This window comes from Carassius gibelio, chromosome A13 (assembly GCF_023724105.1).
Source record: "Carassius gibelio isolate Cgi1373 ecotype wild population from Czech Republic chromosome A13, carGib1.2-hapl.c, whole genome shotgun sequence".
Taxonomy (NCBI): Eukaryota; Metazoa; Chordata; class Actinopteri; order Cypriniformes; family Cyprinidae; genus Carassius; species Carassius gibelio.
In genome coordinates, this window is record NC_068383.1 from 6189244 (window position 1) to 6261332 (window position 72089).

The 72089-nt window shown below is 35.6% G+C and overlaps 2 protein-coding genes across 3 annotated transcripts; both read left to right on the forward strand.

Annotated features, from left to right (window-relative positions):
* Nucleotides 1-1011: 1011 nt before the first annotated feature.
* LOC128025976 (lysyl oxidase homolog 4) lies at nucleotides 1012-25939 on the forward strand. 2 transcript variants are annotated; one of them, XM_052612621.1, is made up of 15 exons: nucleotides 1012-1078; nucleotides 1997-2312; nucleotides 4044-4369; nucleotides 4561-4775; nucleotides 10498-10536; nucleotides 10677-10890; nucleotides 11562-11742; nucleotides 15427-15581; nucleotides 16408-16575; nucleotides 17733-17895; nucleotides 17982-18225; nucleotides 21144-21259; nucleotides 21490-21626; nucleotides 23239-23350; nucleotides 23426-25939. In XM_052612621.1, the coding sequence occupies exons 2-15, from the start codon at nucleotides 2018-2020 to the stop codon at nucleotides 23494-23496; spliced, it is 2436 nt and encodes an 811-aa protein (XP_052468581.1). In that variant the 5' UTR covers nucleotides 1012-1078; nucleotides 1997-2017; the 3' UTR covers nucleotides 23497-25939. The 2 variants fall into 2 exon arrangements, with proteins under 2 accessions (XP_052468581.1, XP_052468582.1); XM_052612622.1 differs by lacking the exon at nucleotides 1012-1078 and having other exon boundaries at nucleotides 1829-2312.
* Nucleotides 25940-42561: 16622 nt separating this feature from the next.
* On the forward strand, nucleotides 42562-64080 carry LOC128025977 (cartilage acidic protein 1-like). Its single transcript, XM_052612624.1, has 14 exons — nucleotides 42562-42761; nucleotides 43515-43711; nucleotides 43804-43940; nucleotides 49968-50124; nucleotides 51603-51737; nucleotides 51849-51994; nucleotides 54193-54329; nucleotides 55651-55733; nucleotides 57025-57125; nucleotides 58218-58386; nucleotides 60866-61011; nucleotides 61098-61140; nucleotides 61778-61921; nucleotides 63058-64080. The coding sequence occupies exons 1-14, from the start codon at nucleotides 42562-42564 to the stop codon at nucleotides 63171-63173; spliced, it is 1911 nt and encodes a 636-aa protein (XP_052468584.1). The 3' UTR covers nucleotides 63174-64080.
* The last annotated feature ends 8009 nt before the right edge of the window (nucleotides 64081-72089 follow it).

A 72089-nucleotide genomic window follows, 5' to 3' on the forward strand; every position in this document is an offset into this window, starting at 1 on the left:
CTTCCACACAGTTATGGATATGATTCGCTAGAAATAGGCCTGCGAATCTAAAATGGTCCTTCTGAGGTTTGTTAATAGACTATCAGCATAACATGCTAATTTGGTCACAAACTCACAGACATGCAAACATTTAAAGTAAGTACAAATAAAACAAGAAGCTGTTTGTTCCATCAATAGAGGGAAGGACTGTGGATGGGGGCGAAAATGAGTCTTGAGATATTTAAGACAATTCTTACTGTGGTTTAAAGAGAAGGATGTCTTGCTTTTTTGGGAGTGAGGTTTGTGGTCACCTCACTGAAGAACCATCTATGTGGTTATGCAGCTTCTTTTAGTTACTTGAAATTGTGAAAAAATGGATATATTCAGGAATTTAGATCTTCCTGTGGCTTAGTGTTACAAATTTGGCCATAAAAAGTTTTAAGTGTGAGCAGATCAAAATGTACGTTGCACTATCAAATTATAATAGCGACTTAATTTTTACTCTACATTACAAATACATTACAATACATGACACACACACACACACACACTTACTTGTGCACACTAGTCCATAACTGATTACAAATGACATGAAAATGAACATTGTAGTTAGTAACATAATCTGAATTACACATATTATGTAACTTTTAATTACTTTCAGATTACTTGAAGTAATTTTATCACATGGACTTGAATGTGAATATTGTGCATCATATTGATGATTAAAAAAAAAAAACAAGGACAAAGAAAATATTGAATTATATGGAATAACTCTAAACATTTAGTATTATAAACACTATATTCAGATGCAAAAACCTTGAAGTCCATCAGAGGCTTTTTCTTTCAAATGAGATTAAGATATAAATCAGTGTATATAAACCTTTATAAAAATTGCAAATTCTATACTGAATAACTTTTTAAAGTCATTCAATCGTTTAGTGAAAACAAACGTAAAGATGGAGACATCTGTGGGAGGGATGTTGGAGTGATGGGGGGAGAGAGAGGGAGAGGGAGGAGAGGGACAGAGTGTATGTTCAACTCTCTCCTTCATTCATTTTTCTCCAGTGCATGACTGACGTGTCTTACGTGTGGCTGCTAGGTGAGTGAAATTTGACTTTTAACTCTTTAGTGCATCTTCTTGATTTCCTAATGATGTTCTTAAATGTGCTTTCTATCTCTTTCCTGCCCTTCGAATGCATGCTTTGTCATAATGAGTGTTATATATTGGTTTATGAATAAATACTGGGATGAGGTGAAATATATTATACACAATGATATCTAATTTGTATCTCTAATTATGTGTCTCCACATAGAGAAGGTGAAATAATAACTTCTTATTCATGTTTGTTGTTTGGATAGTTGTATAATCATGTTGCTATTCATGCACACAAACAGTACACCCTAGTTGTTCCTAATTCTTACTTTTTTTTGTTCTATTATTATGTTTCCTGATATCAAACCTCTACTAAACTTTTCTTCCGTCCATTACATCCTGTAATGCAATATGCACAGATATGTTGGGTGAACCTCACAGAAACCTGTTAAGACCATGTCTGAGTCATGTGGATAAAACCAGAAATTTATATCATTTAATTGCATTTCATTTCATTTTTAGTGTAGGTCAAAATGCAAAAAATCCAAATGATCTTGAAATAGACTTAACTTTTATTATGTATGTTGTTGTATTATAAATATTGTATAATATTGGTTCCATGTTTGATGTTTTTTTTTTTATAAACCTTTTCTTTAAAAAGTGTTTTTGCTAAAAATGTTCAGATATAGATTACAGTCATATCCGCAATTTAACACAAGCTTTTTAAAAAGCTTTTTAAGCTTTTTTTTTTTGTATTTCATTAGTAGTGGGTCACCTCATAGAGGCTGTCAATTTGCAATCACATGACCAGACAAACACCACTCAATTTATCTTTGTAACCCACACAGTGCAACTTAAAAATTACTTTTAAAATAAGTTTGTAGTTCATTTAGTAACGAGGGCCACTGTTGTTTTGTGTTTCAGAAGCCTCACCTGTGTTCAATCATGATTCGGGTCATCTGTCCCATGTGTGTTCTTCTCTTTGCGCTCCTCTTTGGGTGCATGAGCGCACGTCCTGACTCACCAGGCCGATCACGGCGTGCTCCTGCTGCCAAAGTGCGACTGGCAGGTAACAGCCAGAGAGAAAATGAGGGACGAGTTGAAGTCCTGCACAACGGGACATGGGGCACCGTATGCGATGACGAGGTCGACATTAAACTCGCTGATGTGGTGTGCAGGGAATTGGGTTTCCAAAGTGGCTTAACATGGGCACACAGTGCCAAGTATGGAGAAGGAGAAGGTGAGGGAATGTCTGTTAAAATACATCAACTCTGTCTTTATTTACTAATGTTGTTCCAAACCTGTTTGACTTACTTTTTTTGGTAGATGTTTAGCAGAATGTCTGTGCTGCTCTTTCCCATAAATGAAAATGAATGGTAACCAATCTAGCTCCAAAAATGAGTTTTTGAGTGAACTGTCCCTTTATGTATTTGCTGTCTGAATAGCTGAGGTTTAAGAGTTTTAATCTCTGTCATTTGTACGTTTAACTGTGGATTATGTGAAAGGCTTGAGCACAGTTGTGTATGAAGGCTGTATTAAATAGACGTTTCTCACTCGTGCAAGTGCACAGCGCTACTGTTCTTTACATCGCCTAAATCTACATCGCTCCCTGTAATTTCACTTTAAGGCAGCTATAAAGACAGCCACTAACCCAAAGCATGTATAACACTTAGTTGGCAAGACAACACTGTCATTAAAACTAAAACAAACCCTTGAGACAGCTTCAACTAGAGCTTTTTCGTTACGCTTTTGATGGGGATGCTTCTGTCCCATATTAATTGTATTGTGCACATGAAGTCTGCAGACTTCAACTTTATACATTTGCATTATGTACCATTCCTTAAAAATGTGCTTTTATGAAATTCGTGGAGCTATTTTGGTATGTTTGCTATGTTATTATTCACTCATCCTTATGGTGTGTAGAACACAAAATACGTTTTAAAACTGATTGATGATTTTAAATTAAATTACAGTGATTTGAGACAGAATATTTTAAATGTAAAACGATGTACCATAAAAATATTATAAAATGTATCAATGTAATGTGTACTGTGTTCCAAGTCTTCCAAACCCATTCAATAACTTTACTGTATGTGATGAACGGACCAAACTGTAATTCACTGATAATCTTCTCCTCAAAGTTTTTAAAGAATAGTTCACCTTCGGGTCATCCAAGATTTGGAGAAATTTAGCATTACATCACTTGCTCAACCAATGGATCAGTGAATGTGTCCAAACAGCTGCTAAAAACATCACAATAATCCACATGACTCCAGTCCATCAATTAACATCCTGTGATGTGAAAAGTGGCATGGTTTTAATAATATTAATAATTAAAAAAAATTTATCATTAAGATGTTAACTTCAAACAATTTCTTCTGATGAAAATGTAAGTCCTCTATCCATAATATTCACTAATCACATGACGTTTGCAAGTGAAAACAGTCCAAAACAGTTCTTAACAAATATGTTTGTGGATATTGATGTGAGAGGACAACACTTTTTCACTCAGTGAATCATTTTCATGGATTAATGCCTTAATAGATAGATTTGGATTTGTTTCTTACAAACATGTAGCTTTACACTTCACAAGACATAAATTGATGGACTGGAGTCATGTGGGTTACTTGTGGATTATTGCAATGTTTTTATCAGCTGTTTGGACTCTCATTCTGACGGCACCCATTCACAGCAGAGTATCCATTAGGGAGTAAGTGATATAATGCAAAATTTCTTAAAATATGTTCCAATGAATAAACAGACACTTCTACAATTTGCATGGCCTGAGAGTGAATACATTTTCAGCAAATTGTATTTTTTGGGGTGAACACTTGCTTTATAAACTTGAGAACCTGATCAGTCTGAAAGTCACTGAGAATTGGAACGATATGCAAGTGAGTAAATGATGAGAGAATTTTCATTTTTGGGGTGAACTATCAGCTTTTTGGGGTGCTCTTGCAACCTGTTACAGGCCCAATCTGGATGGATAATGTGAGGTGTGAAGGAACGGAGAAAACTCTGAAAGACTGCAAGTCGAACGGGTGGGGTGTTCATGACTGCAAACACACTGAGGATCTCGGGGTGATCTGTAGTCCGGAGAGAAGACTAGACCAAGTGCATCCTGGAGTCACCAGAAGAGGGCACACCATTGCTCTCAGACCAAATGTAGTCACCTCAAACCGTTGGCAGGACATTTACTCCAGTTCAAGGACACCTGCACATCTCAGACAAGGAAATGGACATTCCCAGGATCATACCAGTTGGGATCAATTCTCCAGACAGCAGTTTCATAATCCGGTAAACAGAGATTAAAGTAGATCTGACATTCTTTTAATGCATATATAATACATCTGATATGCATTTGATTAATTGTATTAATAAATATTAATTTATATTTAATAAAAAATACAAAAAACTGCTTCTGTTTACTAAACAGAATTTCAGTCATAGGTTATGCTCATGAGAAAATGTTTTCAAACTTCTTCCAGTCTGCCAGTAGGGTGAGGATCGAGGAAGTCCGTCTCAAGCCGATCTTGATGGTCACAAAGAAGCACGCCCTTGTTACGGAGGGTGTGGTGGAAGTAAAGCATGCTGGGAGATGGAGACAGGTGTGTGATAAAGGCTGGAGTCTGAACAGCAGCAGAGTTGTGTGTGGGATGCTTGGCTTTCCTGATGCGGAGCAGCCCAACATGAACACCTACAAGTGAGTCCTCGGCTTCTAATGAAAAATACAATATGAGCACTGGCATAGTGTCTGAGGCTTTGGGGAGAATTAGTATTATATTAAAACCCAACATTTTACACTAATTCACTGTTATTGGCTGATGTTAGTTTTGTTTAATTTCATTGTTTTAGTACAGGGCCTCCCAGAGTTATTGCTAGCGACATAAAATCCAGTCCAGACTGCAGCTGATTCTGGCCAAAAACTGCCCTCTTGGACAGGAAATGACTGTCTGGCTGAAATGTAGCAGAACAGTAGCAACCAGCTACAGTTTTATTTATACATGCTGTTTATGTCAGGTTAAATGCATGTAAATGTGGGTTAAATGCTACTGTAAAAAATTTTTTAATCAAAAGTAATATTATTGAAATTTAAAATAGCTGTTTTCTATTTTAATATTTTTTTTAAATGTTGATTTTCAGCAGACATTTACTCTAGACTTCAGTGTCACATGATCCTTCAGAATCCTGTCTGTATATATATTTTCTTTTTGTTTGTTTGTTTGTTTTGGATTTGCTATGTTTGGTGGACCACACAGGGTGTAGTGATGATGATATTCTAGACAAAGTTCATGTCTAAGCACTGGAAGATGTTTGTCTCTGAATATAATGGAAAGTAAAAGATTCAAGGCCTCTTTTGGTTGGAATGGCACATCTGTTTTCCTTATCTCCATGCAGGCACCTTTCACAAACCTAAACACTTAACCAATGATTAAAAGACCTTTCAAACCTACTGATGCTATCTGGACCTTAATGTTCCTGAAATGAACAATCTGTTCAGAAAGCTTAGGTCTAAGTGAGAAGTCTAATATCCTTGCTGAATGTTATTGGAAAGGGACATCAGTTTAAAGTCTTCAAAGTGTCTGTTGTTGGAGAAAGAGTTCCAGGTTTGTTTTAATGATTGTATTGAACTTGCCACCCTTGACTTTCTGATGTTTCCCTGAACAGTGTTTTCAACCAACCTGTACTGTGACAGTGCTGTCTCACTTGGTCAGCTATTTTAAGTATGTAAAGAGCAATTTATTGTTGGGAGTTTCTGGACTTTTATTCCGATCGTGTTCTGTGCTTTCAGAGCTCTGTCTTTGTAGTGGGTTTGTGCATAACAGTTATGGTGCTGTGAATTCAAGGCTAATGGAGCTTGATGCCTACAGATTCTTCTTGTGGAGTTCTATAGATAGGATACAGGATATGTGTATTTATAAATCAATCTATTCTAGAGCATAAATACAGGATCTGAGATGACAAGGTCTAGTCCTGCTCTATTTTTTTTTTTTTTTTTTTTTTTTTTTAGAAATGTTCATTTCTTAGAGCAATTTTGTGCTTATGTTTCTCATCTTTACATGCCTATGTACCCATCTACCTACCTTCCATTAGTTTTTACCTACCTACTTATTCACCTATACAACTACCTTTACTACCCATATACAATATCTGTCTACCTCCATATTTTCTTCCATGTCCTACCTATCTGCAGTTTTTTTTTTTACCTACCAAACTAACTACTTACAACTTACAACTAACAGTACCTACCCTTAATCTGCCTAGTTATTTTCTTCCCCTCTTACCTACCTACAGCCACCTTAATATCTTTTGTTTTTACATTTCCACTTACCTGTACCTGCCTATCTTTTTTACCTACCTAACTAATCTAACAATCAGCCTACCTAGTTACCTATTTAACTACAGGATCTACCGATCTTTCTACCTAGCTTACTATCTTTTTACCATTATGCTTACGGTTTGTTCTCACCTACCTACTTCTTTAGCTACCTACCTATCTACCTGTTTTTTTTTTTTTACCTACCTAACTACCTAATAATCTGCTTTTCTCTTTCATTTGTTACTTCCTTTTCATTGTTGCCTCATTTTATAATTGTCTTACAGGAGGCCGCTGTGGTTCAGAGTCATTTTTTGAGTAACCACAGTGCACTAACAGCACATCTATTTCATTTCCATCGTCTGAATGAGCTTTGGCCATGCTGGCACGTTGACCCATATGCTCATTATAAAAAGCAGCGCCTCTATCTTCTGGGTCTGCGGTCCCCAGCTTTTTTAGTCGTAGGTTTGTGCTGGAGCATTGTAAGTGTTGTACGTGCTTTCTGCTGATGTACATTTTTAGGCTTAGTGCCCTTTTACTTGAGAATCGTAATCTTGAGGTCACAGGAACACCTAAGTGAGCTTTTGTTTATGCATGACTCAAAGACATGCCACAAACAGCAACTTAGAGATGCTGCTTGAACTTAAATTAGAGTTTATAGAGCTAGCTGTGGCTTTTGTGGTTTACATCCTAGGGAATCTCCATTCGGCTCCTCCTTGTCTGTGAGCATGTCCAGTACCTGACCTCACCATGTCGTACGTGCATTTTGTTAAGTCTCCACAGAGCACCAGACTTGGCAGTAGCGATCCCTCACGCACCCACTCAGTGTTTCAGAGATCGTGAGCCGCCCCGCCCTGACACTGCCTCTTCTGGATCCTCTGCTGAAGATGCTGTAATTAAATGTTGGGCCACTTAGAAGATATCTACGCTTCTGGCGAGTAAGCGAAACACAATTATAGCTGCGCCCTTTGGCTGCTGTGTCAGCAGGACATAATCTGTCTGTGTAAATTGAGGAAATTGAAAGACTTAAGCCACAGTTCAGCCTCATAGATCCTTAAATGAGCATCTTAAGAAATGAAATACAATATTTTAATGAGTCTGTTTCTGTCCTTTCAGTCTAAAGCAGTGCCTCACTCATACTGTGTGCAGAAAGAAAAATCACCTTCTGTATTTATGAAGTTTGTACAGTGATATCTGGCTCAGTGTCATTTAATGGCAGGCTTTAAACTTTGTATTTTCTGTCCATTGAGTATCACCTTTAGGGTTCAAATACCATAATCAGTAAAATATGTTCAAGTTTGTGGCGTTAGAGATTTTTCATTATTTGTATGATTTGTATTGTATTATACAGGTGTGAGACAAAATATTTTTTCTTATGATGAAAGGTGATGGCCAAATATATGATCAGCAAAAAAACAATAAATAATTGATAAGGCTATTTATGTATTCATTTTCGTACTTTTTACAAAAATTAGCAAAAAAGAAATAAAATTAACCAAAAGCACATTTGTTTTTTTCTAACACATCATGTTGTCTCAAGTCCATAACTATTAAATAAAACCATAAGAACACTTTTTTGACTCTAATAAAACGAAAAGTTCTAAAAAAGAAAACTTGCATTGCTAATTTTGTATTATGCAATGTCTATTTAGACTGGTCCTTCATCTGTGAGATATTCAGTATATATTCTCACTATATCACAGATGCCCAAGTGCCCAAATGCTTAATAAATGTTTAAACGGCATGTTTCATAAGATGTACAGAGAAAGAAAGATTTGTTTGTGTATGTGTATAGACTAATGCTTAAAACAGTGGCATGATTGTTCTCCTCTAACAGACCGACTCATTCTATCATTAAGTTTTCTTGGTTCAGCAGGAAACCAAGGGTGGAACTTTTGGACTAATTAAATGAGCAGGTGGATATTTCTGGGCCAGCAACTGTAAGAACAAATGAATAAACAGACAGCTATTGTCTAAAAAATCTCTTCATGTTCAGAGTGGAGCTTATAAATCAACTTGATATCAATATATAATAATAATTTTTTTAAGCAAGGGTTAAGATTTGATATTGGCAATGGCAATGACATTTACTTGTTTGATCAAAAGTATTGCTAGATACAATTTAGTAGTCGCTGGATATTGTTTGGGACAGGTCTTAGCGTCCCTACTAAATGAAGAAGTTAATCAACAGATTAATGAGTTACTCAAAAAAAAAAAAAAGTAATAAAATATGTACATAATTATTATATAAGTTGGACACTGAAGTGGGTTGCTGTTTTGTCACTCTTCTAATGAAGATACTTTTTTGCCAGTGTCCCCAGGCAGAGAAAATGTTTTGGTCTGATTTTTCAAATATTCATCAATCTCATTTTTTAAGTGACGTTTCTTTGGTTTGACCAGTCAAAAATACAGCTACATTTATCAGTCCATTTAAATGTTTCAAATACAAAGACACAATATACATTTCAAATACATATTGAAATTACATTACATGCACAAATATACATTTTATGTTTTATAATAGTTTGACCACAATTCAGTTGGTGACAGATCAATTGGAAATCAGCTGAAATTCTCATCTCATACCATTGAATTTATCAGTATTGTAATAAATATTTGAGAAATTATTGTTTTATGTGATTGTATTAGTCTATAAGAGAGATAGTCAATGTAAATAACAAATAACAAAAAAAGGTTAAACAGGGTACATTAAACCTTATCATTCAACTGAACTGTGCTCGAATGTTTTAAAGACTTTGGTTCCCTTATCTGGTCTTACTCTGCACATGTATTAAACATTCGTCCTTGAAAGCGCACGGTTTTCCAGCTTCTTTACTTTAACTTCTCACATAATATCAGTGCTATGACCTATTTCGGATGCGGACGAAATTACAATACTATATATATATATATATATATATATATATATATATATATATATATATATATATATATATATATATATACACATACACATATAAACACACATATTAAATTGTCTGATCAAAATTATTGCTAGCGACAATTTAGTAGTCGCTGGATAAGGGGACATGTCCCTAGCGTCCCCACTAAATTCTACGCCTGTTATTTTAAGGCTGGAGTTCTGTAGCTTTAGACTTGAGTTATTGTTAATACGCTACAGAGTGTCATATGGTAGAAACATCCGAAATATTTTATGAGGTCATTAAACTTGAGATTCCACGCAGCATTTGAATTTGGTTTCTTTTCTGTTGACTGATATTCTCATGTGAAATTCATTTAAGACTGCTCCATCAGGAGAATATTTTGAAAGTTTCCTATTTTGAAAGTCCATTTAAGTAGCCATTTGATAATCTGTTTTGTAAGTGCAGTCAGAAAAACCGATTCAGCAAAATCTAGAGTCTATTAAACACACATCCAGTGACTTACCAGGCCAAATCTTTTATAACTACCACATTTAGTTGGACAGACGTTATAATGATGCCAGTGATGATAGCATGTGTCACTGTGATGACGGGTGCATTATCGAGAGTAGGTTTTCTCAGGTGGATCTCTCTTTCTCTGTCTCTCTGTTATTTTGAGTGTAAGTTTGTCTCAGATTGTTTATTGGGGGAAGTCTTGCTGTGCCTGTTCTGGAATTCCAGTATGCCAGTGGAAATATCTGTTTATAGAATGTACATATTTGAAAGCCAGTTTAGTGGTAGATTAACTTAGGACAGGGTTCTTCAAATCTTGTCCTGGAGGGCCAATGCGCTGCAGAGTTTAGCTCCAACGCTGATCAAAGTGCATTGGCCTCAGGACAAAATTTGAATAACCCTGACTTAGGACATATGTGTGTGTTCTTTGATGTCTAGTCTGTTGGCCATACATTTTTATTATTATATAACCGCTATTTACCAATATAAATGAAGATCTGGTAAAGTGAGTTTTTACTATAATTGCCTGATGATGACAAAACCAAATGTGGCCTATGGCTTTCTGTAAATCTATACCGTTTTATTGCCAGTCAGTGTACTATTGTTATTTTTGCTGGCTAGTCCGGGGTAACAGCACCATATAATACAAAAAGAAAATTCACAGCTTTTTTCCCCCCAACTTTAAATATGTTCTTTTTTTTTTTAATTTACAGAAAAATATGGGATAAGAAAGTCAAGGATACAACAACCAGGTGAATTCAGTTGACTCTTCGTTTACAAATATCTCCATGCCCACTAAAACAATTTTCTTCACTATCCATCAGAACATCTTCTTGTACTCTAATTAAACTCTTAATGTAGTATTGTTCTTGTGACTTATAATGTCTCCTAGACTGAGTCAGATGACCAAAAAGAAGGGATTCTGGGTTGAGAAAGTACATTGTCTGGGCACAGAGCCCAGCCTGGCGGAGTGCCATGCCCAGCTGTCAATCCCTCGGAGCCCCACCCCCTGTAAGAACGGACGCCATGCAGTGGCCCGCTGTGTCCCAGGTCCACAGTTTGCTCGTATGTCCTCTGGCAGACCCCAAGCACCTCACCCTGCAGAGGTAATCCTAAAAAATGTGTTTAATTTTGGAATAACTGACTAAGGTCAATTTGAACATTTAGTGTGCAATGAACTGATTGGCTATTATTAAGGGTGGATTTGACTTTTTAGTGTATAATGTTATACAACACATATATATGCATGTATGATATATTTTTAAATGTTTGCAATTTAACAGAATAACAAATCCCCAGTTATCATCATTACATTTTAATGGGTTACACTGAATAGATAACTTCAAAAATGGAATAAAAAGCACTATAATTATAGTTATATTTATCATACTATAATACAATTTAAACCTAATTATGCTGCTATTGGAATTAAAATATCATGCTTTCAGAAAAAAAAATGTTCTTGGCACAAAATAACATTTTACAATATACTAAAATAGAAAACTTACTGTTAGGGGGTTAAAATAATGTAGACTTAGTACTTTGCAAAGCTGCGTCCACATATTTCGGGTTGGGGCTAATTTAATTTAGAGTCATCCTATTTAAAAAAAAAAAAAATTGAATTTGTTGACCACTAATCTGAAGACTGGGGAAGACGTGAACCTCACTGGTGCTCCCCAAATGTCTGTTGTGGTTATAACCCTGGTGCTTTGGGCCTGAGATGGAAAAATATGATTTCTTGAAAGTAACCTTGCCGGTCTTTTTTCTTCTCTCTTAGCTGTCAGTGCGTCTGAAGGCTGGACCACGCCTGGGAGAAGGAAGAGTTGAGGTTCTCCGTGAGGGGAAGTGGGGAACTGTGGTTGACCACCGGTGGGACCGGATCTCAGCTAGTGTGGTCTGTAGAGAGCTGGGCTTCGGCTCTGCCAAAGAGGCTCTTACCGGAGCATACATGGGTCAAGGTGAGAATTAGTTTAAGCTTGAAGGATCCCAGTAGGGATAGAATAAGTAAAAGATAGAATTTTCATTTTTTTGAAGACCTGTTCCTTTAATCTGCTTTGAGTCAATATGGTGTTTATAGGAAGAAGGTGATTCAGAACTACGAACATGATTATGATCATACTGAGTCTGCCATATGATTCCACAGTAGTCTGAGTCTGAGTTTAATTTGTAAGCTCTGCTCATCTGTGGGATACGCCTGTCTGCAGCTGAATGTGAAAGGAGTCAGAGATTATGTTTTACATTAGCGATATCACACTCTTCAGGTGCAAAACATGAACTGCATGTCAGTGAGGATGCTTTAAACCGAGGAGCTTTCACTGAACTTTCAGTGGCTCAGATCCACACTGCATGTGAGTTTACTTTGGCTGAAAGAGAAAAAGCACACTGGTGATCTGTATTCCAAGAGGCATCGGTCCTCTCTGACAAGACGGGATAATTGCTCTGCCAAAGAGAAGTGATGAAAGTAGCTATTTATCGAAGACTTCCCAATATCGTTTTGATGGAAAAAAAGAGCTGCAATGTTGTTTAAAGAAAGTAAATAAGTGAAAAGAGGTTTGACTCATAGATGATGTTTTATCAGATGCCACTGTTCAAAGAAGTAAAAGAATGAAATGTTATTTTATGGATGATGATGATTTTAATATATATGCTTTATTGCACCAGTAGTGACCTATATGAGAGTCCAGACACTTGAAATTAACCTGTGTAAGGTTGACGCATTCAATAATCCAGTCAAGGTCTCAGTTTAACATTCATTAAGTGTCAAATATTGTAAACGCAAACAAGCTTTGATGTGTTACTTGCCTGTTGGCTGAGCATTTTATTAGAAATTACACTTTTAAAATTCAGTTTAAAGCAACCAAAGTACCTGTTAGTTTTAACAACTTTTAAAGGGATAGTTCACCCAAAAATGAAAATTACCCCATGATTTACTCCCTTTCAAGCCATCCTAGGTGTATATGACTTTCTTTTTTTCAGACCAATACAATCAGAGTTAATAAAAATAATTGTCCTGGCTCTTCCGAGCTTATAATGGCAGTGAATGGGTGTCGGAATTTTGAAGCACCAAAAAATGTATCTATCCATGATAAAAAGTGCCGCACATGGCTCTGGGTGGTTAATAAAGCTCTTCTGAAGTGTGAAAAATATCCAAATGTAAAACTTTATAAACGGTTTCCTCTAGCTTCCTTTTAACTGTAATATGCACGTTCACAAGAGAGTGATGTTCATGCGAATGACGTAGTACATAAACGTGACTCCTCTTGCTGATTTTTGTCATTTGGTTGTAGAAGTAGCAGGAATAGAGATCAAAGCTTATGATTTCCGTACGTCTGTAGCGTTGAGGTATTTAGGTGATTTATTGATGTATATAATTTTCCTAGTGCAGCAGAGGCCACAAAAACATATAGTGAGTGAAGAGAGACACAAATTAGCGTTTCAATGACAGAACAGAACTGGACTGTTTTGGGACAGGCGGTAAAAATAGGAAATCTGTTGGGATGGGTTACATGTACCAGACTGTGGTAACCACATTTAGAAATGATCCTGAATAATGGTGCTAGTTTTCCAGACATTTAATATAGCATAAAGTGATATTTCATCCAAAACTGAGGCCTCATGGCATTCCTAACCTTTTTTTCTTCTTCTGTGGAACATAAAAGATTGGGTCGAAACAAAATGGATACCAATTTGAAAGAAAAATGTTTTTCCACAGAAGAAAGAATGTCATACAGTTTTGAAAATGTCTGAAAACTATCCCTTTAATGTGCTTAGTGGTGAAAACAGAGTAGAAGATGGAGTGTAATTGTCATTGTATTGTGGAACACATTTTCTCAGTGGCCTTTTTTTTTCTGAAAATGGTTTTATCCAGTTTGATCATGGAGTTAGCATGAACTGTACACGATAAAATAGATCTTTTAAAGCCAATGCAGCATGAAGCAGCACATTCTGTTGAGACACTCTGATGCCTGACCTCCCAGTAAGATGAAAATAAACCTATCTTTCCTGAAGTTTCTAGATGATTTAATGTCTTGAGATTTGTTTGAATGCTGTATCAGCCGGTTTTACTTCAGTGAGACACTATAGGTGAGGGATTTCAAGTCACATTCACACTTTGCAGGCAAAACGTATAAGCATATAAAATTTATTATAAAGCATTTTAATCTGCTCCTTAAATAGGGATTATAGTCATCCTATGAAAGGAAAACACCATTAATGCGGAATATATATATATATATATATATATATATATATATATATATATATATATATATATATATATATATATATATATATATATATAGAGTTGCTGGGGTATATTTTTAGCAATAGCCAATGCATGGGTCAAAATTATCAAATTTTCTTTTATGCTAAAAATCATTAGGATATTATCATGTTCCATGAAGATAATTAGTAAATCTCCTACTGTAAATATATCAAAACTTAATTTTTGATTTGTAATATGCATTGGTAAAAAATGCATTTGGACAAATTAAAAGGCGATTTTCTCAGTATTTCAATTTTTTTTTTCTCAAATAGTTGTATCTCAGCCAAATATTGTCCTATCCTAATAAACCATGCATCAATGATCTATAAATCTCAATAATAATAAAAAAAGACACCTAAGACTGGCTTTGTGGTCCAGGGTCACATATGTTGTTTTATAGGGAGAAAAAAATTTCACTTTTCCTTTGCTTCTATTTTCCTGTTATTTACTTGCCTTTTGAGAATTTGCTGTTTATTTATTTATTTTTATACTGAGATTTATTTATTTATTTTTTTTTCAGCTAAAATGCATCAGTTATATATATTATATAACCTTATAACCCCCTAACCTTTGATTACATCATGTAATATTCTCTGTGATGGAACATTTCCCTACTAACTCTCAGGGTTTTATCTCTAGCAATTTGCTTCCCAGATGCGATAGCCATATAGGGTGCTGTGTTTGCTTTTGGGGTCTATAATTTTTGTTTAAAACTAAACAGCGGGTGATGATTTATTTTATATTTTGGTAGAAAAAGGACTTTTTGAACTTAGCCAAGTGCAGTGCATTAGCACATAACCACTGATATTCCACAGCTGTTAATGCAGCTTTCTGTTTCATTTACGTACCCAGATTTTCCCCAGCATGTTTTTCTGAGATATAATAAAAACTATATAATTACGCTCATAGTAATGGTCCTGTGGTATATTATGCAGAGTAGTGGATTTCACATTCTTATGTGATTCACATCTGAAATTTTAGCACAATGCTCACGTTAGGCTCAGATTTTAGTGGCCACCTCAAGCTAAAAAGACCAACGTTTGTATATCACAGTAAACAAGAGGGAAATGAACTGTGACATCTGATATGCAGTCAAGCTCTTTTATATCCATAGAACTTCAAGAATGTGATGATAATGATTTCAGAAAATAAAAGCGCACCTCTGAATCTGATCAGACTAGTGTGTGGCCTTCTAGTGAATTATGAGGAATTCTGCTTTAACACAAAACTTTCAGAAAAAAGAGAGTAGTGAAGAGAGTGTTCTCTGTGCCTGAAAGTACTCAAACAGGCCGAGTGTTTGTTAATTTTTGTATTTTATATTTGAGACTTTTAACTTGTGAAGCCTTATGAAGACATTTACTGTTTGTTTGTTTTACAGGGACAGGGCCGATCCACATGAATTCAGTGCAGTGCACTGGCACAGAGCGCTCTATTTTGGAGTGTTACTTCCAGGAAGTCCCTCCCTGGACATTCAAACACAGCCAGGATGCTTCTGTCAAATGTTATGTTCCTAAGACAGGCATGGAGACTATGGTGAGCAAAATGATTACAATTACAGTTTACTCTGATATGATTCTACATGCTTTGAAAAATATGATCAGTCATGCTATCTGTAGCTCCCCAGAATATTTGGGCATTTAAGCCACTCTTAAAAGGTATTTTTATTATGTGATGCTTTATTTTTGATATATATATAAATATAAAGGCAGATGTCTTAGCATTAAATTAAATTTATTTTAAAATAAATATGCATTGCGTACAATGCATTATATTGAAATTATTTGTAATAATTTCTGGCCCTCGATTATTATTGGTCAAGACACCCTAAATTCGCTGTTAGTCACGGCTTCTTGGAGATTTTTTTTTTTTTATGGAATTTTTTTTATATATACAAACTTATTCTATCAAACATCAGTTTTAAACTAGTTTGTTAAACAAACAAACAAAAAAATATAAATAGCATCTTTGTTTACAGATTATGCAATGCAGTGATGTTTAGACATTTTTAAATGTGAGTTAAGTGGCCAAAAGTGTTCAAATACTGTATGTGTAGTTTTGATGTTTTGATGTTTTTTTTTTCTCTTCTTTATTATTTCTTTAAATGTGATTATGGGTTTAGGTGTGCGAATGTATACATATTTAAGATACATATGTCCTATCCTTGTACTGTCATTCCATATTTATATGTATGAGGGGCGGATGAGGTGGGATGAGGGAGAGCTTTTGTGTGTATGAATGTATATGTGCTGTATTATTTCTATGTTGTCTCGAGGACCCCCTTGAAAACGAGATGCTTCATCTCAAGGGGTTATCCTCAACAATAAAATTTCAAATGTCTATGATTGTGTTTGTGTTTTAGGTGCGGTTGGCGGGGGGCAGGGTCCCGGCCGAGGGTCGTGTGGAGGTGCTAATGGAGGTGGGGGGCAGAAAGCGTTGGGGGACGATTTGCAGTGAAAACTGGGGAATAAATGAAGCCATGGTGGTATGCAGGCAGCTGGGCTTTGGTTTCGCCGCACGTGCCCATCAGGTGAGACTGCTGAAGAATGTTGTGTTTTCCAGAAATATTGCTCTGTCTGAATATGTCTCTTGTCTTGTTTGATTTGGTTCCCTCAGTCTGTGTGTGTTTGAGAGCTCATGTTTAGGGGGAAGGATATTTCTGGGCAACGTCGGTGTTATACAGTAGTTGTTTTGTGGAGGTGAAGAGGTGGGACAGGTTAACGGTAAACTGTGTATTTTCAGACAGAATTGCAGGTACATTTGATGTACATCCTGCACATACTTTAACTTTGTTTCAAGCAATAGTTGAGAACAGGAATCAAGACGGTTATACTTTCAGGGCACAGTGTCTCTCTCAATTCTGTCTCTGTACCACATGTGCAGTTCTGTACTGCTTATGAGGAAAATCTCATAAAGAAGGCATCATACTTTTTTATAAAGGAAATTAACCCTGTTTATTTTTAGCATTGAATTTTATACTGATATTCGTTAAACTTAATATGAGGAAAAATATAATAAAAATGGAATGGAAACTACATGAACTACAAAGATTCATATATCGTAAATCAAATATTATATTAGTAATAATAAATATAAATATTATATTCAGTACAAATTCAGTTCAGTTTTTTGATGAGAATTGAAAATTTGTTTTATTATCATAAAAATAATGTCACAATGAAAAAAAAAAGAATAAAACTGTATTACCTTATTTATTGTAATAAGCTCCAATAGGCATATATTGACCTAAATTAGGACAAAATAAAGATAAACTAATTAAATGAGGCTAATACACACACACACACACACCAATTCATATTAATTGGCCTAATTTAATTATTAATCGAATAATTAATATTATTATTATTATTATTAATTAGCTAAATATTATGGTTAATTAAATTTATAAAATATTTAATTAACAAACGCTCATTTAAAACAGTTTTAGGCTCATTGTAACATGAACTAGACTGCATTTCAGCTTCATAAAAAGTATTTCATGTCAAATACCCTATTAGTAAAAGCTTTAATATACTGTATTGTATTGTTCTGTACTGTACTATACTATACTATACTACACGATACTACACTATACTGTACTACTATTACTATATATTATTACTATACAATACATAAATCTGTATATTACTATTTCATATGGATACAAATGAGCCTTCCTGTGTATAGGACACATATTACTGGCAAGGTGACCCAGCGGCAGAAGAAGTTTTGTTGAGTGGGACTCACTGTGTGGGAACAGAAATGTCCATCCAGCAGTGCCGTCAAAATAGTTACATCCACTGCCCTCGAGGAGGCGGAGCTAAAGCAGCGGGTGTCACCTGTTCTGAAAGTAAGTGATAACTATCTGATCTGATGCACTTTAGAATTTTATCTGCACTAAATGATCCAAATGAATAAATTAACATCCTGTTTTAGCGGCACCTGATCTGGTTTTGGATGCACAGCTCGTGCAGGAGAGCGCTTATCTGGAAGACAGGCCTCTGCACCTGCTCACCTGTGCGCATGAGGAGAACTGTCTCTCCTCCTCCGCCAGTCGTATGCAGTGGCCGTATGGGCACCGCCGTCTTCTGCGTTTCTCCTCCCGTATCATGAACTTGGGTAGAGCTGACTTCCGTCCACGAGCCTCAAGAGAGTCCTGGACCTGGCACCAGTGCCACAGGTGAGGCTTTTCTTCTTTCTCTTGTTTTTATGTGTATACAGAATTAAACCGTAGCCCGATTGCTGCTAGACAAATATTGTATTGTTTAGTCATGCTTTATAAAAAGGTCCCCTTGTTGTGTGCCCAAATAGAATCCAAGACCTTCTGTTAAAATAAATAAAATAATTCTACAACGAATTCATGGTGTTTCAGGGCAAAAATCTACATTTTATTCACTGGCTACTGAAATCCAGTTTAACTAGGTGCTTAATGCACTCAAATAGTGCTGTGCAGGAAGTATTTAATTTAAGTTATTGTTAAAATATTATTGTTGATGTTATAGTTGTTTTTAGTATGTATATATTAGTGCACACTCAGTAAGTGATACAATTCACATGCTACGCTGTGTTCAAACACACTAAGAAGATCAAGGTTTAGAAAGTTTTTAATCCAACACACAGGTAATCCACAAACCCAGGGTAGAGTTGACAAGACTGGACAAAATGAACTGAAACAGAGAGAACTTAAATACAGGTGATATTGAAGTGATTAATGAGTGCACAGCTGAACATAAGCTGAACATGAGTGTCCATAACAACAAACAAACTAAAGCAAATGGTGATTAAACAAACTAACATAAACCATGATAGAACGCCCCCTTCCCAGAAGGCATGAAGACAAGAAGGCGAGGTTGAGAAGGTAGTAAAGGGATGGCACACACAGGCAGATGGATGCAGGAGGAGGCTTTGAATGAGGATGAACAGCAAAGCCCAGGGTGGTGATGTTGGAGGAGAACTGTAGCGACAATGGCTCTAGATAACGGTGGGGATCCGGAGGCCAGAGGGGAAGGTGGAGCGACCGAGGAAGGAGGTGGAGCTTGAGGGTCGGAGGAGCGGGCTGTGTGCAAAGTGGTGGAGGTCTTGCCTTTATGTCCACAGCAGAGCCTTGGTGAGTTTCGATTCAGGTGGAGCCGACTGACTGAGGAAGTCCGACGAGGCAGAATGGCTGATGGTCCATGTTGGAATCAAAGATTGGAGGAATTTAGGCGCAGGATTTTGGATGGGTGGAGCGGAGCCATTTGAGAACGGAAGCGGAGCCATAGGCTCCTCAGGTCCAGGAGATGAAGACTCCCGGCAGACCCGAGATGGAGCCCCACCACTGAGAGGACGTGCACCTAAATAATAAGTGACATGACATGTAGCCAAGTATGGTGTTCCATACTCAGAATTTGTGCTCTGCATTTACCCCATCCAAGAGCAAACACACAGTAGTGAGTAGTGAACAGACACCCGGAGCAGCCATTTTTTGCAGTTGAGCCCAGGGAGCAGTGGGGGTTCAGTTCCTTGCTCAAGGGTCTCATCTTATTTGTGGTATTGAGGGTGGAAGACAGTGCTGGTCAATCACATCCCCCACCTGCAATCCCTGCTGGTACCAAGACTTGAATCCATGACCTTTGGGTTATAAAACCGAGACGCTAATCATCAGGCCATGACTACCCCAAAGCTCATGACTGCATCATTGATTCAGTGATGTCATCATCCAACTGTCCCCAACCAAGCAAGCCAAAGGCAACAGTGGCAAGAAATCAAAACCTCATCACTGACAGAAAAAAAAAATTACCTTGAGAGAATCCAGGCTCATACTAGAAGAAACCAGCATGGTGTGGTTTAATTCCTGGCTGCAACACAAGTCAGATTGTGCAGAGGACTCGTATGGTTCTCGTGGTCTTGTGCCGATGGTCATCTGATTGATTAGGTTTTCAGAGGGGATCTGTCTCCAGGGCTCCTCTAGTTGACATGGTCTCCGCTGACATTCAGGGCTGTAGAAGTTGTCTCTAGGTGCTGATCCACCATCTGGACTGGATCTGGGTGACTATGGTGACCATGGATTAAAAATTAAACAGATTAATATTAGCATAGACGCCATTCTTCTTATGATGTAACAAATGTTAACTGGTTCTGGTAGACCTAATTAATACAGCCTAACAAACTTGAATTATAGAAATGTGAACCAGGTTAGCGAGATAGGTCTTTAATCTAGATTTAAACTTGCAGAGTTTATCTGCCTTCCTCCCAAACAGTGTTATGTAGATTGTTTCAGAGTGACGCTAAGTAGGAAAAAGGTCTGCCATCCACAGTTGATTTTGATATTCGAGGTATTAACAAATTGACAGGATTTTGAGATCACAGTGGACGTTAAGGACTATAATGGACTAATAACTGGGCTAATATGGTCAGACTTCCTAATTCTAGTAAGAACTCTAGAGGATGCATTTTGGACCAGCTGGATTTTGTTTATTAAGCACGCAGCTTGCAACTCATGTTTCTAAAACTGATCATGGGTGGTCAGCAAGCTTTCCATCATCTTTTAGATTAATTAGTTGCGTTGAGTGCCTCCACTGTCTTTACATGTGTTCTGAAAATAATTGCAAACCCATTCTGTGGCTACAAGGTGCTCTGTTGTGGAGGAATCGTGGGTTTTGTGTGTTCACAGGCTAATCCTGTTTTATTAATCTTTTAAAACAACACCAGCAAAGCTGTCATCTATTCAGATGAGCTAAATAAACAGCTCTGCAAGTTTAACCCCGTGAGCATAAGAAAAAACTTCATGGAAAGGGTGTTACCGTAGCAGCCAACACCTTCATGTAGGAGCAGTGAGGTCATTAGGCAGTGGTCCATAGTGAACCTTTGTTCCTCCCATGTACACTAGTCAGCATGAAATATAATTCAACTTGGTTTTTACATACTGAAATAAAGTTGGTGTAAAACCGTTGTCATGACTCTAGGGTGTTGTGGGTGGTTGCCAGCAGTGCTGGGTACAAATTGTACAAATTGTAGTCTGTTACTAATTTGATTACTTTGTTTAGGTAATGTATTCTGATTACTATTAGATTACTTTTATTTTATATACATTTATTGATATGAATATTTTTGATTCAGGCATTATCACAGCATTGAAGTGTTCACACATTATGACCTCCTCACACTCAACGGAAGCCGAGTGGCCGAAGGACACAAAGCCAGTTTCTGTCTGGAAGACACCTACTGCCCTGATGGTAAAAGTCTAATTGTGTTACATGACATAAATCTTACATGAATGCCATTCGGTTTATATGAAAGCCACTTCTGCCACATAAAAATAAAAAAACTTAACTGCGATAGAATCAGAATTGCAAAAATTAGAATGTGAGATAAAAAGTCGCATCTACCTTTTTTTATTTTTTATTCAGTATTGGAAACTTTTATATAGTACAGCTACATATAACTGTTTTGTTTTTTTCTTCAGGACTTCACAAACACTTTTCATGTTACAATTACGGAGATCAAGGCATTTCGGTGGGTTGCTGGGACACTTACCGCCACGATATCGACTGCCAGTGGATAGACATCACTGATGTCAATCCTGGAGACTACATCATGCAGGTGAAATGATTCAGAACATCTGAACCATGGAATATGGCAGTCATGGCACAAACTTTTTTCACTATTCCTTGAAGAGTAGATTTTCTTTTCAGAATGCAGTTTAGCCACTTTTTCTCTGTCATTAACTTTGGAACACGTTAATCAGCCAAATCACTGTGGGCACTGTGAGCATTTCCACAGCTGAGCTTCACATGCAGAACCAGCCAATCAAAGGGCAACTTTAGGGGCCAATCAAGAGTCAATTTATGCATCCCAGTCATAAAATATAGGTTGATGTGAAGCTCTGTTTTAATTACAGTGTACCTTTGTGCCTTGACCATTTTCAAGATTTATTTACTTGAAATGTCGCCATGATAGATTTGCATGTATTTTAGGCAAGTTTGGCAGATGCTAATTACAAACCTGCATTGGGCTGCAGCTATGTATGGCATAGCGACGAGCCATGGTGATACTAGGTCAGAGCTCCCATCTCCATGTTGAGTGATGCCAGCTATCCCATGCCAACCCATCCGAGCAAAGACGCTGCATAAATGAAGCATTTATATTTGATGATCCAGGCAAACGTTCTTTGAGTTGCTTGTCTTTAATTCTACACCCAAAATAACCAAATGTTCAGCATTCCCTGCTGGAGGAGCAAGGCGTGCTATATTCCCCTCTATTAGACATGGTCAATTAGCTTCAGACGAATATATACCCCGCCTGTTTTACAGGCACTTTCTCGTTCAAACATATGGTCAGACAGACCCAGATCTCCACAGTTAAAGTTGCACACTGTCATTAAAAGTGCAAAGAAAAAAAGAAAAGTGAGACATGCATTTAAATGTGCTCACAAAATAATTACCTTCGGCTACTAAGAAAAATATTTCCACAGTATTGGCAAAAATAAAATAACTGTTGTTTCAGCATTTAAAATGCCTAGTAGGCATAATCACATTAAATTTTCCATAGAATAACGTAGCTCAAAGAAGCTCGTTTGACCTCATACCCTGCTTAAACCGCATGTTTTCATACTAATAAATTATTATATTGTTACTATATAACAGTAACTTGGGAGCCTGATTTTGCAAAGTGGTTTGATGAGCAATCTGATTGCATAACATTTCCTGACAAGCCTCACATCCTTGTTGGATGTTTCACTACTGGTCATATGCTCTCCTTATAACCATGTATGTGACAAATAGAAATCTTGAATCTTGAATGTGTGCAACTGTGAAACTTTTACAAATGCCTTGATTAAATCACACTAGTAGCTATATTTAATATAATATAATATAATATAATATAGTAAATTATTATATTGAATAATAGTAAATTAGTATTATAGTATATTTTTAGTATTATAGTAATTATAGTCAATTATAAATTATTAAATTGAATTATTGTACTTTTTTATATTACTTTTAATATTGCTTGGTAGAAATTGTGGTTTATAAAAAATGGCGCACCTGAATAATATTTGAGGTATACCTGTGTTTGATTTTTGCTGTAGTAGAAAAAGTTTTTTTTTACTCGATTGTAATTCCTAAAGGGGAACCCATGGATAATTATCCTTACCTTACAAATTGATCTCATTACTAACCATTTCTATTCATTCTTGTGTGTGTTTTGTCAGGTTGAGGTAAATCCGTCCCTGGACATGGCTGAATCAGATTTTATGAACAACGTCATGCGTTGTCGATGTAAATATGATGGACACAGAGTGTTTATGTATGGCTGTCATGCAGGTATGATCCCCATAGCAATGATTGAACAATGACATGTATGTATGCTAGTGTCTAAATTCTGATACACTTTCTCAGGTGATGCCTACAGTGCTGAATCTGAGGATTTATTTGAACATCAGCGTCAGATCAGCAATAACTTCATTTGAGCCTGTTAAAAAGAGGTGAGAGGAGAGGATGTTAATTAATTGGTCCCGGAAATGCGGATAACAACCTGGGTGAAAGAAAAGATTTTCTCAGCTGATCTCAGAACAGTGTACCAGTAGCACCACGGAGTGGACAAGATACTGTATGCTACATCACTAAACCATTTTTACTATGGAATTTAGTTAAGTCTAGCAGATGTTTGGAAATCAAACAAAATAATATCATTTAGAGGGTTAGTTCACCCAAATATTTGATTTGCTCATTATTTTTTTTCTTAGTATTTTATATTTGAATTTTAGTTTTTGAATAAAATACTGGGTTTTTTTTCCCCACCCATATGCAATAAATATAGACTGGACCTTCAAAAAGTACACACAAAATATATAGATACAGATTTGTGCACTATTTTTAAGACACTGGATATCTGTATTCCTCTCTTGAGTATGGATGTCAATGAATAATAGTTTAATTTTCAGTCTGTCTGTTCCTGACACACATGGTTTTGTATCAGAACACCTGGAATATACTTTTGTGATATGAATGTACTATTTGTAATTTTTAAGTTTGATAGTTTGTCCAAGTCCTTTTTACTTTCATTTTACTGAAAAGAGTAGGTGGTATATTCCTTAGAAATTCTCATTTTTTGTTCCATAGAAGAAAGTTACAGTGTCTCTTAAGGCCAATTCACACTACACCGACAGACACTGGCTAATGGCAACAGACACATTGGTCAGGTTTTGTCTGTTGGCCACCTATTGAACATGTTGAATCTGCATTTGTCAGGTCTTTGAATGTCTGAGAAATTACATACTGGTCAGTTGTCGGCGCTGGTCTGTGGTGCGGATTGAATTAGCCTTTAGTGGTCACTGTTTTACTAGTAGACTCTGTTTTCAGATTAGTGCCCAGGGCTTTGGAATGAGGTGGTGTGATGACTGTGATCCTTTTGCTGCTCCGCCAAACTCTTGCTGGCTCGGTTAGTTTGACATTCAATGAAAACCTGTGCGGCGGAGGCCCTTGTTCAGAGCTGCAGGAGTTAGTAAATAAAGTCTGAATTGTTCAGGAGTTAGTAAATAAAGTCTGAATCTGTATTTTTGGGTGAACTTTTTCTTTAATTATCATCCACTCAGTAACTAGGACATTTATTTCAGAGACTAAGTAGTTGTTGTTGACCAAATGGTAAAAAATTAAACGTGTAGTTCTTGGAACCAAGACTAGCATTAGAGAATAACTATTTTTTTAAAGTCTACATGCACCCACATATTTATTTCCTGATTCTATAGCAAACATATAATGTATCGTTATTAAAAAAAATGCATCTGCAGAATGTTTACCCCCCCGCCCCCCATTGTTTTCATACCAAAAAAGAAATCCAAAATATACTTTTCTTGACTAATTCATATAACATAAAAATGCAGTGTGTTCACTTTTTCTGTTCATTAATTAGCTCTATATCTAATTTCAATTCTTCTGTTTTAATTTATGCACTTTATTGATGGACCTCTGTATTCTGGAAGAGATGGTTCATTCACTACCATCTTTCAAGACACACTTCTGTTTGTATGTTTGTTTATTATTTGCCTCCTTTTTAAATGTTTTTGCAACTTTTGATATATATATAAATTTTTCAGTTGACTTTCCTGAATTCTAAAAGATAACAAAGTATACTGTATATGGTGAAGATAATTTATTTAACACATTGTTAAACAAATTTTCTGGATTAGAGTTTTGTTAGTTTCATTAGTTTCATAGTTCATAGTGTTAATAAAGGCTTGATAAATGGTTGACTGCTTTAATTTTCATTAACATGTTTAAGGTATGATTTGTGGTTGAATGGAATTGGTTTTCTTAGTCTTGCATGAACTTGAAGCTTTTTTTTTTAATCTATGAGTATAAGGGATACTATGTGTAGTGTAAAGCAGTGATGCTGGGAATGAACATTTATGGACCAGAGCATTATATCTATTCTTAAAGTATTTTAACCCTTTGTCTATAAATAGCAGGGTGGGGTGCGGTGGTGGTGGGGGGATTTGACCTGTACTGTCAGTTTTTACTTTTTAAAACTTTTGCACAGTACGAGACACCGTAATGGTTATTGTGCATGTGATAAATTTATATATAATTTATTCCTACTGTTTACATTGATTCCAGTGAATAATCTGTACCCATTTTCAGTTTATAGATATCACTTACGTCAATTTATGTACTTTCCATTTTCATTATATAGGTGTTTGTTTGTTTTTTTTATTTTTTTTTTATTTATTTTTTTTACATTTGTAAGATTATAAATATGACTTATTCCCTGTATTGACTTCTTCCCTGTATTGGATACTTTATTTTCATCATGTTACTCCTCATTTATTTAACCTAAGCTTTTATTTATGATTTGCATTTTACAGTATGCTCTTAGTATTAATGGTGCATTGATCTCAGTCCATAATTCACAGCAAACTTATATATATATATATATATATATATATATATATATATATATATATATATATATATATATATATATATGTATATATATATATATATATATGTATATATATATATATATATATATGTATATATATATATATATATGTATATATATATATATATATATATATATATATATATATATATATATATATATATATATATATATATATATATATATATATATTCATATTCTTCTGGTGCTAAATGTGCACTTTTCTGGGAGTTTTTCATGGCGTAGTTGAGAGTTTAAGCTCTTGATGTAATTTGCAATACTCTCAGGGATGAAATATGTGTATTTTCCAGTTTGTTCAAAATTATTTGTAAGATCGGCAAGTACAGAGATAAATGGGAAAGTAACACCACAATCATTCCAGAAACTGCAACGTGATATAAACTCTTGTTCCTGTTTTGTGATGGGTGTTACAGGAGTAAGTCTGCAAACGACTGATCTCAAATGTGAATAAATATCACTCATCAGGTCTCATTTAGCTGCTTGTACTCTGTTTTATGCTCACTGTGTACCATGATCCATTGCACAGGGACTCCATTAACAATAAATGTGTTTGTGAAAGACTTTCTCTGGGTTTCTTTTTTCTTTTTTCTTTTTTACCAAATAAAGGTAAATGGCTGCTCTTCAGATGAGAAACAAACCAACTGAAAATCTGGATTTGTTATGTTCACTTGGAAGGATCTGTTGTATTGCAGAAACAAGTGAAGCTTAGGTCAAGAATACATTATGAGCTGTTAAATATTCACTTTCAGACTTGTTTTGAACCCCAAGTTATTTTGTTAAATCTTATCTTGTGAAAGCCTTTTAGGGTATATTTATATTCTTTATTCGTATGCTCTCTTTGACATTCAAAACATAATAGTATGTCTTTTTTAATCATATTTAATTGTGTTTTTCCTTAGCAAACATATCCAAATGACATGATTTAGTCATACTGTGTGCTGGTTTTGTGTTATAATCATTTGCGTAAACTCCTCTGGTTCCTCACAGTTCTGCTCTGGCATTTCCTGCAAATGGCAGAACATATGCATTGCAATGGGAGTATTGCCTGACAATTACAGTTATATATACAGCAGAAAATGAGAGCTGTTAAAAGCTCTGATTATAGGGTGGAATCGGGACGGAGGCATTTTTCTGCCCATGCCACAGAGACGCGCCAGGAGGATTCCTCTGAAAGCTCCACAAACCGACACGGCACTGATGGATTGTGGGATAGAACAAGGACTGAATACTCTCAAGATGAGCTAACCCAACATTGTTAGCATAGTGAGGTGGATTTGTTAACACTATTTGGGATCCAGCATGGGGGATGAAAGAATAGAAAAGCTTTGTTATAATACTGTATCTAAAGAAAGGAGTCTGTTAGCATTTCCATTCATATCTGAAATCACATGCTTCCTTGCTTAGTAAGTAAAAAAATAAAAATAAAAATAAAAAACCTTTAGGAACAAAGTAGCATGCCTGAATTCACAGTAGGCAAAAACCCTCCAGATTACATTCTGAAGTGCACTAGCAAATGTTTTACACCATCATTATGGGGTAGACGGGCCTATGTTTAAAAATCTTGATTTGTAACTTAAAACTGGCTGTTCATAAAATATTATTGTTCAAGACAAAATTTTATTTTGAGCAAGACGCTAACTTTATTTTGCTAATTTTTTTTTTTTTTTTTAGTTTGCCTTATAGTTATAGGTTGTTACAGTTTACACAAATATTAATATTGTGTCATCATGTTCCAAACCTCTGTCACTTTCTTTCTTCAGTGGAACACAAAAGAAGATGTTTTGAAGAATGTTTGTAACCAGACAGTTTTGGTTTCTATTGACTTCCATTATATATTTTGACCCTATAGGTCAATGGGAAAAGAAACTGTTTGTGTATCCCCTTTTTGCTCCACAGAAGAAAGAAGGTGATACATGTTTGGGACCACGCAAGAGTGAGTAAATAATGACAGATTTTAATTTTTGAGTGGAATTTGCCTCACTGCTCCCATACTTGTTTTGTATCTTAAGAGTCAATACTTCATAAAGCAATGCCATTAGACCATTTCTGCTCCATAAATGTGACTGTTGGTTATCTGACAGTGAAGGAAAAACTTCAATTAAGAATATTATAAATGTGTGTCTCCACCTAGTGGTCATTGTTTTAAAATTCAAGCATCTGAGAGCAAGCAGTGATGTGTTGTATGCAGATGCCATCCACATTAACAGTGAGTGATTCTAATAAACTAGGTTTTTTATTTTATGAAGAAATGTGCCACAACAATGTTAGGGTATTTGTAGGTGCATTTCTATGCACTTACTAGGATGGTATGTTTGGTTGCTTGGCATTTCTAAACAAAGGATTCCCAAAAATGTACAGCTTTACCACTACCACACATTTTGAGACATTACTGGAAAGTAAAAAAATAAAAATAAAAATCTCTCCCAGAAATACCATAATACACAAGTGTAAAGAGAACAGTAGGTGGTCTTTCCTTTAGTCATAGTCTGTCACCTCAAAAATATGTCACTACAACATGAAATGACAAATTCTGTCCTGCAGGCTGAGGCCAAAAGTCCTATCTCATAACCCTGCTTCATCTCTGAACCTTACTCAGTGAAAGTTAATGGAAACGGCAGCAGTGGAGAGATTTGCCCTTTGACCAACTCTCAAGTGTGAAACTGTTCCCTCTAGGGTCCTGTAAGAAAGGATTTTGTATAGGTTTGGCTTGAACTTTGGAAACGTCACACTCTGTCTCCCTCCACTGGTCTGCATAATTGAAAGTGCCTTTGCATGAAGATATAGCCACGATGGTATATCAATGGCAAATTATTTCTAGGGCAGATTTCTTAGTAAAGGGTTTTTCACACTTAACACTTGATGTTAAAGGTGAAGTATGCATTATTAGATTTTTTTTATTATTTTTTAACCCAGATTAACGGAAGAGACAACTTTAAGAAGCCGCTTATAAACATTCTGTTCAGCCCAACAAAGTAATGCACATGAGTTTGAACTGGGATTATGTCCACCAATGGCAGATGAGAATATGGATTTTATTACCACCACAGAATAAGTAAATAAATTCAATTCAGGCAGATTCTTAGCTAAAGTTTACACAGTCATCAGACATCTGAAGAATGCGATTTATTGTTTTTGCCTTATTATTTACAGCTGTGATTTAATGATTCAGAGTGATTGCACTGTCACTTAAACCACAAGAGGGTGGGGTCTTCATAGCCCCTCCCCTGCTGTTTGAAGGGGTTGTGAGATCAAGTTGTTTCTGCCCTGCTCCTGTACTGACCTTGCCCACGCAAAAATAAAACTCTCTACCGTACAGCTTTAAAACCCTCCATCCTTACCAAATGACTTATATCAATATTTTATTGGCGGAATCATGTCACTTCCTCGCTTCCTCGCTTCACTCCTGCTGTTTCCTCTTATTTTTAATTATCTTGCAATGTGCTCACCAGTCCAAACATATTACAATAACTACACTGAGTACAAACATTATAGTAACTCCCAATACCAAAGGTCATTCAGGCCTGGTAAAGTTTAGGCCTTCATTATTATAGTCTTAGCCTCGGATGGCCTGTCCACAGACCATCCACAATCTAGTCACTGACCGTTTGATGCATATCTGATGCAGACAAAAATAGCAAGATGTGCTAATCACTAGATTTACAAGTGATTTATAATATAATATACATTAGACATTTATAAACTGTATTAATTTAATATTTGTACAGATTCTGTATAGTACAGAATTCATTTGTTTTTTTTTCAAATGTTAACATTTTAAAATTATTAATGACTTTACCTGACTTAAAATAGCCATTGCTCAGGCAGTCATCATCATTTCTTTAAGGACACAAGGAACCTGCTTTTGAAACCTAAATGTTTTAAGATGGGGAAGATGCTATGTCTTCCAAGGATACGCATGCCCTCCTAACCAAGATAAAGCACTGTAGCTCTGTGTCTCAATTCATCTTATGCACCGATAAGCTTAACTGTATGCAAACACTGATTAAAGTGACACATGGCTTTCTGTAGCCTGTATTTACAGCATACTAACTAAACAGGGAGCAGAAACCCTCTGTGAGTACAGAATGGAAAACAGATCTAGTAAATGACTCTTCAGAAAGCTGCCAATCAGTTCAGCAGCTAGTATTATGAATCATGAAGCTGCAGATTATCTCTGACACTTTTTTTTACTATTAATTAGTTGTGTCTGCATATTCATTTAGCATTGGAGAATGTCTGTCTGCAAAGAGAAAGTCACCCAATCCAATCCCTTTTGTTCAGAAGTTTTATATTTCTATATAAACTAGAGAAAGAAAAGAAATTATAATTATTTTACCATTGAAAAAAAAATCACATGTAAGGTCTAAAATATCAATTTATTTGTGTATTTTAGATGATTGTATAGATGCTGTGCCTACGGCACTATGGCTTGCACTGATTCTCCCATTTTAGCTGTGACTTCAGGAATAATTATTTTAATGATATCGACTATAATTAACAAGCAGTCATCTGATTAATTTAAACCGTGGCTAATCTCCACACTCTAATGTGCTCTTAAACAAACAGATATCATGCAGGAAAAAGGGCAAATTTATGGCTGATGGAGTGGAATCCATCAAGATCAGGGAAATGTGTAATTAAAGCGAGGTTATGAGAGATGGACTCGAGTTCCCCTCCCTTGCTCTCCTTCCTTCCTCCTGCTGTCTTATTAATCTCCTCTGTCGGTCTGTTGTTCTGATTAGGGATGTCATACAGCAATAAAGCGGGTTGAGATCAATGATCCTGAAATTAAAAATGAAAGTGAATTTCCCCAGCAGGCCACACTGCTGCTGTTACGGTGCATGAATATTCACGTAGAGCAAAGCGAAGCAAAATCTGCATCTAAAGCTGATAATTCCCCGCAGGCAGGTGGAACCCGGAGGCATCCTTACAGTCAAAGCATGCATACTTGTAAACATTCTAGTGGAATATAATTATCAGAGCCATAACAATGCTCTGTATGGCACTTCTCACATTTAGTGTTTTTTTTATGATGTTGCTGATGTTTTGCAGCCTATTCTATTCTTTTCTATTCTATTCTATTCCAGGAAACCACACGTTTACCATTTTAAAGTTGTTACATTGACCATATAACTCATTTGTTCTACAGTTCAGTTGTCTACCTGTCTACGATATACAAAAAAAAAAAAAAAAAAAAAAAAAAAAAAAAAAATTCAGCTAAAATTTACAGGATGTTAACTCAAAATAAAGTACTTGGTTCCTGGAAAGAGGCAACAATAACAATTAACTGAAAATGAGTTACTGTATATAACAAAACAGATGTCATTTTCTTTAAAAATGTGCATTTTTTCACTAACTTTATTAAATGTGGCATCTTTCATGTCGACATTGTTACCATCAATACATTATCATTTTCCATTTACACTGAGTGCAATAAAATAAAGATGATTATTGTGCAAAGATTTTTGGTGGCCAATTTTCAGTGTTCCTTGGTTATTTTTGTTATTGATGTTTTAAGCAGGCAACTCTCACTTGCCTCTTTAAAAGATCTACATGTCCAGGACAAGCGTTAATGTCTAGCCCTGTGGCCTGAGAGTGAGTTACATTTTCACCAAATTCAGAGTTTTGGGTGAACTATTCCTTTAATACTCTATTTAAGATTATTTTATGGTCTTATTGATTTATTAAAACATGGTAGTGAATCCCATAAAATATAGTTTCTTGTGTGTACAGAAAAGGACTCACTCTCGAAATTGCATTGATTGTAACCATAGGAATATTGTGCCATTGTGCCATTCTGTAAACGCAGTTGTAATTTTGTGTTATTTTAGAGAGTTAATTCTGTTGTAGAATGTGGTTGTCGAACCTGTAAATTTTTGCACTGTGTGGTATAAATACTAAATACTAAATAGTCACTAAAATGTGAACTGACGCTTGAATTTAGCTGTTTACATGGGCCACGTAATGCATTAGAAGAGTGAAAAGTTAGCCTAAATAACACGTTTTTTCTTTCCATATAGTGCATGTTTGAAAACTCACCCACGTGCAGGACTAGAGCAAGTGGGCTGGTCAGGACAGATAAATCAGTGCAATGACTGACAGCCACTCATACCGATGGCCCCGCCTTTAGCTAACCCAAACATAACTTGTTGTGTTTAGACAAAGCAGGCTGTCAGCATGAGGTAAATAACTTTCTAGCGTGTCATCTCTCTACTGATGCCTGCAAATTAATTTTCCATCGATTCACAGAGGTCTCAGAGAGGAAATGGGGGGATGATGTCCATCTCCGGGGAAAGGGGAGCGCTGTGCAATAGCAGGCTAAATATCAGTATGGATACCACGGGATGTGAAGTCTGGAGGAGGGAATCCATGACATTGATGAATCATTGTAATCTCTGTTTTTCACAGAAGATGAGTAGAAAAGCAAGAATGTCTACAAAGAGCTTTCCTTACCTTTTTTTAGTACAGTGCAAGTTTGCATTGCAGACTACTCTTGTGAGGGGATATACTGTTAATGTAACGTGTTAAGTGTTGTCTCCATTATGCATATTATTCCAACTGACAAGAAATCAAACATTGTTCTGATTTTACTTTTGGAAATCTGTTTTGGCAGAAAATGCTCTGTGGTTTCCCAGAAACGGATTGCAGATACAATCTTTATGGCATCCCACAAACACTTCAAAACTTTAAACTTAGCTTTTCTTTTAATCTATGGACAATTAATGCAGTAGTCACTCCAGAAACTTTAAGTGACAACCGCATTTACAAAAATTCTACGTAGTGTGTGTTGAACCAAACTGAGCTAGCGGAAATATTCAAAAATGTAACGCCGTTGTGGATCTTTCTTTCGTATGAGCAGTACTATAAAATAATAGGGAATAAGATGAATGTTGACTCATTAGTGTTGCCAGATCTTACTAGAAAAGAAACAAATAAGTAAATTAAAAACAGGCTCATAAAAAACTTAAATCATATCGCAACCTGCACCTGCCTACTTTACTTCTACTCCATAAACCTTCATTTATGGGATTCACTGCACTTTTTAAACCCCTTTTACAGTGTGAACATAGATTGCTGTGCTAAAGCCAACATTCATGTTTAATTTCTATGCCACCAAAGTACAAAAATAACAAACCTTCTTTCATTGGTCCCTCCCCAAATTCTAATGTGTAGTACCATTGTATATACAGTATTACACTGGGATAGTATTAATGTAGGAGAAATGAGACATCACCTTTAATGCATTTGGTTTATCTGTGATGCTGATGTGCTGAGACATCTGGAACATTTCTATTTGTCACCAGCATGACTATGGGAATCACTCTTTGATTTCTCTTATTGATTTGACAGATCCTAGGGCCATGAAGCTCTGGCATGGAAAGCAGGGGCAGAGTGATGGCCTTGTGTGTTTTATTTGCTCAACAATCAGGATTTCATTTTCAATAAAAATTGGCAAAAAAGTTAATGCAAAAAAAACTGAGAAAAAATCATTAGGAAAGTTTGGAAGCATGTAGGCCAGTGGCAGAAAACTTTCTCCATCCATTTATCAAGTGTATGATGGTATAGCACTACCATGATAGATACAGTGTTCAATGAAGCAGATATCCCCCCTGAAATATTTCAGCATTTTTCAGATTTATAGATAACGGAACACACATAAGAAGTTGCTATTTCAAAGCTCCAGGAGACCATGGCCAAAAAGCAAGTTTTTATTTTATTTTTATTTTATTTTTTGTCTCAGTGGACCTTTAAGATAAAAGAAGACATAAGTTCAAATCAGGGTTTGTATCATGATCCAAACCAAAAAAAAAATAAAAATAAATAAATAAATAATAATAATACTTATTTATATCAAATAAATATTTACCGTAAAATAAATAAATATATATATATATATTAGGGGTGTAACGGTTCACAAAATTCACGGTTCGGTTCGGTTCAATACACTGATGTCACGGTTCGGTTCGGTACGGTTCGGTACGTTTTAGATACAGCAAAAAGAAAAAATTGGCAGATAAATTTCCTTGATTTTTTAAAAAATGTTTTATTTATTAAAACTAACAAAGTATGTGTTTTTTTTACATTGAACAATGATGGAGCTATTCTTTACCCATCTTCTATGGTGTTTTCTTAGCAGCATACTGTATAAAACAAAAATAGCTCCTTATAATTTTTTTTTTAAAAATTAAATGTAATATTGTTGTAGTGGTTATGAACAAATACAAAGATGTAACTCTTTTTATATGGAACTCTATAACTCTTTATATTTAGTGTGTTTTTACTCAATTGGTTCTCTATTTGGGCTTATGTTTTTTGGAACAAAGCAGGAATTACGGTCTGTCTGAAATGGGCTCGTGAAGGAATATTGTAATGGGGCTCAATTACATTAAGCATGTTCTTAAAACCTGCGTTTTCCACTACAGAGTAAGGTCTCATATCCGCGGCTATAACGTAAATGCACCATTCGCTGCGGTGATGTCCGTATACGGAGCCCGGGACGTCACCTGTAGGAGAAAAAAAAGCAATCCGTGGCGACGGTTTTGCAATCCGTCCCCTCAGTTTATAAACCGTACTCACGAATTCATAAACTGTTCACTCGATTTAACAAATCGTGCCCACGGATTAACAAACCGTGCCCACGAATTCCCAATCCGTGCACTTAGATTTTGTAAACCGTACCCTCGGTTTTTGAATCCGTACCCACGAATTCATAATCCGTGCGCACGCTTTCGCAATCCGTTCCCTCGGATTTGTAAACCGTACTCACGGATTCATGCAGCAAACTCCTACGTGTTAACATACAGTTTTATTGAATATTATTATGTGGAATAGGTTTACAGCAAAGTGTCTTAAGTGATTCTCTATCAAGTGTAGTACGAGGTGGAATACAAAGATTTAATAAGAAAGATGCGCATTAAAATCTTGTTCAATTGCTGATAATCTATAATAGCACTTGATTATTATTGTGCAATAAACCTGGCATTGTGACTGACTCTGGAGTAATTTTTTCCTCTTTTGTAAGTTATTTTGGATAAAAGATTCTTATGCATAACCTGTTTAATAATATATAATAATGATACAAATAAAAATAAAGTTATTTTTTATAATTTTAATTTGTAGGCTAAATAAATGAGTACAAGACAGTAAAAATATTTGTCATAAAATAATTTGTGAATTGCTTTATTTTTAAATAACCTTTGGACAGTTTTGGAAATGCTTGTGTACAATTCTTTCTTAACATGAAGACTTATTTTTGTGATTTTATTATACTAAGCTCCACCCACCTCACCCCACCTGCCGGAGTTAGATGCATGTTTCACTGTTAAGTGTAAATTTTAAGTGTACGGATTCAAAAACCGAGGGTACGGTTTACACAATCTAAACGCACGGACTGGGAATTCGTGGGCACGGTTTGTTAATCCTGGGTACGATTTGTTAAACCGAGTGAACAGTTTATTAATTCATGAGCACGGTTTATAAACTGAGGGGACGGATTGCAAAACCGTCGCCACGGATTGATGTTTTTTCTCTCCTACAGGTGACGTGCGGGGCTCCGTACCGAGCCTTCAGCGCGTACTGAGTGAGCGAGCGCCTGACTGAGTAGCCAAACATAAACATATAAGTTGGTGTTTTTTTTTCTTCGGGGGTGTCAGGGGCATTGCCTGTTACGTCGTTTGGGTTATTGGGCTACCTTGTTGAACGCATAACATTATATTTCACACACCTTTTTTATTTTCCAAATTTAATTAATTAGTCCAACGAACCGTTCGGTACATAATGCGTACCGCGTACCGAACCGAAAGCCTCGTACCGAACGGTTCAATACGAATACGCGTATCGTTACACCCCTAATATATATATATATATATATATATATATATATATATATATATATATATATATGTAAATAATAAAATCTCATTGTCTTTTAGGTTAGGCACTAAAATAAAACTAAATAAACAAAAAACCTACAACTAAAAACTAAAACTTCATAAAAACTATATTAAAACAACAAAATGAAAAATCTAAAATCTAATTCAAAACATTAACCAATTTTAGGCATGTGAATAGTTTATTTCTGCCACATTTTAGACAAATTCCTTTTATCCATATATATATAGAGAGAGAGAGTTATATATAAGAGTATACAAGAGTTGAATTAAAAATCAATTGGCACATGCTCCGTGTCAGTTTGAATGGACTTGATGCATCTGCAGAAAACATAACTGATTTATTAGGTTTGTCAAAATAGACTTAATAAACTGAATTTGAAATTGTACATATATTTCTTATTGCTTACATCTTTGGTGTTTTGTCAAATTTGAGCACAGTTAAACACTGTTGAGGTTTTAAAACCCTAGTGAGATTTGAGTATTTTCTTTTTCTTTTTCTTTCATTTATTTACGAAAATACTCTTCGCATTGCTGTATATTAAACTAATGCAAAGGGGGGAAGTGCGTGTTGTTTCGGTGTAGTTTCATCCCTCTGCTGGATACCATGAGAGAGCATATTCAAATATTTCTTGAGATCAGCTGTAAAGAACCAACACTATTAAGCTCAAAATCAATATAGGGGACATCACCTCTGTTATCACACAGCAAAGTAGATTTATGCTCCATGTCATCGGAAAATAAATCTCATATTCATACTTTAAATTAAAGCATTGAATGATGATGTTTAGACTGAGAGAGTGGAAAAATAGGCATACAAGCAGATTAAATATCACTGCAATAAACAGGAATAAGTATTAAAAATAAGTCTAATCCCATTTTTAGAGTTTTTATTTCCCCCTTTGGTAATTAAAGGCGATTTCTCATATCAGAGGGGAGTCCAGTTTAGAGTGTTTTACTTGCCGGAATCCTATAAATTAATCTAATCTGTGCTTTTAATTTTTATTAGACTAAAGGGCAAGCAAGGTGAGCCAAAAACTTAAAAGGATATTTTATCATAAAATGACTATCCTGTGATCATTTACACACCCTCATGTCATCTCAAACCCATATGACTTTCTGTCTTGAATATTGTGTAAGTAAATTTTTAGAAAGAATATCCTGGCCACCCTTTAATGACAAAAAGTAACATAAAAGTATCGTAAAAGTGATCCATATGACTCATGCTAAAGTTCAAGACTTCTGGAGGTATATATATATATATATATATATATATATATATATATATATATATATATATATATGCCTACAAATTGCTAAAATATGTTTACATAAATTTTAATGTCATTAATGTCACATCTGAAGAAAACCTTTTTTATTTGTCTTTTATTAAATCATTTTACCTCTATAAGGTTGGTCCATCTGCATTTACATTAAGCCTAAATGTAATATCATACTACTTATAATTATTAAACTACTTAGTAATATTATACTTCTATTATAATACAACTATAAAATGACGGTAAATGATGGTTAAATCTAAATAAAAAAATATATATATATTTTGATATGGGGAGTCATTCAGGTCATTGTATGAACTGGAACAACTGGTTCAGTGAAAATATTTGAGTTTAAATAGTTCATTTGCAAATCATAGATTCTCAAAAAACATTGATCACTACATATTAACTTAAGAATATATATTTTTTTTAAAGAAAGTCATCAGTTTTCCACAAAATGTGAATCATAAATTTAAATGAACAGTTTTTTTAGCAAAGTTTCCTAAATGTAAATGCGAAAGCTTGTGAACAACACTATTTACTTAAATCACTATAATCACTTTATGAAAATCAAAATCTTCTCATCCGAAAAAAACTAATGTAATGCTTTGTCACATTTCCTGATTTCATCCTAGTGGGACTCATTTTGCCAGTGATTCTTTATAGGATCTGTATAGATTAGGCCTGTAGTGTAATGTGTTGTGGGGGCCAATTAGGATGGTGTGTTTGGGGAGAGCAGGGGACACATGATGGCATCCATCAGCTATTTGGTACACTGAAAGCCTATGAGGATCTGCCAAGGACATTGTATTGTATTGTACTGTAGGCTATGCATGGATTTGGCTAAAAGGCTAAACCAAATTCTAGATCCAAGCAGGTGCTTTTCACTTCTCAAATCCCAAATTCATAGAAAACTACAGAGAGCAAATCATAATGGAGCAGAAACCCAGCAATGGAAAATTAGAACAGTAGTAAAGGACACTGTTGCAAATTAACGCATTAAACCAGTGAAACAATTAAAGGACCATTCAAGACTGGACATGAGCCGTCACTTTAAATGGCATGGATCCATAAAATGTTCTTATAAAATGGTTAGTTGATCAGAGTGGCAATAATTTCTTAAATTAAAAAGAGCTATTTTTTAAAGAATAGGGTCGGATGCACGTTATGTAAGATAACTTATTTTTTCAAAGTAACATAATTTAGGTTTTCTTTTCTATGTTTAGGCTTTGAGTTACTCAAATCGAAACTATTCTAAATATTACAATTATTAAAATTCATGAAACTAAATTAATCTACTGTGTGTTTAATCCGTATTTATAAATGATTAAGTAAGAAGCCTAAGGTACCGTTTATTCAGCAGACTTAGCTCCGCCCTCCAACGCAGACATTGGCTGCCCCCTTTAAATATTAACTGCAGGGGCTTGCTATTGGATGGATTCTTACACAGCAGATTTCATAAAGCAAATGATGGGAAGTTGTGTAAAATCACTGAGAGACATACTCAAGGTCCATAGGGAATCTTAATATATTGAGAGGGAAGTCATTTATGAGCAGCGCTGGACTTTCATTCATGTAAGTACTGCTGCTTTTATATTTACCGCAGCATCTTTGAAGTTAAAGCGGCTCCTTTGATCTGATCTATAACGGCGCATCTAATTACATGTTTTAAGTCGACCAGATGAGACGAGACAACTGTTTTGATAAATATTCTGGAGATCATATGAGAATGCTCAGCTTCAGGTCTTTTTGCTCTTTCGTCTTAATTTACTAATATATTCACTTGTTCTGCTAATAGGATTTTAAAGACTTTTTAAACAAATACGAAACATCAAAAGAATGTTTTTCATTTGCCTCCTGTAAGATTTTAATTTTATTTTATGTTATTTTTTGCTTTGCTTTGCATCCGTGGTTTAATCATCATTATCATCGTCATCATTCATAATAACAATAACAACAACTATTAGGCTATTATTAGTAGTAGTACAATTTCTTTTCTATTACTAGTTTATTTTCAAATGTACTTCATTATTTATTTTTTAAACCATTTCAAAACTTTATTCAGTTCATTAGTTAAGGAAACCTCCATCATCTTCATTTAGACTCTGATTGTTAAGATGAGATGCTGTATATTTTCTTAAAGTTTACTTTAAAGCAGTGTCTTATTGTATAAGTTGAAAGATGCTTGAGGGACTGTGCTGATGACTGTGCTGGTGTTTGTCGCAGTCCGATCGGAGAGCCGAAATGCATGAATACACACACAAGATGAGAGTAAATATTATTTACAAGTTGAAGATCACAGTCAAAGAGTTTAGTATTGCAGATTGATTTAATAGTTGTACAGGGAGAAATGCTCATGTGACATCATAATGCATATTATCTTACATCTCTGTTGTGATTGCAGCAGCTGTGCTGTGTGATGATAGTTGCAGTGAGATGAAACTGATCACATCATTTCTAGTCAAACTGCCTCCTTGAGATGCAGAGCTGCTGCAAGGACAGATTCACCTCTTTTTGTGGTTCCTCTGCCTATCTGTGTCTGGATTTATGACCCCGTAGCTGTGAAGACTTTTTTAGTTTGGAACACATCCAGCTCTCACCTCATCCGAGAAGCTTTTACATAATCATATTACGATGACAGATGACAGTACATATGGTACTCTCTGAGCACTGGTGTTCATGCTCTTATCCAGTCGTTTGGAGTGTAAAGCTATAAACACTAAATAAATTACAATAAAACGAAATGTTTACTCTGCTTTTACTGTTTTTGAGTTATTAATATAAAAGGGATAATGCTATAATATAGGAAAGGATAGAACAAAGTGACAACCTATGCTTAATCAGTCTGGCTATGCATTCTGTCATTAACATTCAAATAATCACTGTGCTCAAACCTTTGGTCCAGAAATATGACTAATATAATGCTTGTTTGAGCATTTTCATCTCAAGCAGAGGAGCATATACTAAGCCAACCTTAATCTAAATTAATTACATGGCTTTGATGTTAGAGTTTAGTGGGTTGATTAGTGGAGCAGAGACATCTATATTCCTGAAATCATTACTGCAAATACATGAACTTTTCTCCCCCCACTTTGTGTTTCTCACCAACTTGAGCATATCATCTCTCTTTCTTTGCCATATACTGCACAAATGCCTTTTCTGAATTCAGATTTAAAATTTCCTCTACATTGTAAAACATGAAAGAAAACTATATAAATACCTTTAAAGATATCTATTTTAGTGTCTACAGTCTACACCAAGGAACAGTAATGTTCTGTTTATTAGAAGCCCGCCACTTTAAATGCTTCAGCTTTTTAGGGTGGATTCAGATTGGTGGTTGAATTCTTTTTATTTATTTTTTAATCATTCATTAGCTGGAAAAAAATCATTTTGAAAGTGATTCCAATTATATTTTATGTTATTATTGCTATAGTTGTGGTTGGACTTTGCTATTCCTTTAAATGAATGATAATACTATCCATCCATCTATCCATCCATCTTTATAGTTAAAATTATTGTCCATGGTGTGAATGCCCCTTTTTTAAAAATAGGGCCTAATGTTTTGTTTTAATATGAAGGAATTTTCCGTATTTAATTTCCACAGGTGTTGTACCTGTTTTTTGAATTACACATTGCATTTAGTTGTGTTTTATAGGGTTAAAGGTAATGTCCATAAGTTAACGGATTCTGTCCTGGCATATACTTACTGTACAAGTACCTTTTCCGTTTTCATTATTGACATTAGTCACCCTCATGTCATTTCAAACCTGACTTTCTTACGTGGATCACTAAAGGAGATCTTCAGCAGAATGTCCAAGCTGTTCTCTTCCATAAGTGGATGGTTACCCAGAGTGTCAAGCTCCAAAAAATTACTAAAAATCCCTTAACAGTAGCCCATAGACCATGTTTTTTTCTGAAAATGTAGGAAAATGAAAATGCTTTTTCCTTATCTTTGTGTAAGGAACAGAATGAAATTTAATCTGCTTTTCACCTTGAAATCTTGCTTCTTTACCACTTTAATCATATGGATAAAACCCATGCAGCTAACAATGTTCTAGAATGTTTTGATAATATTTTTTCATAATAATTTCATAATTATGTATTTTTCATAATCTGGAAATGTTATTTATGAATGTTCTCTATAAAAAGGAAAACAATTCTTATTTTATTGGTTATGTGGATGTTAAAGACAACATTAAGGGAAAAATGTTCCATTTTATTATTGTTTATTATTACAAAGTGCAAACAAACAATATGAGAATGCAAATTTTAAAATTTTTCTCTCAACCATCTTAGATAAACATCCAACTAAATATTCAGAAAAAACATTCCATAAATGATTTAGAATGTTTTGAGAATATCATTAAAGACCACATACATTTGAACGAACATTCTAGTAAAAACTGGAAGAGAGTTTATTTTTAACTTTTCCAGAAGGTTCCCTGTTTCCTGCTATGAAATCTGCTTGGATATTCTGCTTTAGGTAATTACTTGTTTTCCACAAAAAAAACAAAAAAAACAAAAAAAAAGATATAAGGGTTTGTAATTTATAACAGATTTTTCACTAATGGGTGGACTTATTATTTTAAAATTAGAACTGGGGCCTCGTTGTCTACGGCTACATCTGCATTTACTTTTATTTTTACACATGGAATTTGCAATATTAAATGGTGAACAAATTATAGTTATTGGAACAACATATGGATACATTTGCAAGTCAGTTCTACATTCTCTTAATGAATTTAGTTAATTCATTGATAGACAGACATATAGATAGATTGATGGATAGATAATAAACATGCAAGTGAGTTCTACATTCTCTTAATTTGATTTAATGATAGATAGATAATAGATAGATAGATAGATAGATAGATAGATATATAGATAGATAGATAGATAGATAGATAGACAGACAGACAGACAGACAGACAGACAGACAGACAGATACTTAAATGGATAGATGGACAGATATTTTACAGTCCTCATACTCTTTGTCACATATTGATTTTGCTGTCTTAAATGTCTTTCCCATGTGCAGTGAGATAGCTTCTACTCTCAGATCTTAATTTGGTCCATTTTGACCTGTCACATGTTTGCAGTCTCTGTATTTATGTCTCTGTGCTGTGAGTGTAATGCCGGGAAGGTAATTGCCTCTTAACACTGTAGAAAGCCATTCAGCCTCCTAAAACCCAATGAAAGTGCAATTTCTCGAATGTGTGGCTCAGTTCAGGAAGTTTTACAGTTCCTCTCACTTCGGAGTCATAACCTTTTTGAAAGAGTTTTTTACAGATCAGGAGGTGAGTATGTATGTGATCTTGTCCTAGTTTGTTTCCAAAGATGTTTTTCTTTCTAAAAAAAAAAAAACAAAACAAAAAAATCCCCCAATGAATTTCACAGATGACAATGTCAGCATGGATATTACTGCTCACTACGGGTGTGTCTGTCCTGGGACTGTCCTGGGGTCAGCGGACTGAACCCATGTTTGCCTCAGTAACTCAGAGTGTTTTCCCGCCGGACTATGAGAATAACCCTACGCAGCTCAACTATGGCGTGGCTGTCACTGACGTGGATGGAGACGGAGATCTGGAGATCTTTGTTTCAGGGTGAGTGTAGTCTTCAGATCACATGCATTGTTTTCAGCAGTATAATAAAGTGAAGCATTTATGACATTATGTTTCTTTAGGTAAAATACTTTATCACTTTCTAGAAGTTATATGCTGCTTTTGTGTTATTTGAGTGAATTTACATTTTTGCGATATTGACAGAACAGATGCACTGGCCAAGAACATTACTTCAGTTTGTGGCTTGAAAGTGATATTTTAGGAGAAGCAGAAATGTCAAAGCAATTATTAAGGATTATTGGTAAACCATTTGTGAAATGATTTGGATTTAATTGAATTTGCGTTGATGAAAATAGATGTTATTGAAGAGTTCAATGTTTTGTTTGAGTTGTGTTCAAGAATGAAATTAAGTGCAACTGACAGAATCAAATCTCTAGGGAAACTAGGATCAGTTTCTCCTTCAATTAAATGACAGCCGAGGTGGAATTGTGTAATTTTAGGTCAGTGAAATACACCAAAAATGATGGTCCTTCGCTGGAAACTGGAAACAAACAAATTGAATATAGTTAAACATTAACCCTTCAAGGTTTTTTTTGTTGAATTGAGTTGAATTTTCAGGGAATACATCCTGAATTAAATTTATTTTTCCTGCCCCGCTGGGTTTGTTTTTCTTGTTTTAAGCATGTTGACTTATTTCACTAATATTTAAATACTGATGAGGAATTTTTAGTTGTGGTTTTTATTTATTTACACAATTACACAGTTACACAAATGTTCTGCTTTTTTTCTCTTTAGCTACAATGGCCCAAATCTGGTGTTGAAGTATGACAGTTTTAAGAAGAGGCTTGTTAACATTGCAGTTGACAACCGCAGTTCTCCATACTATGCACTCAGAGATCGACAGGGCAATGCCATTGGAGTGACAGCATGTGACATAGATGGTGATGGCAGAGAGGAAATTTACGTCCTTAACACTAATAATGCCTTCTCGGGTATGAAATGGTTCCATAAACAAGGCTCTGAAGGAAATGCTAAAGTAAATGGATGTTAGTTTCATGTAAATTGTTCATGTCATTTCATGCAGGGAGAACAACATACACTGACAAGCTCTTTAAGTTTCGTAACGGCCGGTTTGAGGATCTCCTGAATGATGACATAAATGAAAACCGAGATGTTGCCAATCGTGTGGCTGGTCGGTCAGTCGCATGTGTGGACAGAAAGGTAACACTTCTAATAAGTTTGTGTCAAACAAAAGCTTGATGGTAAAAACACTTTTTTCAGGAAAACTGACCAGGTGTATAAATAAGTAATTTGTATGTTTTCCTGTAAAATTCACACAGATCTTCCAAAATTAGGATTGCCATCTATATTCTGGGATTAAAAATAAATAATAATTAAAAAAGTTGATAAGTTCATTTATTTTTCTACGTCTTCGTTTCTACAATTTAAATTGCATTTGCTCTTAGTATAGTATGTTTCTCTGTCAAAACAGACCTGTGGTCCATTTTTGGATGGGAAACCAGCAGATGTTGTGAAAGTTTCCAGCTAACATGGAATGTTCTCAGTACTTTGTCTAATGTCCTGGCAAGGATCTCTTAAAGTTATGAAAAAACGCTCTTCCAGTAACGTTAATAGAACATTCGTTCAAAGTTAGCTGGTCTTTAATAATGTTCTTAAAGTGTTAACACAAAAAAAGGGGTTATACATCATCTGTTTTTCTTCTAAAACATTTTAGTTGGACATTTACAGGTGTATCTCAATAAATTAGAGTGTCGAGGAAAAGTTAATTTATTTCAGTAATTCAACTTAAATTGTGAAACTCGTGCATTAAATAAATTGAATGCACACAGACTGAAGTTTAAGTCTTTTGTTCTTTTAATTGTGATGACTTTGGCTCACATTTAACATAAACCCACCAATCTACTCTCTCAACAAATTAGAATACTTCATAAGACCAATAAAATAATAATAATAATAATAAGACATTTTTTTTTAGTGAATTGTTGGCCTTCTGGAAAGTATTTTCATTTACTGTACATGTACTAAATACTTTGTAGGTGCTCCTTTTGCTTTAATTACTGCTTCAATTCGGTGTGGCATGGAGGTGATCAGTTTGTGGCACTGCTGAGGTGGTATGGAAGCCCAGGTTCTTTGACAGTGGCCTTCAGCTCATCTGTATTGTTTGGTTTCTTGTTACTCATTTTCCTCTCTACAATATCAGGTCTGGTGAGTTTGCTGGCCAGTCACGCACACCAACACCATGGTCATTTAACCAAATTTTGGTATTTTTGGCAGCGTGGGCAGGTGCCAGATCCTGCTGGAAAATGAATTCAGCATCTTCAAAAAGCTGGTCTGCAGAAGGAAGCATGAAGTGCTCCAAAATTTCTTGATAAACAGGTGCAGTGACTTTGGTTTTCAAAAAACACAATGGACCAACACCAGAAGATGACAATGCACCCCAAATCATCTTAGACTGTGGAAACCTAACAGTGGACTTCAATCAACTAGGGCTATAAGCTTCTCCAACCTTCCTCCAGACTCTAGGACCTTGGTTTCCAAATGAAATACAAAACTTGCTGTCATCTGAACTTTGGACCACTGGGCAACAGTCCAGTTCTTCTTCTCCTTAGTCCATGTAAGACGCCTCTGACGTTGTCTGTGGTTCAGCAAATTCCTTGACACTTATGTGTGTGGTGGCTCTTGATGCCTTAGTCCATTTCTTGTGAAGTTCACTCAAATTCTTGAATCGATTTTGCTTGACAATTCTCATAAGGCAGCGGTTCTCTCGGTTGGTTTTGTATCTTTTCTTCCACAATTTTTCCTTCCACTCAACTTTCTGTTAACTTGTTTGGATACAGCACTCTGTGAACAGCCAGCTTCTTTGGCAATGAATGTTTGTGGCTCATCATCCTTGTGAAGGGTTTCAATGATTGTCTTCTGGACAGCTGTCAGATCAGCAGTCTTCCCCATGATTGTGTAGCCTAGTGAACCAAACTGAGAGACCGTTTTGAAGGCTCAGGAAACCTTCGCATTTATTTAATACAAAAGTATTAACAATTTGAGTAGAATTACTGAAATAAATGAACTTTTCCATGACATTCCAATTTATTGAGATGCACCTGTATGTAACTTTTTTATACATAAATTAATACTTGTTTGCAAATAATGTTTGCAAAGTGCTAAATATTCTCTTAACAGTTATGTAATCAAGAAAAAACTTTTTGAAAACATTTTTAAAAATGGGACATTTAAAAAAAAAATTGTGTTTTCATAACTTTTTGTAGAAATCGAGCATCGCGTTAAATATACTTGACGGAAGTGGTCCTGATTGAACATATGATTCTGGTTATTCTCAGCTCTAAAATATCGCACAGACTAGAAAATGCTCTTCTTGAGTGCAGTCTGTATAAAAGATTAAAAAAAAATACTCATCCAGTAATCATGAGTGACTGAAAATCATGGAAACTTCATGCTTAAAGCTTTTTGAATAACTGTAAGATGAAAATGTGAATAGTAAGTTGCAGCCTGAGGTATGCATTGATCATCAACAGGATTGCAGAACATTAGCATGTGGAATCTGAAGGAAAGTGAGTTCTTAAGGGTGTTGAGTGACTGTTTACATCTCATTACTGTCTGATCGTTTCACCCTCAGAAACTCAAAATCCTCTGCGGCCATCATTTGCTGTCCACCATTAATGTTGAATCCTGCCCCCATAGCCAACCAATATGATTGTTCATTTTCAGCGTACTGCAATATTTGTCTGTGACATTGAACCATGTGCTGTAATAATTAGAAAATGCAAGGTTTCATTGGTTTCTTTTTGTAAGGAGATGTAATAGGTGGGAAGTGCTGCCTTAATTTGTCTCTCTGCACGTAGGTTATCAGAGCTTCCTCCGTCTGACCACTCTTCACTACCTAATCCCAGACGTCATGATGAATGGCCAAACATGTCAATGATTTGTATTTAGTCCAAAACACCATAAGCTGAACAGCATATTTCCACAATTACTTCTGGACTGCATGCTGTTGTTTGGAGCAGTCAGCAGTGAAGAATGCTCAGCAATCCTGGGGAAGAACTTCAAGGGATTGAAATTGATTTTTTCGACCGCAGTCATTTGACTGGGCTCATAATTGTGAGATGGTGCTGCTTAAAAGTCCTTCAGCAATGATTTTATGATTTAAATGATTTAGGATCAGGCTTATAATAGGCTTGGAGAGAAACAAAACAAAATGTGTTTGGTCTTCACAGAGTTGGGAACCAAAAAAATGACCCTGTCATTGGATACTATGTCGATCCACAAAGAAACTTTAACAAGTTGAAATGAACTGCTGATGCAGATCGTTGAGTTTGCTTTATTTATTCCTATCTACAGTCATACAAGGTCACAGAAGCATTAAGATCCAGAAATCTGGTTTATATATATATATATATATATATATATATATATATATATATATATATATATATATATATATATATATATATATATATATATATATATTATTTATTTATTTTCATTTAAATACATTCATTATATTATATTTATTTGATTGTATCTTAATTCTCAATTAATTCAAGGCAATAGTAAATAATTGTGAATTAAAAAAAAAAAAAAACTAAAAATTTACCAATGGGTACCATGCTCTTTAATCAGTTTGATTAAAGTAATAGTTCACCCAAAAATACAAATTTCCTAAAAATTTACTGACTCTAAGGGCAAGATGTAGATGAGTATAATTCTTCATCCGAAAATATTTGAAGAAATTTAGCATTACATTACTTCCTCTACATTTAAGACATTTTTAATTTCAAGCAGTCAGAATCAGAAGATAAATATGAACAGATCAAGCACAGTTTAAAAGCAAAACAGTCCAAAACAGTTCTAAGCAAATATTTCGGAGGATTTTGATGTGAGAAGACAGCAGGAAGAGAACACTTATTATCATTTATAGCGTGCCCGGAATACCTCCCCAGGAAGGCGTCCAGGAGGTATCCAGAACAGATACCCGAGCCACCTCAGCTGGCTCCTCTCAATGTGGAGGAGCAGCGGCTCTACTCTGAACTCCTCCAGAGTGGCCGAGCTCCTCACCCTATCTCTAAGGGACTGCCCAGCCACCCTATGGAGAAAACTTTTTTCGGCCCGCTGTATCTGGGATTTTTTCCTTTCGGTCATGACCCACAGCTCATGATCATAGGTGAGAGTAGGAACGTAGATCGACCGGTCAATCGAGAGCTTCGCCTTGCAGCTCAGCTCCTTCTTCACCACAACAGACAGGTACATCAACCGCCTCACTGCAAAAGCTGCACCTATCTGCCTCTCAATCTCCATCTTTCCCTCACTCGTGAACAAGACCCCAAGATACTTGAACTGCTCCACTTGAAGCAGGAGCTCTCCACCAACCTGAAGGGGACATGCCACCCTTTTCCGGCTGAAAACCATGGCCAGGGACTTGGAGGTACTGATTCTCATCCCAGCCGCTTCACACTCTGCTGCAAACTGTCCAAGCGCACGCTGAAGGTCCTGGCCCGATGAAGCCAACATGACAACATCATCTGCAAAAAGCAGAGACGAAATCACGTGGTCCCAAAACCGGACACCCTCTGGCCCCTGGCTGCACCTAGAAATCCTAGAAAAAACAGGACCGGTGATAAAGGGCAGCCCTGCCGGAGTCCAACATGTACCGGGAACAAATCTGACTTAATGCCAGGAATGCGAACTAAGCTCCTGCTCCGGTCATATAGGGACCGAACAGCCCTTAACAGAAGGACCTGGACCCCATACTCCCAGAGCACCCCCCACATGAAGCCGCGAGGGACATGGTCAAATGCCTTCTCCAAATCCACAAAACACCTGTGGATCGGTTGGGCAAACTTCCATGAACCCTCCAGCACCCAGGTGAGGGCATAAAGCTGGTCAAGCGTTCCACGACCGGGACGAAAACCTCATTTGTCCTCCTGAATCCAAAGTTCGACTATCGACCAAATTCTCCTCTCCAGTACCCTGGCATAGACTTTCCATGGAAGTCTGAGGAGTGTGATCCCCCTGTAGTTGGAACACACCCTCTGGTCCCACTTCTTGAAAAGATTGCGATATCACTTCGATGAAACCATAGATGGTACAAAATATACTTTGAACGTATTAGTCTCCAATACTTTTCTAGTCCTTGTTACTGGCAAAATGTCTGTAAATCTAATTCTTTATAAACAGAGCATGCAAAACATGTAAATCATGACATTACAACTTGAGTTGCTAATACATTCTTGGGCAACATCTGTTTTAACTCCATTATGCTTTAATCTGTATTTTCTGAACTGAAGTTGCGGTTATGTAAAAACCAGAGAGCATTTGACATTTTCATTGTTGTGCCTCATTAGGATTCTGGTCATGAGCTGCTGATATTTATATACTTATGTATATATTTCTTTATTTCACCCTTTCCATGCTGTTGGATCCTGGGTGTCTTTATTGAAAATGTGTGTGCAAGTTCATTTGCTTGGCTACTTCACTGACTTCATGTCCACAGGGAATATTTCTGATAATGGGGTGTGAAATTAATATCCAAGGGGAGGCAGTTTAAATATGTGTGTGGTGTGTGAAAGTATGTGTATGCAACTGTTCTGTATGTGGACGAGTGTTTGACTTATTTCTCTTATGTTATAAGAGAGATGTTACTTTTCTTGCAATAATTACAAAATGATTTTCCATACATCAGATTTTCCACAAATCATATGGCACCACAATAATGATTTTGCCCCTAATTTGAGAAATGGTGGAATTGTCATTATTATGGAAAGTTATGACTTTCCCATTAAATACAAATTATCCTGTTTTTATATTTGTTTATTTACTGTTGGATATATATATAAAAGGCATCTTTATATGTATTTCACATCATGTATTTTAGACACAGTTTTCATGTTATCAATTTTTTTTAAATAGCACAAAATATAGAATGTTTTTAACCACAATATTTTAGTTTATTTTATTTTAGTCTTAACCTGTATGCAACATTATCAAATATTATAATTATTTAATTAATTTTTTTTTACAAAATAAGTGTGAAAAGTGTTAAAAAGTTCAGAAGCATAGAAACTTTTGTATATAGTTGTACAGTATATAGTTTATATAGTTTTCACTTTGTAGAATTGTGAGAATTTTTATAAAGGTTTTTAAAATTGTTTATGTGATTAAGCATTATTAGTAGTCTAATCAATATAAACAATGCATCTTTCTTTCTTTTTTAAGGGAACAGGTCGTTATTCCATCTACATTGCTAACTATGCCAGCGGAACTGTAGGTCCACATGCTCTGATTGAAATGGATGAAAGTTCAAGTGACCCGTCCAAGGGAATCATTGCACTGTCAAACGTGGCTGAGCAGGCCGGAGTCAACAAGTTCACAGGTGCATGTCTGCTTATTTATGAATATGTGAGTGGGAGTTTGTAAGTGTACGATGATGTCAGTGAATATATTACCCAGCACTCTTTAATGAGCTGTAGGATCCAGGTTTTTTGTCTTGTGGCTGATTTACAGTGGAGCTCGGTGCTCATATCAGCTTTGCATCACTGAGTTATAGACCGTGTTTATCAGCTAAAGCAGCCAGTAATAGAGAGAACAGGGCCCTGGAAGGCAGCGCTGAATAAAGAGATGGAGGTTTTGGCGCACTCAGCTGTTTACTCCACTGAAAGTCATGTGAAGGCACAAGGACAAGTGAGCCGTATTTCAGCTCTGACTTACTCAATGAAGCAGCTATTACATCAATCACTATGGGGAGAGCAGGGCTTTGGACCACCGTTCAGAGCAGTTTTGGAGAGGCACTGTTGAGAAGGGTTCAACTAGGACAGTCTCTGAATGGAAATGTCGCTGTAGTAACAAAATTAAGCTTTTGTGATATTCTTGCCTCACTATGGAGGATTCTGTCAAAGCCTTGGCAGACTTCATATGATTGAATGACACAAAACATGGAATGGCTTTGACCACAATATGTTATTATTGTTATTAACTTATTTTATATTTGAATTAATTTAATTTAATACATTTTTTATTTCATATTATAACACATTTAAATGTCACAAGACGGAATGGATTCAGCAATATGTTTCATTTCATTTAAATTATACATGCTATTTTATTTGTAATAATAAATATGTAATAATTGTTTGAATGACACAAAAATATGGAATTGATTAAACACAATATGTTTGTTTCATTTATTTTACCAATGCATTTCTTTTTTTAACATTTTATTTTATGAATAAACCTATTTTATTCACTTTATTTACATATTTAATGAGGACGCTGAAGCTGCATTGGAGTCTATCTGCAGAAGTTTATTTTATTTTATTTTATTTTATTTTAACCAGTCTGTAACAATATAAAGAATATAAATACTTAATTATACCAAATTCTTTTATACAGCAAAAGTTGTTCCCTCTTCCAAATGTCTTTTCAAATGTATTTCAAATATATATTTGAAAGTAAGAGCTATTTCAACTCTTAATAGCATGCTCATATTTAGCATTAAGAAGAACCTGGTCCTTCCGGGCCTTAAGAAATAAAAGCACTTTTTTTCCTTTAAAGCAGCTTTGAAACATCATAATGCTCATTGTGAAAAGCGCTATACAAAAAAAAGGTAAAAAAATACTTGCTGCTGTAATTCAACTGGAGGTCAGAGCTGTAGAATAGTGATAGGTGGGTGAGATGTGTTGAAAAAGAGCTGGTTAAATGCACGTTCACACTCTCTGTAATGTGATTATGGGCAGTCAGAGTCTGTGTCAGCAAAAGCAGCAGAGAGCCGCTGCTGGGGAAATGAGCTGGAAAGCCACTAACGATTTCTGCTGTGCCTTTGGTGATGATGGCCGTCTCTGCTGTGAGTTATAGGGGGACGGGGGGTCGTGGTGGGTCCCATCCTCAGTCAGACCCTACCTGATATTTTCTGTGACAATGAGTACAGCCCTAACTTTCTGTTTCGGAACAACGGGGATGGTACATTTACAGATGTGGCGGCACAAGCGGGTAAGTAAGAGCTGGCACTTTTCATTTTTTGTGATGATTTTGTTTTGAAAGGTGACTTTGTTAGCCTTTCAAAGCAAACATGCAATGAAATTTGTGTATTTGTTGTCACAGGGGTTGATGACCCGATGCAGCATGGCCGTGGAGTGGCGTTAGCAGATTTTAATCGGGATGGGAAGACAGACATTGTCTATGGAAACTGGAATGGGCCACATCGTCTGTTCCTACAGCTCAGCAATAATCGCAAGCAAAGGTTTAAGGTGCAGATTTTAAAAACACTCTGCAACTTTTTTAGCTGTAATGGAAGAGAAGATGTTTTTATTGCTGTCCTTGCCAGGCCAGAATATATATTTTTATACTAAATAATGGTAGGATCAGCTTTGTTATACAGAACACATTGTGATCCCTACATTCTGATCTGTATAATTAAATCCCTCTGAGAGAAAACAGAGGATAAAATAATAACATCTGCTGTCTGATTGATGTATTTAGTTATTCTCTAATCATTGTTCTATTGTTCGCGCAGTGACCTGGCCCTTGTTTCAGCTGGTAAAGCACACTGATTGTAATTAGTAACACAGTATGACACAGTATGATCGAAGAATTTCTTTTTTTTTCCATCAGACTTCAACAGAAAGTTGTTGTTTTTTCATCTGCTAACAGCTATATTAAGTCTGAATGTTGTGAGAAATGTTTGTTTTTTATTGTTTTTGCAGAACCTACTTTTAAAAGTTTGGGTTCAGTAAGATTTCCTTAAAAAAAAAAATACATTAATTCAGAAAGGATGTGTTAAATTAATCAAAAGTGGCAGTAAAGACTCAAATATTTAAAATAATTGGTGTTCTTTTGAAATTACTGTTTATCTAAACATCAAACAATGGTGTTCCACAATGATAATAAGCAGCACGATTGCTTTTAACTTTGATAATAATAAAGTTTCTTGAGCAGCAAATCTGCATATTTCATTTTTTAAGGATCCCGTGACACTGAAGACTGGAAAAATGTTATTTTTAATTGTGATAATTTTTCACAATATTTTACTGTATTTTTGATCAAATAGCAGAAGGAAAAAAGGACCCCAGACTTATGAATGCTAGTGTAATATTTTTTAACAATATAATATAATATGTGCATTATAGTGATTTTACCACAGCTTTTATACAATGGTGGCAAAAGCCATATGTAAAAAATCACATATTCATATTCAGTTTTTGATAGACAAACAAATAGGAATACGGATAGCTTAAGTTTCATTTAAACGTTGACAAATTTGTTCATATTGAACATGAAATGTCTTTTCCAGATTTTTGGCAAAACTAAGAACATTGAGATTTCTTCTGAAACTCTAGATGGAACATATGTGAGGTCACTAGGATCTTTTTCTCAAAATAAAACTCTTAGTTTTAAATCTTTTCAATCTGCTCAGTTTCCGCACATTGTCATCTAGGAGAAACATTTGTCCTGTGGGGCCAGTCAGAATTTGTAAGTCTGCTAATCTTAAACTAATGGTTTAATTAGGCTATGTAATCAAGCCTGTCCTTAAATAAATAATAAAAATTAAGTAGAAGTAATGAACCCAACATTATTATCTATTTATTTTCCTGCAGTAGTTAGTCATTAACCTTTGGAGCTCTGTAGAGTGTGTCAGGTTATAGTGTTTGATTGGACTTTTGTTATGGATGGATCAGTGCTGTGTGTGTAGGTCTTCTTCAGCTTTAGTTTGATCTCAGTGTTAGCCGCAGTGATCGGCTTCTTTAGCACAGAGATAAATGTCAGCAGGAAGCTGTTTTATGGGGGTCAATTGTTGGGGTAATGTCTAATGGTAGACCTTACAGAAGGGTTTGTGAATCAGAGTAGGGTATTGTGACCTTTGCCCATATAATTGCATTGTGATTAAGATGCTTTGTTATTCCGAGTGTTAATTCAACTTTGGCTGAACAAGCACACCAGCCTGTGTAAGTGCATGTATTTGCAAGTGCATCAGTATTGTCTCGTGCTCAGGTGTTTCATCACCTCTGCTGGTTCCTGTCCAGAGATGGCCATTGTCTCTTCTTCAACCAGACAGCAGAAGGTCACTTCATGGGCTTTCTCCTGCAGGTTTTATGAGCCCTATAATTAAAATTGGGCTTAATACTTGAGAGAGTGCCGGCATGCTCAATAACTCTTCCATGACTCGTTGCTACACTATTGAAGCGCAACGATAGCAGTTACTTTTCTCTGCTAAAACTCCCTGCAGTTTTTAGACTGTATTTATCTACAGCTTAGAACTTCATGTTATAGATATCACATTTCTGACTCTCCAGATCTTAAAGCTGATGTTCTCCTGTCAGCAAAGGTAAAAGACATACCTGTCCTAGTGTAATATGTAGAGACAACTACTGTAAGTATTTTCCCAAGTGTAAAGAGTGTAAGCACTGTGGAGTTTCAAATTTTGATACGCTGATATTCTCTGTACCAGGACGTGGCCACACAGAAGTTTTCCATGCCATCTCCTGTTCGCACTGTCATCGCAGCTGACTTTGATAATGACAATGAACTGGAAGTTTTTTTCAACAACATTGCCTACAGAGGACCATCAGCCAACAGACTCTTCAGGTGTGAACAAAAAGACTATACCGACATAGCTTAGATCTTAGAGGGGCGCAGAACACAAGGAGATGTTTAACAGGATGTTCACACTGATTATTTATGCTGTGTAAAGTGAATGGCCATCAAAGGCAATAAAAAAAGTTATCTTGTGCATTATTTAATGTCTTTGCAAGTCATCTAATACCTGCCTGAAGGACAGACTGAACTTTTATTTATGATCAGGAATATAAAAAATTATAATTAGTTCTCAGATTCAATGAGGAATATACTGTAGAAATGTAGTGAACAAATGTTGGTGTGTTTATATACTATTAAAGTATTTATTAATATTTAAATTAGCTTTTAATCGAAAATGTCATTTTCATTTTAATAATTTTATTTTGTGTAATTTTTTTAAATATATTTTTGGTAATACTTTTTAGCTTGCGATGATTTCCATTGCAATTTAGTTTTAATAATCGTTATTTTTTTGCTTATTTTATATAGTTAGTTTATACTTTTAATTATTATTATTTTTAAATCTAATATTTTATTTTATTTCAGCATTTTAATTGACAAACAATTTTTTATAGTTTTTTTAATTACCGATAAAACCTGCTGGTTACCATTTACTACCATTGTATGGGAAAAGAACAACATCAACATTCTGATATCCACAACCCCCCCCCCCCCCCCATAATACAGTATATCAGAAGGATAGTTCATTTCACTCTATGAATGTAACCTGTCTTTTGTGATTCATACAATTGCCTGCTTGACCAAAATGACCTAACAAAACAGTATTAACTTTATGTAACAGAGTTATTTCTTTAACATTTATTTTGGGGATTTGGTAGTAAGCCCAGATGGCATGACAAGCCAGCAAGTCCAACCGCCAGACCACAAACACAACCCAGTCCAACCACAACTCTACCTGATGGGAAATTCCCCTTACGTCCGACCTCACCCATTAAACGATGGCTTTCTAATGAGAAGACTGGACGTAGCATTAAACAGGACATTGTTTCAAATTAGTTTCTAATCCCATACTCAAACAATCTGGACCCTGGTTCTCAGAAAGCAAACCCTTAAGCTTTTTGTATAAAGAAACCTTTTAGTTAGCATTATTAGTCATCAAAATGTAGCGTATGAACTTCCAGCCCTAAAAAAATGTTTTAACTGAATCAATATTGTGTGAGTTTCATGAGCCTGGAAATGAATATCTCCATTGAGACATGTTATATAACATACATCTGACAAGGTACATTTGTCTTTGACTGTTCATTTGTGTCGAGTTCTCTCAAGCCAAAAGGCAAATTGAGTAAGTAATTAATCTTTACCATGGCAGAGTTTCTCGGAGAGAACACGGAGATCCACAGATCGAGGAGCTGAACATCGGGGAGGCCGCCGAACCAGAGGGACGGGGAACTGGTACGAAGGGTTTGGCTGGTTCATTCCATCCAAATTTAGGACTGTTTATCTTGTAAATCCATTTCATGACTTTTACAAATGGTAAATTTAAGATTTTCCTCTTAAAATAACTTGAAAATTTTTATTTTTTATTTTTTTAATAAAGGATTGAGGAGCCTGTTATATCAAAAAGTTATTACAAAGACAGCATTAATGTTCTCACCTCCATGTTGTTTAAAAGCTTGTCACATCACATTTATTGCTAATCCATCCCGTTGCGTTTTGGACAACATCAAAGGATATGCTTGTCAATCAATCAATGTGCTTTTTTCTTCTTTCTTTTTTTTAATAAATTTAAATTAGCATTAGGTAATACTCTGAAAGTAGCTAGCACATGGCTAGTGAAATACTAACACAATATTAGTTTTTTATTTTTATTTTTTAAAGAAATTAATATTTTAATCAGCAGTGATGCATTAAACAAAACAAAAGTGACAAAGACTTACTGTACATCATTACAAATGTTATATTTCAAGAAAATAATGTTCTATTAACTGTTCTATTCATCAAAGAATCCTGAAAAAAGGTGTCATGGTTTTCACAAAATATTAAGCAGCACAGCTGTTTTCAATATTGATATTAATAGTTGACAATAAAATTAGCATATTAAAATGAATTGTGAAGAATCATGTGACAATGAAGACTGGAGTAATGATGCTGACAATTTGGCTTTTCCACCACAGAAATAATTGATATTTAAAAAAAATAAAAAAAAATGAAAACTTTTATTGTAATGTTTCATATTATGACTGTTCCACTGTATTTTTCTTTTAAAAAAAAAGAAGAAAATAAAAATAAAAAAACTTTCAAAACCAAGTTAATAAAGTTGCTGACCCCTAACTTTTTGTTTATACTACAGTATTGAACAGTAGTGTATGTTAATCGGGCACACCTTTGTGTAAAGAAGAAGTTAGTAGTTTTTGGTGTACTAGAATAGATGAACAAACAAACTGTGGAGTGATGGGATGGTTGCGTTTAACTCCAAAACTTAATCCTGATTATTTCATCTCTACCACTAGATGTCATTATAAATCCAGGCTTGTGTATAACTGCATCTTGTTACTTTTATGACATTTAGTATTAGGTGGAGTCACCCCTCAATCTAAATCATCATCATCATCATCATTAGAAAGCCAATGTATCAGTGTATATGTGGTCTAAACATTTTTTTTTTTTTTTTTTTTGGTATTAATGTTGAGAATTGGAAACTATGTGTTACAGCTGTATCTGAGCAGGATGATCTGTATTTCAGGAGCAGCTGTGACTGATATTGATGGAGATGGGCAGCTGGATCTTTTGGTGATGCATGGGGAAAGTGCAGCTCAACCCATCTCTGTGTATCGAGTCACTCAGGTGAGATAGTGTTTTAGACCGGTCAGCCACATTTAAATAGACAAAACACTTCAGATTTTCTTGAGAAATAACTTATGCTTTGTTCTAGTATCACATATTCTCAAATGTTTCTTCTGAAATCCCTTAAGAGAAGTAAAAGATTTGAATTCAGAAATGAGACAAACCATTACCTAACCTATAATTGAGGTAAGCGGCCGCTTAGGGCTTGGGGAATCGCGGGGCCCCATTTGATATTGGTGAAACATGTTTGGCAAATGCTCCAGTGTGTATTTGTGTTCTGGAGAGCGTCAAAGTTTCACTCACCACTCAAAACGGCGAGTTTTGACAAGTGCTGAGTTTTTCTGCAAGCTCGCGAAAACTCTCATTATAACAATGTGTATGTAGATACGATGTAAATAAGAGATTGTGCAGTGCAGTGCAGACAGCTTCACTGATTAACGGAACGTCACGAGATTGCGATGAACTTAAGTCAATGACAGCTGTCTGGATAACTGTCTCAGAACCTCAGAGAAGAAAGAATCCTGTTTCGTATCATGAGTTTATTTCTCTTGGTGCTTCAAAATGACTAGTTTGTGTGCTTTCTTTTATGCACGTACTGGTGCAAACTGCTGTGCACTCATCCAAATACACAAATGCGACTGGACTTTCACTTAGTTGATTACATTTTATACTTGTTCCTTGGCAAACCCACCATATGCCTTAAGAACACTTGTAATATGAACGAGTTGCGTGGGATAATTTTATTGCATTCTTTTTATGACATTCTTTTTGTAATTTTGTAAGATTGAAGAAGGTTACAATTCAATAAATGGACAAGTGCAAGCAAGTTTTTTGTGATCTAAAAAAAAAATAAATAAAAAAATTTAGCCTAATATGGTGTCAGAACAGTTGTTAAATTTTGTAGAAGTAAATGAATTATAAACTATGAGAGAGCAATAGGAAAACAAAGCTGAAAGCCAGATATTTTGGGCAATTTTGCAGTCCTGGCCAGGACAGGAACCAAAAGAGGACATATGGTCATCTTAAAACAGTATTTTGCATTTATGGTTGAAGTTTAACAACTGTTTTGAAGTTGTTGGTTTTTCATTACAGGGCTCATCTAATAAATGGCTCCGTGTGATTCCACGCACACAGTTTGGGGCTTTTGCTCGTGGAGCAAAGGTGATAGTCTACACCAAGCGGAATGGCCCTCACACACGCATTATAGATGGAGGATCAGGGTACTTGTGCGAGATGGAGCCAGTGGCTCACTTTGGACTAGGTATGTATTTATTTCCCACTCTCTTTTGCCTAAAAAGCCTGCCTAAATTTTTTTGTCCACGATATTCACATTAAGAAAGGAACAACTATGAAATTGACCAGAACTGTAAAATATCTATTTCATAAGTGCATCCACCGTCTCGGAAATGTTCAGGGTCGCAGAGTAGCGGGAAAACAAGTGTTCGCTCTGCTGACTCATTACAGAGAAACAATTATGATGTAACGCCAGGTCATGTTCAGTGGGGGGCTTGGGGTCTCAGTAACATTATCCTCCATGTTGAGGCTGGTTCCTTGAATATCCTCATAGACTGAAGGTCCGGAGAGAAGCCTGCAGGTGCAGCAGCCGGTGGCAGCAAACCGGACCTTTTCCCCACGGCTTGGCAATGTTACAGATGCTTGGAGGCACATGGCTTCATCTGGGAGCTATCGGACAGATTTGTGGCAGGAGTAGGCTGCCAGCTGGAAGCTCGTATTGCTCTGAATGTGCTGTGAAAAACAAAATGATAGCCATCAGTGGTCACTGGATCACCCTGAGGGCTCGTATATATGTGCGTATGTGTTCAGGCCTCTCATCGATGTTTCTTTAAGGAAGAGTGTTTGTAAATTGATGTAAAATATCTGCACTACAAAATAAATCCATAGTACAGTTTACGGTGTCGAAGAATGGAAGTCGATTTCTTTCTTTTTTTCCCTATATTTCTTTCCTTTTTTTTTATTCTGACTTTTTGTCTCACAATTGCAGCTTTATTTCTTGCAGTGGCAGTGTTGTCTCACAATATGACTTTATATCTTACAGTAGATCGATTTCCATCCAAACGTGAAGCAAATATTTTCAGTTTGCAAAAAAAAAAAAAAAAAAAAAAAGCCAATTAGGTGCCTTTCTATCTAGTTGTTTGGGTGGATGATGGTGGTATTGGTAACCTAGTAACCAACAGTAAATAAAACAATTGCAATTTCCGTTACTCATTTCTGATGTGATACTTCAAAATGCACATAAAAACAGGGTGTTGGAAATATAGCTTGTGGTACCTCACAATTGCACCTTATATTATTTATTTATTTATTTAGATTTTTAGATGTTTTGAACATTTAGATTTATATGCCAAACATTACTATGGTAGATGTAACTTTTTTATTTTTTATTAAATTATTATTATTATTATTTTTTAAATACATTATATTAAGATTTTTAGATATTTAAAACGTTTATATTTCTCAGATAAGACCATCCCATTATACTTCTAAAAAATACTTTTTTAAAAATGTAATTAATTAATCTTTTTTAGACATTTTGTGTTTTTAGATTACCATTATACATCTCAACAAAAAAATGTATGGATTTTTATTTCATAAATTGTTATTATAATTTTTTTGATTATTAGATATTTAGAATTTCTGATTTCTCAGACTAACTAACTTACTAAATTAATAAATAAATTAATTAATTAATTAATTACCATGGTACTGTTTGTTAGTGAATAGTATCTGTATTGCATTCAGTTATCCAAACACTTGCAATCATCATTTTCCACATGAAGAATTTGCAGATTGCCTTTATTTAATAAAAAGCTGATAGGTGCTCAGTATGTCTTTCCCAAGTAAACTGCGTCTTTCAGTAACCACTGGTGAAATCTCATGCTTTTTGTCTCGAGAGGCACCTGAGCCAGCCTTGGCACTGCCAGGAGCCCCATGGATCTGTTTACCTAAGAAATGTCATTTAATTAAGAACTGGGAAGGCAGTCAGCTTCTCTCCTGCTTGACTAAAGGCTATAATGGAAAGAAAGTCTAATGCCCGCCATGTCCCTTCTCATTTCAGCTCCTTTGAAGTTCTGTCTTCCTCCTCCACCACATTCATTTCCAATGGATGATCTCTCCGTTCATGATCACTATGTTAGTCTCCTCTAACGGCCATGTTAATTACTGTCCCCGCCGTCTGTGAGAAAGTGTCTCTGACAATTAGATTGAAGGTAGTTAATGGATGCTTCTGTAAACCTTCTTAAATGAAGTGCTTTCCAACCACCGTGCCATTTATATGGCTCCTTATTGCAGCCACCAAACAACAGACAGATTTCATCAGTCTGGCATGTGTGAACCTCATTGCTTTAATGCCTCAGTGGCTGCTATGCCAGAAACTCTCTGGCCTGTGAACCCCACACACCAGCAGTCATGAGAAACCGGTTCTGCCGATCAAAGGAGATGTGTTCAGGCCTCGCTGCTCACGAAGCTGCCCACAGCTGAGACTGAACACATTCTTGTGCATTTGTTTTAGAGACTACGTGGTCTGTGCCAAACCAGAGCCTAGTCCAACCTGGCTATTGCCGAGGAACTTCTTGGGAGGGCCCTTTTTCCAGAATGGTATTTTTCCATGGAGAGATGTACATTAAGAAAATAAATCATTTATTATGTCTCCAAAGCCCGAGGGGAAGTTTTAACGACGTTCATGAGGTACTAAAAGGATTGATGCTTTGCCACCCTGACAGGGAAGGATGTGGCCACCAGTTTGGAAGTGTTCTGGCCAGGTGGACGTTCTGTGGCGAGACCTCTGGAGCCCAGTGATATGAACAAAGTGATGGAGATCCATTACCCTGAGAATGAGGAGGAGGCGACCCTAGTGGTGGAGATCGAAGTAAGTACCCTGCCTGTCATCCTCATATGTTCTTTCTTTATTTGAGAGGTTGAATTGTTGTAAGTAATATCTATTTCTTTTCACAGTGTGGACCAGGATTTGAGGTCAATGAAAATGGCCGCTGCACTGGTAAGTTTTTGAGCAATCTGACCTAAATTTAACCTCCCAGAGGCCTAAACTCCATAATCCATTGCAATAAATGTATATAGGGTATGATGTATGATAGGTGCTCAGTATGTCTTTCCCAACTAAACTGTGTCGCTGCTCGCTAGTTATAAAAAATATATAGCTTGAGACTGGTCTGAATTATGTACCATCCACAGTACAGTAGTTTCTTGCAAAAATGAAAGCAAAAAATAAAATAAAGGTATTGTGTTGTAAGTTTAGCAACATGCTAACGGAAAATTGTGAGTCAAGTCTCCTATGTGATTCACATGTGCATCATGTGGTGCAAAGCAGTCCAAATCAGTCACTTATACAGTACGATTCCATTTAAGTTAGGATGTTGCCTTAATTGGAATCTTCCTATGTAGGCAGCAGACAGCAAGGCAACTCAGCAGGCTTTAGAAAAGAAACTGTGTCAGTCATCATGAGTTTTTGTGTAGTAGGTGTGACTTCTTGGTTCGATGCACACATATAATGGTATCTTAAAGCATTCACTCCCACAAATAAATGTGGCTGTCATTCCTTAAACTTCACAGTGTGTACATAACCAGAGCATCATGTATCAGACCTCATGTTTATTCCACTCCTCTTCTTTGTCTAGACCAAGATGAGTGCACACAGTTCCCGTCTGTCTGTCCCTCTGAGCGACCTGTCTGCACCAACACCTACGGGAGCTTCAAGTGCCGTGCAAACAAGAGGTGTAACCAGGGATACGAGCCTAATTATGAAGGGACAGCATGTGTAGGTGAGTTGAGACTAAAGCCAGATGGTTATGGTGGATTGATATAACAAGAAGCCACTGAGAATAGCTGTTTGCCCTCATTTCACATAGGTAGGTCTGGAATTCATGGCAGCTTTCATTGGCCAAGGCTTGCCCATGAGGCCGTTTGTCAGACAAACAATCACAATTTGTTTCGTTCATTGTTAAGTTTTGTGGTGTGGAAATGTCACCACAATAACAGACCGGTGTGTAAAACTCTCTGACATATTTTAAAGATTCTATGCCGCAAACTTTAAATATTTCACATACTTTAGAAAATCCAGTGTTCAGTGGATTCTGAAAAGCGCTCGTCGTCACTGTTGTAAACACAGCGGCTTTCATCTTTCATGAGGGGGTTTGTATCTTTGTTTCCGCGGAAATCCTGTAGAATTCAACCAATCCGATGACTACTTAGACACTTCTGAATTTTTTTCACCGGTTGTGTCCCATATGCATCAGACGTTCAGCCAGCGGTCCGTGGGCGTGATGTCTGAGGCTGAGATTAGGGCAAAAATATCTCAACCTGTGCTATAATATGCAAAGATACCAAAAGAGGAATTTTTAACTCAAATGAACTCAAGCATTTCTCATTTCCAAGTCCACATGATGCTAATTAATTAATTATTAACTATATTCTTATTTTACATCAACTATTGTCTATCTTTCTGTTTTCTTTGCTCCAAATGAATTTTAAACGGAACACAATGAAAAGTGTTTATGTGTAAAAAAGAGTTAACTCAGAAATTGCTAGTCAATTTCACAAATAATTAAAAAAGTTGACCAAATTACCAAAGTTCGCAAGTCAGAAATTTTAGCATGAGCTCAAACATTTCTCACTTCCAAGACTATATGCAAATTGATTTTACAACTCTATGCTCTTATTTTACATAAACTATCATCTAATATCTTTCAATTTTCATTTCTCCCAGTGACAGTGCTGGAAAAAGTAGGATTAAGATTTATTTAAAAGTTTAGAAATGACTAGTACATTTCCAAATTCCAAAGAAAAGGCGAGCAACTAATTGAATTAAACTACATTTTAAGTTTTATTTTTATTTTTTATTTACAATGTCGAAATTTTTAACAGTGTAGTTTGCTTCTCTTTCCTTTTCCCCTTGCAGCCCAGGTGGCTTATTTTGGAGGAAACAGATCCTCCGCCTCCAAGTTCTGGGCTTCCCATCTTTGGCCTCTTCTACTAACTCTTCTCGCTGTCTTTACTGCTTGCTTTGGGGCATGAAGTGTGGTGCCTCTCCTCTCCTGACATCTCTTCCACACTGCTTGATCTCTGATTTTCTGCTTTTCTTTTGTTTTCGCACTGAGGTGTTTGGGAGTCAGCTGTAAAATGAACTCTCCATGGACCTGTTGCTTCTGCAGTGTCGTCACTAACAGACCTGTATGAATAATGCTTCGCTTTCCAGATGGGAACCAGAAAAGATCCCTGTTTTGAAGACAAACAAGCATTCCACTCCATCTAGATTGAGGAAAAATCAAAGATCCTCATATTCATCGAGTGCGATGTGGGATAAGATTGTGATTGTGTTACAGGCGACTATGAGTGCATTCAGTCTCATATCGGCAGCATTATGCTAGCAGGTTTTCCAGGGGAACATATTCCAGGCCGTCTGTTACTCGCAAGGTCTTGCTTGTGCTCTGATAAAAACATTCACAAGAGATTCATACTGTACACTTTTGACCCTCACCAGTACTAACGACTGCCATTGGGATCGGTGCATGTTTTTGGCATGGATGAGTATTACAAAACACAGTTTCATTTAGCAAAATGTTGTTCAGATTTATATATGTGGGATTTCACTGTGATCTAGCTGCAAAAACATAGACCCAGACCAAATTTGTGAAGTAAAACTTCTTTGATAAGATATGATGTCTATTTATTAAAAAATTTACCTTGACCACAACCAAAATATTACTTAAAATATTTCAACTTTGAAATATAGAGTTCAGTAAAGTCTTTTTCTAGAAAGAGATATTTTCCACACAAGGAAAATGTGTGTGTGGCCATTGTCCAAAAAAAGCACCCTAAAAGTATTTCATACAACTTATGTTTTGTCTTTTGAGAAATAAGAAGAAATTTAAAGGAATGGTTCATGCATATTGTATAACATAAGACGAAAATATGTGAATAGAATGAAAATAATTTGTTGTTGGATTTATTTGAAAAGATATTCACACAGGAAATTGCTCGTAAATTTCACTAAAAATTTTGAAGTAGAAATATTACAACTATTTTTTTTTCCCTCATGGGAACTATTCATTGTAAAAACGTTTCATGCAAACATGAAAATTGTCATCATTTACTCATCTTCATTTTCTTTTTAGACATTGTTATTTATTTATGTACAACATGAAAAAGAATCATCACAACTCATTTTTTTTTCCTCATACATAGACAGAGTGAACATATCTGTCCCCAAAAAAGCTAAAGTATTTTATTAATCCACACAGTCTTTTTAAAATATAAGATCACTTTGTGTGGAGAACAGACAATGAAAACCATCGTCTGTTTCTCCCAGAAATCTTGCCAGTGGCTCGAGAAGTCTTGAAAGGAAGCACAAATCAAATGGTTTTGTTTTGGCCCTTTTTAAAGGAAAAGTAAATTCTAAACCAGTCAGCTTAGCAAATGTATCACTTTGTTTGGTCGATGTTAAATGTGTATTAAATTTTATAAATGGATTTTTTTTTTTACCCTAGTAAGTGGGAACATTACAGATTGCTATGCAGAATATTCACCAAAGGGAAATTAACTGTGTGTGGTTCAATGAAAAAGGCATTTCAAAATGCAGTACGTGCTCTGTTTGCAAAGTTGTTAGCTTTGGATGTAAATATTGTGATTTCCTACAGTATGCCCTTGACTGAAATGAGACTGCTTATACAGGATCACCGATTTCAGTGCATCGGTGTAGCTACAGAGCTCAGAATCCACATTTGTTGCATTTTTTTAAACATTGTGTATCGTCTTAATCTGGACAGTTGCATCAGTAACATTTAATATGAATCCTCTGTGGTTTTTGATGGAGGTGTAAAAAATCTTCTGAACTGACTCATAATGTGTGCTTTGGCTGAAGACCCCTCCGTCTTCAGGGGAGAATAGATTCTCTTTATTTTATTACACTGTTCTAATTTTCCATGTCATGATTCAGACGAAACGTGCTGACTGCTTCGGGAAAAAATTCAGATCTCACAAGAGCTGAGAGATGCCACCTGTAGTTATTATTTTAGTGATACATGTACCTACAGAACAGATTAGATCAAGCTTACCTCAGTGTCATGGTTAAAAGGAAAGGCAAAGTGTGGAATCGTAATAAATGCATGTCATGGTAAAGATAAATGTGAATATTTGATCTGTCTTTTTACTTTTCCGCCATAGCGATTCTGTTGAAAATGGCAGCACGGGTTTCTATGCTAGTCCAGAGTGGTCAGAGTTGCTTCATGATTTTCTAGTTAAAAGTGTGGTTAAGCTAGTTAAAAAGCCTAGTAGGCAGACCAGCAAGCAAAGCACAACATATACTGGTGTTTTCAACAGGCATGGATACTGAAGTACTAAACGGTCAATCAGATTATATGATGAGCTGCTCCAGATGAAGATTTTATCTCTACTTTTATGTAGAAATGGTTTAAATGTAAATAGAACACAAGTCTAATGATTTCTGGAGAAAATACGGCTTAAAAACAGGCTAGTTTCATTCTTGGAATTTTTTTTTTTTTTTCTTTTTTCTTTTATTATTATTTTCTTTTTTTATGAATCTATGAATTAATAGCTTTTTTTGTATAATTTGGGGTCCATTTGTACAATAAAGAGAAAACCTTTTTCTGATTTTTTTGTCTTGGTTTTTGTCACAGCAATGAGAATAAGTATATAAATATATATATATATATATATATATATATATATATATATATATATATATATATATATATATATATATATATATATATATATATATATATATATATATATATATATATATATATATATAATGTCACATTTTGAAATATGGTGTGTCATTGTGAGGTAAATAATCAGTTACCTTTTTTTTTTACTCTGAGGCAGAAATGGGCTCTTATTCTCCTTCTATAAAAGGTTAGAATTTCTCAGTAACATTAACTCAGTAGCTTTATAACTTAATATTAATATTAACTAACATCACTAAGTAAATAAAATAATACTAATAAAATAACACTAAAATAATTCTTAACAGCCCATTTTTGGGGAAGTCGTGGCCTAATGGTTAGAGGGTTGGACTCCCAATTGAAGGGTTGTGGGTTCTAGTCTCGGGCCGGACGGAATTGTGGGTGGGGGTAGTGCATGTACAGTTCTCTCTCCACCTTCAATACCACGACTTAGGTGCCCTTGAGCAAGGCATCGAACCCCCAACTGCTCCCCGGGCGCCGCAGCATAAATGGCTGCCCACTGCTCCGGGTGTGTGCTCACAGTGTGTGTGTGTTCACTGCTCTGGGTGTGTGCATTTCGGATGGGTTAAATGCAGAGCACAAATTCTGAGTATGGGTCACCATACTTGGCTGAATGTCACTTCACTTCACTTCACTTGTTGGAAGATTTAAAATTAGAGAAGAAGAATTTTTTTGTTTTTAAATAAATTAATACTTTTCAGAGTCAAATCAAACAAATGCTCTTCTTTTGAACTTGAATTCATCCAAGAATCTTGAATTTTTTTCTTCATATTTTCCACATAAATATTAAGCAGCATAACTGGTTTCAACGTTGCTAATAAGAAATGTTTCTTGAGCACCAAATTAGCATATTAGATTGATTTCTGAAGGATCGGACATCACTGGGCACATGGGTTACCCGAGGCTGTTACAGCTTGCTTTCTTGCTCACTCAGGTATTCAAGACATTTTTCAGATTTTCAGCCTCCAAGTTAGCCCGGGAGACAACAAAATAAAGAAAGAGAATGGAAACTGGAGCAAGATTTAATCTGGGAGAGGAAAGCAAACAGTCCAAGTCTGTTGAGATGTGAGACCGCTATGTGTTTGTTGTGTTTGAATGCAACATTAGATTCCAAAGGCTGGGTTTAAAGGGTGAAGGGTATGATGGGTGAAACTGGGCCATGGGTCTCATGGTTCAGTACTAGCGGAACTCATACCACTGAAGTATCTGTTTACCCAGGTGCTCTCCTCTGGCCATTACTGGGCAACCAGCCAACAAGGTAGATGAGAGATGTAAACACTACTCTGAAAGACATCACACTCAGGTCAGCATCCCATCAGGATGATTTTTTATTCCTTTTCCATTTGGTCCTAGCCACATCATGGTTTCTTGAGAAGTGAGAATGTCCTAATGCTACAGATTAGGACATAACATCACTTTCAAAGACCAATGTCCAGTCACAGAAGCTAAACGCACAATGAGTTTCTTAGAGGCAGGTGAATGTGGTTGGTTGTTGCACATATTGCAGCAGATAGTAAATTAAATGTCTGGTTATTGGTGCTAAAACGTAAATGCTCAGTCACATTTGAAACTAATTAACAATCTACACTAAAGCCACCCTAAACCTAACCATTAGTGCAAAAAAGAGAAACCTGAAAAAAAGCGGTAACATCTTTGTTCATTGATAATCTGCCCCGCATTCATAATTTTTTGTTGGGTGAAAAGGTTGTTGATGTTTTACTGGCCCTAGTGTTTATTTTTCAGTGCAAAACTGCACTGATTTGTATGTATACAGTAGCTATGTTTTAGGAGTTTTGCAAAAATGTTGGCACTGTAGAGGCATATTTTTCCAACAAGCCTATGTTGTAGAAAAAGCACTGAAACACACTGAATGACCAGAGGTATGTGAACACCATCTTCAAATGAATGGGAATGGCCCTTTTCCACTGAAAAAGAGTTGTTAAGAAGCATCAACTCCTTATATTAATGCCTAAAGGTGCTGTATGTAGGGCTGACACCGAGTGGTTGAACTAGGTTTTACAGTCCAAATGCAAAATATTGGAGAGTTTTTTATTTTTTTATTTTTTTTTGAGGTTGCCAGATTGACGACACCAACAGGAACGAGCACACTTGACGATGAATGATATGAAATATGCTGTGTTTTCTGCTAGCTGGAAACCCGGGGTGCCGAAATACAATTTGGTTAACTGGCATTGAGCAGGTTTCACAAACCATAAAACAAGGAGACTGACTTTCCAGCTCTGAGACACATTTTTCAAAGGAGAATAACTGACTGTAGCATTGTTTTTCAGATAAACTAGTATTTTGACTTAAAAATCCCATACAGCACCTTTAAAAACACGTATGGGTGTGTTATTTGGGTGTCCATATACTATATACTGTAGTTGGTTGAGGCAAGAATATAGTCATAGTCAAATTCAAATCTATTATTCATTTCCTGGCCAGTTCTACAGTTCTTTCTCCATCTTCTTTCCTGCTTTAATAATGTGCTGCACTGATTAACTATTGATGGGGTTGAAAAAGAGTGAGCACTAGACGCTGAAGAGAATGGGATTGAAATTGGTGCTGATAGCTTGTAGATGGAAATGGAGGAATACTGTAACTCAGTTTGGGAGGTCTGAACATCACTGACTGCCATTGTTTGCTGCCATTGGCGTTCCTCACATAGCAGATAGGCCAAACCAAAAGGGCTCCTCCTCATAAATGAAGCACTTGAGGACACTTGGCTGTGATGGATTACAGAATTCAATCTTCTGGACTTTTTCTTCTGATCCCTGTTGATTTGTTTGGGCATTTATGAAACACATTGGGTTGATTAAAATAATTCAAAGATAGTTTTGGTCAGCTTTCATGTAATATACTCGCCTGATGTTTTTGGATATTATAACTCTTTTTTTGACCAATATTCATATTATTATCCCATTTGACACTGTTTAATATGAACATCGTCAATTACAGGAGGGGTTAGGAATTTTTTAAGCAGTTTGCACAATGTTTTTCCTGTCGTAGTGTGTGGCCGAAAGATTGTTTTTGAATGCCAGTGAGACAAAAAGGCATTGAACGAGTCATCTTCGACATCTTCCTCAGAAACAAACAGGCTGTAGCCTTGAATTATACCCTCCCTTTCCTAACATTGCTAAATGTATCTGGGAACGGAACTTATTGCAAAAGCGTATATTTAGATTCAGTGTACACTAGATGTTGCATCCTACAACAGACGCAACACATTCACCGTCAGTCTTTGAGGCTGAACACCTGTAGCCAAAGCCAACATGGCTGTCATTTGAAGGGGCTGATCTAAATTCTGCCAAACCATAATATTTGCAGACACTAAATCTGGCCAGAAATGAAAGAGAAACGTCATGTAGACTGTATTGTGTTCATCCTGTCTCATGAAAGCTCTCCAGGCTGAGTGTTTAAATAATAAATGAAATGTGCCATGAATATTGAAAGGATCATGTTCACATTTAAACTGCCATGTAACAATCAGAAGCATGAAGAATTGCAGTTTTCCCTCAGTTAAGATCTCCTTCACACTCTGTACTGAATGTGCTGCACATGTCCTGTAGATGTGATCACATCCCAATCGGTCACATTAAACCGAGACATAGTGTGCATGGATCACTGGATTTGAAGATCATGTCAATACATATGCGGGTAGTGTTGAGCAGCAAAATAATCATTATAATCTTTTAAAATATTAATAATGTAATAATATAGTATATGTATGAATGTAAATATAAAAAAGTATAATAAATATTAATAAAAATATTTCTAGAAAAATATTTTAAAATGTTATATTTATAATAATATTTATAAATAATATACTATTTTAAGCCTTAATATATTTTATAAAGTTTTCATATTTAAAGAATCCAAATTGTGTTCTTTAAAGTTAGTTCAGTAACATATTGTAAGACTTTGTATTTTCATTATGACACTGATTTCACAGGATGATTTCTTCATCTTAATGTATTTAGTCAGGAAGGTTTTGTTCATTCTGGAGCCACAATTAGATAGTTTACTAGAAAATAACAACAACAACAAAAAAAATTATTGCAGTGCACTTCACTGGCTCATCCATCTCTGTTCATGACAGAAAATTAAATCTTTTTAATGCAACATTTCCTAAAGTTCCAAAATGATTGTCACTTTATTCAAAAAGACGTTACGAGAATCTTTCAGCCTCTGTCAGCTTTAGTCCTTCTGTTTCATTCCTTTTTGTTCAAGTCCAGAACGCAGAGCTGGACTGTGTTAACACTGGATTGGTTTTAATTTCCCCCTTGGTTGACAAAGATTATGAAGTTTGCTTTTTAAATGTGAACTCAAGGGCATTTCAATTAGTCTCTCATCTGCTGACCACGATCTGCGTGCTTACCGGTGGGGGATATGAGTAATACACTCATGGAAAAAACTCTTGCTCACATTGCACTTGGGTTTTAAATTCATTATATTTGCCTATTTTGTTTTCGTTTATCAGTGTCCAAAAATATATGACTATGGGGTTTTATTTGACCTTTCTTTGACCTTTTCTAATTTAGTCCAATCCAATGCTAAAATTAAAAACAATATATAAACTAATTTTTAATATACAATTTAATATTTATTTACAATTTAAAATAACTTTCTATAATTTCTATTTGATTATATCTTAAAATGCTATTTACTGCAAGTTCCTGTGATGGCAAAACTGCATTTTCAGCATCATTTATCCAGTCTTCAGTGTCTCATGATCCTTCAGAAATCATTCTTATATGCTCATTTGGTGCTCGAGAAATAGTTCTGATGATTATCAATGTTGAAAAAAAAAAAGATTATTTGATGAATAGAAATAAAAAAGAACAGAATTTAGCTGAAATAAAAAGCTTCTGTAATATTCTAAATTCTCATTGTCACTTTTGATCAATTAATGCATGCTTGCTAAATCAAAGTATTAATTTCTTAATTTCTTTCATTTAAAAAAAGAGAAAAAAAGATAAATGTTTTACTGACCCCAAACTTTTGAACAGTATAGTGTATATTAGAAAAGCTTTCTTTTTCAGCTAAAATCTGTCCTTTTTTCCTTTTGTCTTTCATCAAAGAATATTGCACACTAATATTGATTTAAATTTGATTGTTCTAAAACTATTTGAAATCACAAGGCTTTGCTTTATCAGCAGGTAAATCTGTTCCTCTCCACTAATATCCTGGAGGAGGAACAGACCAAATGCAAATGCCCCATAAAACTGCAGAACCAACCAGTGGGTTTGCCAAAGTCATAACTCTAATCCTCTGTCTCTGGTGCAGAATACTCGTGTCACATCAAGGGCAATACCATTTCCTCTCAAATAAGAATATATGACTTCTTTACTAGCCAGTAATGCTGCTTAATGTCTTATGGGAGAGAATGGCTTTTTGGAGAGTGTGTGAGCTGGACCTTGATTTAGCCTTTTGAGATTGAACAAAATGATGAACCTGCAGTGTTTGTGAACCGATCCCACACATGCTCAGAAATCAGTCTGTTTTCATTTTAGCGCTGTCTGTGTATGTGAAGGGAGAAACTCTACTGATCTCGGTTTCCAAAGGAACAACAAAACATTTTATTTCTGTTGCCATTCTGGATAAAAGACAATACCTCTTTCAAAAACCTGCTCACATACAGAAATCTTGGGATAAACGTATATTTTTATATAAATTGTACAAAACACTTTTTTATATACAGTATTTGAGTGGAACATAACAGTAATAAACAGCAAACCAAATATTTGCTGCTTTGTTACTTATTTTCCATTTCAAAGAATATTAGTACAGATAATAAAACACATTTGTCTCTGTAGCAGCAATGAGCCAGATATTTTATAATATTTGTAACAGAAGTAATAAACAGTTAATGGAAAGTTATGATTTTACATTAGGAAGACATGAACATTTTATTTTTTTTCCCCTTTTAAATCATACGCCAGTGTTTTCTCTAAACAGTTTGTTCAAAACAATATAATCTATAATACAAAACTAGGTTTTACATTTTGTCACATCAAAGTACTTTTTAAAACACATGTTATATATATTCATTTTTTAATATAGGAGACATGTAGGACTTTCCATCTTTCCATGCAGCCATACACGCCCAATATTTGTTAATGTAAATGAAAAGTAATTATTGTGGAAAACTCATGAAATGACGCTAGACACTCTCTGCCCGACACTTTTTTATGAATTATATACAAGCTGTCTAAAATAGCAG

What these genes read in the sequence shown, in the direction of transcription:
- LOC128025977 (XM_052612624.1), top strand. Translation starts at nt 42,562, where the DNA reads ATGTCAGCATGGATATTACTGCTCACTACGGGTGTGTCTGTCCTGGGA. An exon ending in ATCGCAAGCAAAGGTTTAAG is followed by an intron (nt 51,995 to 54,192) that starts GTGCAGATTTTA and finishes TCTCTGTACCAG; the next exon opens with GACGTGGCCACACAGAAGTT. An exon ending in TCAGCCAACAGACTCTTCAG is followed by an intron (nt 54,330 to 55,650) that starts GTGTGAACAAAA and finishes TTACCATGGCAG; the next exon opens with AGTTTCTCGGAGAGAACACG.
- LOC128025976 (XM_052612621.1), top strand. Translation starts at nt 2,018, where the DNA reads ATGATTCGGGTCATCTGTCCCATGTGTGTTCTTCTCTTTGCGCTCCTC. An exon ending in GTCAAGGATACAACAACCAG is followed by an intron (nt 10,537 to 10,676) that starts GTGAATTCAGTT and finishes AATGTCTCCTAG; the next exon opens with ACTGAGTCAGATGACCAAAA. An exon ending in ACCTGGCACCAGTGCCACAG is followed by an intron (nt 18,226 to 21,143) that starts GTGAGGCTTTTC and finishes TTTTTGATTCAG; the next exon opens with GCATTATCACAGCATTGAAG.